At 40.0% G+C, this 72089-nt stretch overlaps 1 protein-coding gene across 1 annotated transcript; it reads left to right on the top strand.

Moving 5' to 3' along the window:
- Nucleotides 1-20026: 20026 nt before the first annotated feature.
- Nucleotides 20027-56280, top strand: LOC124721792 (ubiquitin domain-containing protein DSK2). Its single transcript, XM_047246911.1, has 3 exons — nt 20027-20194; nt 30932-31037; nt 55897-56280. Exons 1-3 carry the CDS (start codon nt 20141-20143, stop codon nt 56157-56159), a joined length of 423 nt encoding a protein of 140 aa, XP_047102867.1. The 5' UTR covers nt 20027-20140; the 3' UTR covers nt 56160-56280.
- Nucleotides 56281-72089: the final 15809 nt, after the last annotated feature.

Raw genomic sequence — 72089 nt, 5'->3', positions numbered from 1 at the left:
TATTAATGGTTCAAATGGCTCAGAGCACTATGGGACTCAACTGCTGAGGTCATTAGTCCCCTAGAACTTAGAACTAGTTAAACCTAACTAACCTAAGGACATCGCAAACATCCATGCCCGAGGTAGGATTCGAACCTGCGACCGTAGCGGTCTTGCGGTTCCAGACTGCAGCGCCTTTAACCGCACGGCCACTTCGGCCGGCCAGTTATTAAGAATTTTGCTCAGATGCTCTACAGTACTTGCTGTCCTGTAGAAAAATGTTGACTAGTGGTTTAACCTGTACCGCTCCATTACCGACTTGAAACCCTTATTGTAAAATTTACCTCTCTGGTCTGTCTGTATGTTGTCAAGACACCGATCCATACAAGTCTGAAGCAGTTGTTCAAAAGCCTGCGCGACGTGTCTCCCAGACTTTGCCTTCACAGGAAGGGCCCAGGCGAATTTGGAATACATATCTATGGTGATTAAGATATATTTCAACCCTTTATTCGATTGTGAGTATTCTCTCATATCCACGAGATCGGCCTGACATAAATCATCGAAACTACGTATTATGACACGTTTGCACTGGAACATTCTGCGAGCTGGCCTGTGAAGTTCACGGACCACCGTGTCGATTATTCAGTAACGCTGACACGTCTTTCTCAAAGGCCTAAGATGTCTTACATTATTTAATTCGTGTGTACTGCATTCCCTGCTGCTGTTGATGCTGACGGTAGTCACAGTCTATCCATGATTTCGTTATGATCATTGTCATATACGAGGGTTGCCCAGAAAGTAATGCACCACAATTTTTTTCTTCAACAATTCTTTATTGAACATAACGAGAGCTATACACACAAAACAATGGTGTTTTATCTACACTCCCTATTTTTCCACGTAATCGCCATCCCGTTTTATGACCTTCCTCCAGCGCGAAACAAGGGCATGTATGCCCTGTCGGCACAAATCCTTGTCCTGGTAGCGGAGCCAGTGTTTCACTGTGCGAATCATTTCCTCATCGTCCTCAAAATGTATTCCACGAATGACATCCTTTATTGGCCCAAACAAGGGGAAGTCCGAGGGGGCTAGGTCAGGTGTGTCAGGTGTGATGGCTGTGGATGGTCTCCCTGACCGCTGCAAATCGTGGAGCTCCGCCGAACCGACTAACTGTACTTTTGTCGACAGCAGATTTTCTATAGACATTGCACAAGCGTTTGTGAATATTCCCAACAGTTTCTTTCTCTGCAGTTAGAAGCTCAATGACGGCACATTGCTAGTAACGTACGTCATCTTACAGACGCCATTTTGAAGCTGTCCTGCAGCTACGCTATCTCTTGGAAACGACGGAACTTTGGCGCGCTCACTCAGGAGACGTCAAATAATACATACTAACGTTTCGCATTCGTCGCATTGTTTTCCGCTGAGAAAAAAAATGCGGTGCATTACCCTCGTATATACTCCAGAGATAGCGTCTTCAGCTTTTTATATTGCATGACAACACTATGGCCTTCGCTGAATTCACTATTCAACACCGGTCTAATAATGTTAATGTATGTCCTACTGTTAGTGTTTTGTAATCGTCCTTTTGGAGTGTTGTCTCGCCTATGTACGTAAGTCATACGCAATATGTCAGCACATAATCTTTTCTTTTCTGGCAAATACTTTTGAGGCTTCAGTGATTTTTTAATATTAACTTCACTAAATCAGACCCCTGTCTCTAACGTGGATAGTATCCTTCTGTAAGTATATAGGTAGTTTTCCCAGTATGTGTGGTTGAATCTCTACTGAGCCCATAATTTGCACCTAATTCACTGTGACATTTGATGAAATCAGAGACAGGGTATCTTTCTTCTTCATCATTTTCTGTTCTTCTTCTTCTACTACCATCTGACACTACCACCAAGAGCTGTTTAATACTTTCTGTTATGGGTCTGTTTCAGCGAGAGGCTGTTTATTACACAGCTGTCATAGTTTTAAAAGTAGCCATATGGAATGAATAGCTTTATGTGCCTCCACGACTTCGCATTTTGTTGACATACTGTCACATACTGTTCACACTTCGAGATATTACACATCTTATATACTCTGGGGTGATGGGTTGTTCTCCTTCTTAACTCCTCTACCTCAGATTCATATCAATGGACTCTTTCATTTGTATCCCCCACCAAGGATTCATACAACTAAATTTTCATAGCTATTTCCTTGAGCTCTCAAGTTCAGAAATTTTTCTCATATATTTTCTCAGCCATACGCCCTAGTTCACATTAATCACATCTCAAAGATAACATCCAAGTGTATAGGAGATTTTCTACTGAACGTCCCTTTGCCCTTTCTTTGCCACTGAATCCTCTTGCAGAAAATTTAGAGCTTTATGTGGAGATTTACCCTTCCTTCAGTTTAAGCCTATCTACATACATTACTCTTTCAATAACTTGTCCACCAACCTTTTCCTTGAAAGACGTTTTGTCGTAAGTGTTATAATATTTTACAAGGTTTACTTTGATTTCCTTCCAGTTTTAGAAGTTCTGCTGCCTTTCCAGATACATGGCACAGGGAAGACTGCCTTTCTCTCCACTTGCAGTGTAGCTTCTGTCACAATAACTGATGTTATTATAATAGAAGCAGATATAGTTAAATTTCGTAGCAGGTGTAGTTTTTATTAACTGCAGTTAATTAGTTATGCTGATAGGAAGTAGTATAAGGTTGGATGTAATAATGTACAGGGTTATTCAAAATGATCGATTCCACATTCACGTGATTGTAAAAAATGTTTGTATGGAGGTACCTTAATATATGATTATATTTATGGATACCACAACTCAAGATATTATTTTTGTTACAATAATTTCCAACAACATGTCTGCCAAACTAATGGAGAAGGTGAAACTTCCTGGCAGATTAAAACTGTGTGCCAGACCGAGACTCGAACTCGGGACCTTTGCCTTTCGCGGGCAAGTGCTCTACCAACTGAGCTACCCAAGCACGACTCATGCCCTGTCCTCACACCTTTACTTCTGCCAGTACCTCGTCTCCTATCTTCCAAACTTTACAGAAGCTCTCCTGCAATCCTTGCAGAACTAGCACTCCTGAAAGAAAGGATATTGCAGAGACATGGCTTAGCCATTGCCTGGGGGATGTTTCCAGAATGAGATTTTTCACTCTGCAGCGGAGTGTGCTCTGATATGAAACTTCCTGGCAGATTAAAACTGTGTGCCGGAAATTTGGTAGAGCATTTGCGCACGAAAGGCAAAGGTCCCGAGTTCGAGTCTCAGTTTGGCACACAGTTTTAATCTACCAGGAAGTTTCATATCAGCGTACACTCTACTGCAGAGCGAAAATCCCATTCTGGAAACATCCCCCAGTCTGTGGCTAACCCATGTCCCCACAATATCCTTTCTTTCAGGAGTGCTAGTTCTGCAAAGGTTCGCAGGAGAGCTTCTGTAAAGTTTGGAGGGTAGGAGACGAGGTACTGGCAGAAGTAAAGCTGTGAGGACGGGGCGTGAGTCGTTCTTGGGTAGCTCAGTTGGTAGAGCACTTGCCTGCGAAAGGCAAAGGTCCCGAATTCGAGTCTCGTTCCGGCACACAATTTTAATCTGCCAGGAAGTTTCATATCAGCGCACATTCTGCTGCAGAGAGAAAATCTCTTTCCCAATGGAGAAGGTGTTTTCCATGATCGAGTTCTGCATGAGTGAGCCCATAAATGCAGTGTTCTGGAAATTCAGGACCACATTAAGCTAGCTCCACCTACCAAACAATCCATGAGTGAGTACAGAAGTTTACGGTAAAGGGCACATGTGCTGGGCAGCTGTGTCTAACATCAATGTGTACAGTTTGGAGCTAGAGTGGGTCCAGTTGGACTACAGACTGAATGTGTGCCATGAAACTAACCATTCACATACTGAACATCTGTGAACACGTCACAAAAAAATTACTGAGTTGTTCTTTTTAAACAAATAATCACATAATTTCTTAGACCAATACAAACATTTCTAGTCACTTCATAGTATCTACATCATTTTGAACACTTCACCCCAATGGCTGAGTGGCCAGTGTGACAGACTGTCATGCCAAGGGGCTCAGGTTCGATTCCCAGCTGGTTCAGGGATTTGCTCCGCTCAGAGACTGGGTGTTGTGTTGTCCTAATCATCATCATCTCATCCCCATTGACGCACAAGTCGCCGAAGTGGTGTCAACTCAAAAGACTTGCACCAGGTGATGGGCCTACCCGACGGGAGGCCCTAGCCACATGACATTTCATTTCATTTCATTTTGAACAAATCTGTATATAATATTTGAAATATCGTTTTGCATTGACTTTTAACTAGAAAACAAATAACTATGGATGATTTAGGTACAGATTTTGACTCTTTGATTTACAAAATCAAGCTAGAATTTTACTCGACTCTAATTCTGTATATAATACAAGTAAACCATATAAAATAAAATTAAGTAAAGGAAATCGATATAATAATTTGATAAAAGAAATTGTTGCAGAATGTTTTCCCACTTTTTCAGAAAGAAATCTTAGTGATTCATTGAAAAAGTTGGTTAAGGTTTATTAAAAAAATATTCATAACAACCAATCGAATATGTTTTGATGGATGATGTTCATCAATTAGTTGATAGGCTAGCAGTAATCCATGGAGTAGAATTAGCTGAAAATTGACATTACAAAGAAAAATTTAGAATAACTCAAGTGTTAACAAATAAACTTAGTGATTTTACTATTCAGTATCCAAAAGGAATACCTTATTTATCTATATTTTTCAATAATTTACCACACATGTTTTGGAAAAGTGAAAAATATGGAATAGGGTCAGTTCATACTACCAATCGAAATTCATATTCCAAATTATAAATTTTGTGGTCTGGGAACAAAATTAGAAGAAAGATTAGCTAGAGGAGATAAAGGACTTAAACAGTTAGATGAAGATTTAAAGAACATCATACTTCATATAGAGAAAATTAAGATTTAGAACAATGACGACACAGATAAAAAGAAAGAATTCATACAAGTGATCCTTCATTAGGAGAAAAAATAACTGTAACTGCAGATAAAGGAATAATGTATGAAAAACGAGAACTAGAAATGGGTTTCGATATATATAAAAATGGATCAGGTTTATAAAAAATTCTTAATTAATTTTTAATCTACATAAATGAATAACTTTACAGTTGATTTTACTTTGCTATCTAGTGGCCAAATTAAAATAAAATCACTTAAACCCAATAATTAACAATTAAATACTACCCACTTTTACCTGATGCACAAAACAGAAACATGGAAAAAACAGGTAAAAATATTCTTGTTTCATTAACTATTCATGTTGTGAAATAGACCATTGAATATCTCAGAAAAAACAAGGAAGGTAAACACAACATGAAGGTGGGTTTTCACCATTATTATTGGCTGCATTACCGTATTTAACTGCAATTGGTTCACTTGCTGATGGTTCTGCAGCAATTGCAAAGGCAGTTATGAATAAGGAAAAAGGTGATAAAGAATTAGAAGAACAACAACGACATAATTTAGCAGTGGAAAAGAAAGGAATTGGAAAGTTGTCAAAGAAATAATTGCAAAATTTAATAATTCTTAATCTAATTCTGATATTGAACAGTTAGTTAAACAATTAAAAATTAAATATTTCCGTGGCGTTTTTCTGACTGGTGAATTTCCTAACGAAGCAAAAAATTTAGAATGTGAAATATAGATACTTCTGATTAAATTGGTACTCACTGGATTGGAATTAGGATATGAAATTGGTTCATATGGAGGAAATACACAAAAGGAAAAATTATACTTATGATAAAGTACAAATCAACCTATTCTTAATGAATGGTGAAGTACAAATCAGCCTATTATAAACGAAATGTTTTTCGAACTAAAAAGCAAATCAAAGTGTAAATAACTTAATTACAGACCACTGATGATGCTTTACCTCAATAAAGCAAAACACGTCTGCAGAAAAAATCACACATTTTTGTAGTTCCAATGACGTAACCAAATTATGTTCAAGAATTGTAAAGCACCTATGTACACTTTGGCTGCACAAATGAAGAATCTATTTTTAATTCCCTATGTTCTTTATAGTCGTTCTCATGATTGCTTAATTTTTCTAGTGAATCAAACACCTTAATCACCTATCAAAAACATAAATTTTTCAACTGTCTTTACTTGTTTATGAACTAATTAATCTAGATAATATATCTTATAGTTAAATGTTTCCCTGAGACATTTAAGTCTGTCTTTATTATCTACAATAATGATCGAAACAGACGAAATAAATTAAAATTTGTGCTGTGGCTGGTACTTCTTGCTTGCTAGACTTTGGTGTAATGGTTGTCATTCTGCCTAGCAAGCAAGAACACCCAGGTTCGAGTCCCGGCTGCAGCACAAATTTTAATTCATTTCATCTGCTTCGATCATATCGTAGATAATAAAATGAGACTTAAATGTCTCAGGGAAAAATAAACATTTTATCCAACAATGATGTGAATTATTTTCATCTTTAATTAAAAGAAGATTAACATGTTTTTCTTGTTTATTTTACCTATGGTAAAGAGGAAATACAATAATTGGCACTTCTTTATCTTTGCTTTCATATGTATAAACATTAACTGAAATATTGGACTTCTTTTCCAATTTTGTATCGTCTCTTAAATGAATAGGAAAATTAGTTTTCTCTTTTTCAAAAATTTCATCTAATGCACACCCAATATTTTTATAATTATTAACATATTCTAAATGAACATTTGCTGCATATAAAGCTAATTTTATTGAGTAAAGAAGGCATTTGAGATCTGTGATTTGTACATTAACTACAGCTTTCTTATCTTTAATTACTTTTGGTAAGTCGACATAATAAGAACCTAAAAATTGGATTTTGTTTGTTAGCTCTTAGTTGTAAACTATCTATATGAAATAAAGACCAATGAGATTTTTTCCTTCGCATTTTTTCCATTTCAGTTAATAGTTTATTCATTGATATTTGATAGTAACCTTCTAAATCAGTTGTCCTTAATTGAATTTCATTTGTTGTTTTAAAATTAAATTCTTGTATTCCATCTGTTCTTTTAAAATTAGAATAAAAATTCATGCTAACTTCCATCACTCTTCTTTGTATTAGAATATTCTTTAATTAGGCGATTATTTCTTCTTTCATTTGATTAAAAAATTCTTGTGGTTCAACAATATTATCAATATTATTAATTCCATAAGTTATTATCATTGATTTAAAAGCAGAAACTTATCTATAAATTTATTAGAGTAATTGGAAAACAACTTCATCTAGTAAATTTAAAACTGATAAATTTTTCTGATTATTTTTTCTTTAATTTCTTCATATTTATCAACTGTAAACTTTGAATAAATTTTCATTATTGATTTTATTAATTTTACCCTCAGATATATTGATGAGGTCGATTAATTGTTGTTTATTGAGATCGCAGTAATTTTCTAAATTTTTCGTTTAATACATTTTACAAAGATCACAATGGTTTTTTACTAAAATCCGTATTATTATCAATTTTACCTTTAGATTTTGATAAGATCAATTAATTGTCATTTTCCGAAATTAGAATACTTCTTAATTTTTTTCATTTACAGATTTCATTAAGTTCTGTTAAGGATATTTTATTCAGTTCATTATCATTATCTTTGTTTCTAATATTGACAATAAGTACGAAAAATTATTGTTTATTAAGTATAGAATAATTCTTCCAGTTTTCTGTTTTACAAATTCATCGAAATTCTGTTACAGTTTTATATCTCAGTTCTCTCTTCTTCATTTGTTTGTTCATTTCTTTCTTATTAAAATAATCAGTAAATCCCATCAGATCTTGTCTAGTTACTTTTGAATAATCATTTTCTCTACAACAATTTTCTAAATTTGTGTTATTCAATCTGTACTTTCCTTTACTATAATTATCCAATATTTTAAAAAGCTCAACTTTGTTGCTCATTTTGTTTTCGTTGTATTTATATTGAATGAAATTTGAGTTTGTTTATTAAAACGTTTACAGCTGAAATGCACTTTTGAGGTTTATAATTTAAATTTCAATCGATGATATAGATAGGCAATGTTTAACAGATCTTATTTATAAAGAGAATAATTTATTTGTTGTTATTTTCTTAAATAAATGACAATTTGGTTTTTTCGGTATAGGCATATGAGGTTTGATGGTTCTTATTTACAGAGTACAAAATTTATTAGATTTGTAAATTTTTAAATGAGAAAATGAGAAACTGGTTTTTTCTATATAGGCAAATGAAATTTAGCTGGGGAACACTGTGAAATTAGAATCTTGGTGTGCATCCTGGAATTTTTAATCCAATATACTATTTGTCCCAGAACTCTCACAAAAATATACTACTATGTAGGCAATCAGAAATGAGGGCAAATCACTGATTCCTTTTTCCTAAATTGTTTCCCTGAGAAAGATCACACTGCAGTTCCTCTTTTCAGCCATCACACAAATATCAAAATGACAATTATCGAAATAACTGACCTTTCGATTGAAAATCAACTAAAATCGCTCAGCAGAGAAATGGTGACTGGGTCTGATAATATACCTATATGATTCTACATTGGGTAACAGAAATAACCTGCTTATCTTCCAGTAGAAGTCTACTGTAGGTCGCTGTAGGAGTGAAGTATCCCTTGTGATTGAAAAAATGTGTAGGTCACTTCTGCTTTCGAAAAGAGAAATCCGATAGGCACACACAGTTCTTGGCCTGAGAATGGTTGCAGTTCCAAAGCTCTGACTGGAAACAAAGGGTGTCATCAGGAAAGACACATGTTTCAAGCTGTCAAGCATTGTCCAACTAGTAACTAATCACATGTGGTGTCCCAGAAGGTTCCATCTTTGGGCCCTTATCTTTCCTTGTGTACATCAATGACACTTCATCAGCAATAGTACCAGACTCAGAGTTTGATTTGTTTGCAAATGATACAAACATTGCAAAAAATAGCAAATTATGTATAGTCTTAGAAAAACCGTTTAATGAAATATTCATGGACTTTAATAAATCGTTCTTAGCCATGTCTTTGTCACTAAACTTTGAAAAAACTCACCCAATGACGTTTAGTCTTTATAGGAGGTTCCCCACAAGTATATGCCTAAAGCAGGACGACAGACAGACAGCAGACGTCTACAGTGTTAATTTCTTGCCTTTACAAATTTGTAATAAATTCAACAGGAGGAGCATTCCACAGACATGGTGAACGTCCTAAACAAATCTCTTTCTGCACTGCAAACATTATCAGACATAGATGATATAAAAATGAAAAGTTGGTGTACTCTGCTTACTTTCATTCCAGAATGACATAAGGGTTTTTTTTGGCAACTTAAGTCTAGACAAAGTATTCCAGGTGTGTAATAAGAATTATTTGTGGCATGAACTCAAGAACATCCTGCAGGAGCTTGGTCAAGGAATTGGAAATACTAACCATTGCTCCCAATACATTTATTCCATAATGAAATTTGTCATTTAAAAGAATATCTATTTTTCAAACCAACAGCTTAGTTCATGGAATCAGTAATAGTTGTAAGAATAATCTTTACAAATAAAATAAAACTACATGGTTCCAGAGACCTTTTCAGGTTTCAAACATCTATGATGTATAGATGCAGACTGAAGTGACAAATGAAAATTTGTACCAAGGCTGGGATTCGAGCCCAGGTCTCCTACCAACTAGGTAGATGTGCTACCCACTGCACTATCCTCACACAGTGGCTTTGCACAACTGCACAGACCGCAATAACATGCCTCCAAAGCCACTGTGCCAAGGCGGCACAGTGATTAGCACATCTGCCTAGTGAGCAGGAAACCTGGATCTGAATCCCGACCTACATAAAATTTTAATTTGCTGCTTCCATCTGCATAATGTCACTTGCTTTGGTCCCTCCTTTCACTCCATTGATGACTTTCTTAGTAGAACCAATTAATGTATATACGTTGCTAAGAATGCGATTATTGGCACAATCTGACTTCTATACAAATTCAGTGCAGTTATGTGAGCATTGTAAATGGGTGCTCTAAAATAATATTTCTATTTTAGGATGCATGGCTAGTATCACTTAAGAATTTGCAGATGTGCCTCAGTGTTTTGACCATTGTCAATTTTGTGGCATGTTATTTATTATGAAAGTATGTCTTTGAGTTTTTTTTACTTGTTGCACACCATGGGACAATTTGACTACAGATCTACAGATGGTACATTAACATTTTTTTCTTTGTAAATATTTGTTGTGCGTTTTTGTTCTTCTGACATTTCCTACATCTTCGAGGATGTCCTCACTATGAATTCACTGGATCGTTAAGTGTGCCTAATCTGAAACAATTGTACAGTGATGATAATTTTGTAGTCAGGTGTTGCATTAGTCTAATTCATGGGATTTTTCGTTACTATGTTGGTTTATTTGCCTGAAAAGCATCTTTAGATCAAAATGCATGGAAGCAAGAATAACGGCAGACAGCATTACCTATGCAGAAAGCAGACATTAGCTGAAGCCAGAGCTTGGGGTTGTCCACCATCTTGCGTTTTGTTCAGACCAAAACAAGGATTTCTCTGTTAAAACACAGTGTGAAACGTGCCCCCTTTACCTAATGCCACTGAACTGACAATATTTATTTATTATTGATTTATTTATTTATTAACATTACAGTGTGACCCACTGCCTTGGTAACTATGGTGGGTCTTTTCCTTCTAAAGATTTGTAACAAGCCACAGAGACAAACTCTTCCTCTTTTCTATAGTTTCTCTCAGTGCTGTTATTTTTCTTGTCTTTTGCATAGTCGCAGTGTCAAGTCTAAAAAACTTGTGATATATAAAGTTCATTTTGTGAAAGGAAAATTTTTTACTACATTCTTCAGAAGAAATAACAGACGAAAGAAAAGATTTATACAACAGGAGAGCTCCCTTAACTACAGCACCAACCAACTGCTGGGTCATACTCACACCTTAGGGGTCACTGGATGTGGATATGGAGGGGCATGTGTTCAGCACATTGTTCACCAGCCATTGTCAGCTTTTGTGACCAGAGCTGCTTGTCCTTGGTCAAGTAGCTCCTCAATTGGCCTCACAAGGGCCGAGTGCACCTCATTTCCCAACAGCTCTTAGCAGACTCAGATGGTCACCCACTTAACTGCTAACCAAGCCTGACAGCTCTGGTGATCTAATGGAAACAAGAGTTACCACTGCAACAAGGCCGTTGGAATGATATTTTACAAAACAAAAATTAACATTTTGTTTTTGTCACGGCCAATTAACACCATTACATCATGGTGCCATCACTTCAGACTGTATTAACATTGTCTGTCACATCAATTTGTGTAGCCCTGTACCAAATGCTGAAAGTGAGGTAATGAGGTAATCTGTGATACATGAAATCAGACAATAGAATCGGAATTGAGGCTCTAACAACAATAAAGTTTATTAATGGACAAAGCAAAATTCGTAGTGTTTGTTCTTCATCAATTTTGTGTGATAAACTGCTGAAATGCGTTAGCAAAAATATATTCATAAAAACACATCAAACAGTATTTATAAGGGAATAAATAGAGCCTCATATATCTTATCTATTACGTTTATTTTCTCTTTACGTAAGTAGTAACAACATAAGCAACTGTACCGGTATTTTTCTCTGTCACTAGAGTTGACTTTTCCACTTAAAATTTAATTTAATGAAAATATTTTTTCATTTTTATATATCTAACCTCACTTGTGGAAGAACATACAATTGAAAAAATATCTGAGTCATTACGGAACGTCAGCAGCTTGTCACGGATTGCAAAGCACAATAGTACAATAAGATTATGAAGATAAAAAGCGCAAAATCCACAACTATAACATCTACATCTACATGATTACTCTGCAATTCACATTTAAGTGCTTGGCAGAGGGTTCATCGAACCACAATCATACTATCTCCCCACCATTCCACTCCCGAATAGCGAGCGGGAAAAACGAACACCTAAACCTTTCTGTTCGAGCTCTGATTTCTCTTATTTTATTTTGATGATCATTCCTACCTATGTAGGTTGGGTTCAACAAAATATTTTCGCATTCGGAAGAGAAAGTTGGTCACTGAAATTTCGTAAATAGATCTCGCCACGACGAAAAACGTCTTTGCTTTAATGACTACCATCTCAACTCGCGAATCAAATCTGCCACACTCTCTCCCCTATTACGTGATAATACAAAACGAGCTGCCCTTTTTAGCACCCTTTAGATGTCCTCTGTCAATCCCACCTGGTAAGGATCCCACACCGCGCAGCAATATTCTAACAGAGGACGAACGAGTGTAGTGTAAGCTGTCTCTTTAGTGGACTTGTTGCATCTTCTAAGTGTCCTGCCAATGAAACGCAACCTTTGGCTCGCCTTCCCCACAATATTATCTATGTGGTCCTTCCAACTGAAGTTGTTCGTAATTTTTACACACAGGTACTTAGTTGAATTGACAGCCTTGAGAATTGAGCAACCGAATTCCAACGAATTTCTTTTGGAACTCATGTGGATCACCTCACACTTTTCGTTATTTAGCGTCAACTGCCACCTGCCACACCATACAGCAATCTTTTCTAAATCACTTTGCAACTGATACTGGTCTTCGGATGACCTAACTAGACGGTAAATTACAGCATTATCTGCGAACAACCTAAGAGAACTGCTCAGATTGTCAACCAGGTCATTTACATAGATCAGGAACAGCGGAGGTCCCAGGACGCTTCCCTGGGGAACACCTGATATCACTTCAGTTTTACTCGATGATTTGCCGTCTATTACTGCGAACTGCGACCTTCCTGACAGGAAATCACGAATCCAGTCGCACAACTAAGACGATACCCCATAGGCCTGCAGCTTGATTAGAAGTCGCATGTGAGGAATGGTGTCAAAAGCTTTCTGGAAATCTAGAAATACGGAATCAACTTGAGATCCCCTGGCGATAGCGGCCATTACTTCGTGCGAATAAAGAGCTAGCTGCGTTGCACAAGAACGATGTTTTCTGAAACCATGCGGATTACGTATCAATAGATCGTTCCCTTCGAGGTAATTCATAATGTTTCAATACAGCATATGCCCCAAAACCCTACTGGAAACCGACGTCAATGATATAGGTCTGTAGTTCGATGAGTTACTCCTACTATCCTTCTTAAACACTGGTGCGACCTGCGCAATTTTCCAATCTGTAGCTACAGATCTATCGGTGAGCGAGCGGTTGTATATGATTGCTAAGTAGGGAGCTATTGTATCAGCGTAATCTGAAAGGAACCTAATCGGTATACAGTCTGGACCTGAAGACTTGCCCATATCAAGTGATTTGAGTTGCTTCGCAATCCCTAAGGTATCTACTTCTAAGAAACTCATGCTAGCAGCTGTTCGTGTTTCAAATTCTGGAATATTCCATTCGTCTTCCCTGGTGAAGGAAATTTGGAAAACTGCGTTCAATAACTCCGCTTTAGCGGCACAGTCGTCGGTAACAGTAACATCGGCACTGCGCAGCGAAGGTATTGACTGCGTTTTGCCGCTTGTGTACTTTACATACAACCAGAATTTCTTCGGATTTTCTACCAAATTTCGAGACAATGTTTCGTTGTGGAACCTATTAAAGGCATCTCGCATTGAAGTCCGTGCCAAATTTCGCGCGTCTGTAAATTTTAGCCAATCTTCGGGATTTCACACTCTTCTGAACTTTGCATGCTTTTTCCGTTGCCTCTGCAACAGCGTTCGGACCTGTTTTGCGTACCATGGTGATCAGTTCCATCTCTTATCAATTTATGAGGTATGAATCTCTCAATTGCTGTTGCTACTATATCTTTGAATTTGAGCCGCATCTCGTCTACATTTGCATAGTCAGTTCAGAAGGAATGGAGATTGTCTCTTAGGAAGGCTTCTAGTGACACTTTATCCGCTTTTTTAAATAAAATTATTTTGCGTTTGTTTCTGGTGGATTTGGAAAAAACGGTATTGAGCCTAGCTACAATGCAATGAAAACAGGTTAATTTATGATGTTAGCAGACGATACCACCACCAAAACTTTCTTCCTGAATAACCTTGATATGATGAAACGTGACGGTTCATTGCCAGCCTCTGTGGGTTCTGCCATTTCAAAAGCATTCTGGAACATGTTAATGTGACGTGACATGTGAATTGGCCTTCATCTGGTTGACTTTGTCACTCATATACTCTTTTGAAACGATATTTTAGTACTGTGAAAAAATTAAAATTTTTGGTTCAAAGTTTGCGGCACTGTCGGGTTCTTTTGGCGGCAAGCCCTTAACATTACACAGGATGTTCGGAAATAGACTATTTTCCTATGTCAAAAATATGTTTCAGATTATTGTTATTCAGATTAATTATAACATTTGAATATCATTTATGGTCAATATTCTCACAAAATATCTGTTACTTTTATCTAATCAAAGCTTAAAAATCATCAGATATCAAGATCCGTTCGCATGATCGAAAACGCTCTGTTACTGCCTGATGCTCTGTTGAGTAGGAGTAAGACGAAGCTATAAGCGTGTTATAGGAGTGTTAGACGAAGTTACGAAGTTTTTATGTAATTTTTTTGCATATAGTTTAGCTATTTAGTGATGGAAAACGCAATTACAACTTTTAAGTAACAATAGAGAGGAATTTTGTGAATGCTGATTGTGGAAGTCTTGCAAAAGTTGATACACTTATGCTCCACCCATTTAGAGCGACGATGGGATCAACCGCGCACATTCTTTTACCTGCTCATTGCAACATCATTAAACTCACCCAAAACTAAGGAACTACAAAAAATTTCTCAATCGGTCCATGTATTGTAACTATATTGTCGAATATCAGTCATGAGCTATGACCCAAAGCACAAAAAAAATTCTTTGCGAAACTTAGTGCTGATTTCCCCTGTAGAAGATACTCAACATAGATATTGTTTCCAGCAGACATGCAGTGGCACAACAGATACCGCAGGTGATTGCAGTTTGAGGAGTCACGTGTTTGCATAGTGCAACGGTCATATATTTTTAAAAGTTTTACATGAAAATAGCGATAGCAAGAACTCATTTTAGCTTGTCTCGATTGTGGAATGTATTGTGCATGGTGACTGTAATTAAAGTAAAACTTCGAGACCATTGTAGAAACAACACCACTGGTCGAATAACGTCAAATTGCAATGGAATACTATAGGAGAAGGAGGAAAAAGTATGGCAGAATAAAAATACATAGTTACAATATCTAGCAACAGATGGCACAGCAAGTATCATAATTTAATAGTGGTCGACTACAAATGACAAATCATACAAATCATACAACAATGCCTACGATGTACGTTTGACTTTAAACGAACTGTACTACTCAGTGTGCATGAGTGTACAGGTGTGATACTGTTAGTTATGTAAGCCCATGCGCCACAGCAAGGTCATGTCACATCAGATGATAGATTTTTACTTCTGCAATGTTTTTACAAGCATACAGGAGCACTAGGTCCAATTGACATGCATAGCACCAGATAAAGACAGCAAAAGGATATGCTTCTTTCACAATAGAATGGACACCTTCATTTTTCCCTGCCATTGCTCTGCAGCCACCGTATGTTTGTGATACTTATTTGTTTTTATCAGTATTCCAGCTACTTAGCACTTCCAACAAAACAGAGGCTGTGCCTTGTGCACTCCAGCCTTTTAGATATGTCATAAAACACTACGAATTTCTCTTATATTTCTCCTGATTCGTTATGTGCAAAATGTGCACACTGTACAAACCATTATGCTTCACTATACAGCTCTGAGAGCAGCCTTTAATAATATGATAAAAATTGAAGGGTGGGATGATAATTCATAACATGAAGCAATTGGGCTAAATAGTGTACTGGATGGTCAAACTTTCCTTTTTCTACTGCAACTGTCCAATTCGATATTCCAGAATACAAGTATCTTGTCTGACATCCTGCAAAGTAAAACTCTGGATATAGGACGCCCTAAATTCGAAACTGAAAACTGCATTAAGGGTATTGAAAGATTAAGATGTGGGGAAATTATTGTGAAATGCATAATAGGACCTAAGAGACTTATAAATTCAGCACGAGTATCTCAAATAAATTTTAATGAAACAGAAGCAAGTATTCGGAAATTGAGGAGGCTAGCATTCGAAATAATTGACACAGTAATAGTAAACATAAAAATTAGATTCCAGGACTTTCATGAAATACATTTTACAAAACTTGTAAATGATAAGAATTTCGCAGGTTACAGTAGGCCAAACAATCTCCTGGTACATGAAGTTGAAAAACTACTAAAAATATATCCTTTAGCTGACAGTGAAAAACTGGAAAGAGAATTTGTATATTTACAACAGTGAGGCTAAACTTCTACAGCCTCATGACCACCATAAATCCATTATAAACAACCGATTAAAAAACGTGTTCTTTGAATGTGTGAAATCACTGTCGTTGGCTCTTGCAATTCCAGTAAACACCAGATCTTGCCAAAGACGCATGAGTACATTAAAACACAGTAAAACGTATCTTCACAACATAATGACAAACTTGGCAGTTTTAGTTAGCTATAGAGAAGGGAACTGTGAAATCTTCAATCAAACGACAGGAGTTAATATCTCGTGTTGTCGATATTTACGCCCAGAAAGAGGACAACAGAATAGAACTAATTTATAAAAAAGATGTAACAGTGAGTTACTATACGTTATATTTTTATTAATGTGTGACTGTTTAATATTTTTAAGCATTTCTTTACAATAATTTATGTACAAGTTTCAGTCATAGTTGCAATAAGTTACTTTTGCAGTGTTTCTGTTTTACAAGTTCTTGTTTTAAGGTTCTTTTGTCTTCTTTCAATATTCGTAATTATTAGCATATCCTATAAAACAAATGACACACTTCACCACTGCAGAGTAGTGACTAGAGGTGGTTATGCCAGATCAGCTGATGTCATTTAACGTTCGTCCTACCTCTCTGACCTGTTTTGAGCCTCCATTCATGTGTCTGTGTGTGTTAGAGCAACATGGTTAAATGTTGAAACTTCTCAGAATAAAAAAAATCTACTAAATCTGAGTACAGGAGATTAATAAATCACTCAAAATTAGAGAACTGTAGGAGATTGCTCAAAGACATGAACTGGATAGATGTTTACAATACTTCTGACTCAAATGGAAAATACAAAGCATTCATTAATAAAGTTACTTCCGCTTTTGAAAATTGTATTCCCCTAAAGGTAAGTCAAATCAAACGAAGTCAAAAAAGGAACCATGGATTACACAAGGAATAAAGATATCATGTGGGACAAAAAGGAGACTATCTACTATCTAGGTACAGCTTTGATGTTATCATTGTAATGCATTGCAAAAAATACTGTACAGTACTGAAGCAAGTAATCCAGAAAACAAAGCAGTTTTATTATGAGAAAAAGATAATTACATCTGGCAAAAAATAAAAACTGTATGTGGGGTCAAAAAGGAAGATGAACAGATAGCTCCAAAAATAAATAAGACATTGGTAACAAGTGCAGGTGGTGTTGCAAACCTCCTAAACAAGTACTTTGTTTCTGTTGCTTACAGCATGGGGTTATCAGCTTTGGTGAACAGTGCAATGGATTATCTGAGACCATTCTTTAAAAATAAATTTAGTGAAATGGAAATGACACTTACATCTTCCAAAGGAGCAGCATACATCATAAAATCCTAAAAATCCGAGTATTCTAGGGGGTATGATAACATATCAACGAAGTTAATCAAAGAGTGCTCATGCAAGTTGACTTCTATCTAAAGTTATATGTGTAATCAATCTCTTATCAGTGGAAGATATCTAGACTGGCTAAAATATGGTAAGGTTAAGTCTCGTTACAAGAAGGGAGATAAAGAGACACCATCAAACTATCGGCCAGTTTCACTTCACTTTAGCTGGCTGTTTCAAAAATATTTGAAAAAGTTATGCTCAAGTGTCTCCTTAAGCATCTAACTGCAAATAATATATTGTCCACGTCACAGTTTGGGTTTCTTAATGGTTCTGATATAGATAAAGCTATTGACACAGTGAGAATATACTTAATTCATTAGATAGTAAATTTGAGGCTCCTGTCATTTTCTGTGACCTGTCAAGAGCCTTTGACTGTGTGAATCACAGCATCCTCTGAAGTAAGTTAAAATATTACAGTGTCACGAGCACTGCTCCGAAAGGGTTTGATTCTTATCTAACAGAAAACATAGGGTGTCACTGCGAACTACCTGTGAGTAATCAGTCAGCCTTCATCTGATTGGGAATTAATTAGATGAGGTGTTCCTCAAGGTTCCAACTTGGATCCATTGCTTTGTTTTGTGTACGTTAATGATCTCTCGTCATAGTTACACTGCCAGATGCTATGTTTGTTTTGTCTGCAGAGGATACAAACATTGCAGTAAGTAACAAGTGAGGTAAATACTGAGAAATAGCTGCTAATCAAATTTTCATTGACATTAATAAATGGTTTAAAGCTAGTACACTATCTTTAAACTTTGAAAAGACCCACTATATGCATAAAATAAAAAACTTACATACATCGTTTACTTCCATTCTATTATGTCATGCAGGATCATATTCTGGGGTAACTCATCAAACCAAGCAAAATTTTTGAGCGTGCAAAAGCGTGTAATAAGAATCATTTGCGGTGTAAATTCAAGAACACCATGTAGAAACCTATTCACGGAACTTTGTATTCTAACCACTGCTTCTTAGTGTATTTAGTCCTTAATGAAATTTGTTGCAAGTAATATATCTCTATTCCCAACCAATAGCTCAATACATAGTATCAATACTAGGAATAAGAACCATCTACATAGAGACCTAAAATCACTTACCTTGGTCCAAAAAGGGGTCCTATATTCAGAAACACGCATTTTCAATAAATGGCCAGCCACCATACAAATTTTGGTTTCAGATAAAGCACGGTTTAAAGAGAATCTGAAAGACGTTTTGATAGGCCACTCCTTCTAACCTATAGATGAATGTCTTTACAGGGACTATTAGGCAAGCTAAGGAAAAATGTATGTTAGATTTCAGTTTTGACAGCACTTGATCACAACAGTCAAGATTAGGTATTCTGTGTGTGATAAATTTATTAAAAGTGCATAACAGTGTTTCATTCCAACAATGTATTTATTCTGTAAATATTAGCTGTTCCAGTTTACTGCAATGTATTTTGACAGTTTCCAGACAAATGATCAGTGTAGTAAGTATTGTATTCAAATGTATTTTGTTTTTTATGTTATACTTTCTGATATGTTGCACACCCACGAGAATAACATCATTTTTGGGTCCGTAGAACGAAAACTGAATGTAATCTTATCTAATCTAATCTACACATCTGCAGAATACACTGACATGATCCTTCTGAATGGCGAAGCTCACAGTAATGGAAGAGCGATTCGTCGCCTGTATGAAAATCGTTCTCCACGACGTCCGTCTCCATGGCATACCCTTTTCGTCACAATTAGACAATGATTTTGAGAAATGTCACTGTCAGCAGGCGTGACTGTGATTCTCCAAGGAGACGTCACACACCCAAATTAGAAGAAGCCGTACAGTATCACGTTGAAAAGAGCCCGTCAACGAGTACAGGAGCAACATCTTTAGCTATTAATGAGTTCAATTGTAAAACAAGTGATTTGCTTGGTCATGTCTAATCAGTTACTTGTAAAAGTGGTCGCATTACCAACATGTTTTCAAATAATTATAGCACGGAAACGATCCGGACATGGGTTCCAGATCAAAATATTATCTACTCACTTCCCTCTGCAAGCCCTAGAAGTTTGTAACGGGAATTTCCGAATACCCTGTATGTACGATTTCTGTGCATACTGATTATGATTCGCACAGGGCGTCATCGGAACGGAAGACAAAAATGAAACGAATACCTTAGTGTAAAATTCAAGGAAATTATTATAACGAGAACTTGGATGAATGATGACTCACAGTAATGAAATGCGATTATTTTACTTTCTAGACTGTTGTGAAGAACGTTGTTGAATGGTGCTTCCAGAGATCACTAGATGCTTCCGAGTCTCATCGTTGCAGTTCGTAATATCGATAGTGATGGAAATTGATATTTGAAAATTGTGAAGAGTTTGGCGTCTGTTTCCAGATACCAATTTCAGACAAATCTCTTACTGAGTGCTGGAACATGATGAAAATCAGTGTAAAAGTTCCGGATAGCAGTACCCTGCTACCGGTGGAGGTAAGAAATAGAAGTATACGTAGACAGGGACGACAAGGGGTTAAGAAGTGTGTATGTAGTGTAGTGAAGTTTACGTTTTCAGACAGTTCGTAACTTCGAAAGCAAGCCAGAAAGAACATGGTATTGTGTGCGAAACCTTTTTGACGGTGCTTTCTAATTTTCCCAACTGCTGTAAGTAAATTAATCTTCCAAGTGTGATTTCAGCATGATTTGTATTTTCTGAGCTTAATATAAAGGCAAATCATGTGTAAAGACTCACAGGTCTGTAATGAGGTGACGACGGCGGGTGGTAGGGATCGACCGTTGTTTTCTTGGAGAATCGTCCCTTCCTTTGCCTCAAGTAATTTTGGAAAAGTTCACGCTTTGTTATTTCCACACTGTCATTTGTTGTTCACACAAACTTACTCTGTTGTCATGTCAAATCCACCATCCGTAGCAGTTTTCATAAAACATATATATATTTGGTAAAGCTGTGTCACGGATAAATGGAAAAACATTGTTTGTTTACTTTTCATAAATCGTTAGCGACTAAGTGCAACATCTTGATTTCTTCAAAAGAGAGCCGCCAGTTTCGATAAATAAAATTCCACGAAACGCCTACACAAATAAGGTGTTTGGCATGCATTTGTGCCTTAGTTCTTTCCATATAGACTCTAAGAATGAAGCCATTGCATTTCATATAATTGTGTTATCTGTAGCCATATGATGTTATAAAGAAAGCTAATTGCAGTGGGAGAATTTTCTGCTTGGCATTCATGAAGTCACTTCTGAGGGTTTTCAAATGTTGAGTTCGGTGTATTGTTTTGGCTGTCATCTAGTCTATATAACTTTCAGAGCTGTTAACAATAGCAAGGTAGAATTGTTCCCATTGTGACTCGAATATGTGTGTTGATTGTCTTCATGTGTTTGATATCCAGATTATGTGAAAAGATGAAGCACAATCTGGTGGTGTTCAATTGAGATAAAAATGTTAATGGCTGTATTGGTATTTCATGAAAGATTTATTTTTTATTTCTGTTGTATGTCCCTTTGACAGCAGGTAGTTATTTCCAATAAAAGGATAAATAAGTTTACTAGCAACTGTTGCAGTTACTGATACCTAAGTTGCATATAGAATGAAAGTTTTTATTTGTATTTAATATTGTGATTTTATTTAAGGCATTTTTTTGTCATTATGTTTACAAACCATTTTAATTACCACCACTGAGCGAAATGTGTTCCACCGTAATTATTTTCCCAAAGCTGTTTGGTTTGCTTCACCATTCGTGTTACCTTTGTTGCTAAATGCTGTCATGTTTTGGCCATATCTTTCTCGGGCATATGCCCTAGTTTACAATAATTGCACCCCAAAGATAGCGTGCTTATGTTTAGGTTTTAAAATGAAAGTCGCGGTGTCCTAAAGAGCAAGCTGGTGCGGTGGTTACCACACTTCACTCACATTTGAGAGAACGGCAGTTCAAGCCTGCGTCCGGCAATCCTGATTTACATTTTCCATGATTTCCCTAAATTGCTTCAGGCAAATGCCATGATGGTTCCTTTGAAAGGGCATGATTGACTTCCGTCCCCATCCTTCCCTAATCTGATGGGACCGATGCGATGACCTCGCTGTTTGGTCGCCTCCCTGAAATAAACCAACTCTGTCCTTCCTTTTTCATTGAATCCCGTTTAAGGAAAGTCAGGGTTTTGTATTTACTTGGAGATTTAACCTTACATCCTTGACCTGAAACCCACTGACGTCTTTTTGGACATCAGATACATCATTCTGTTTGTGCGTTATGACAATGATTGCGCTGTATGCCACATCCCTCTGACATGTTTTATACCATCCTCCACTGCTAGTGCTGCCACCTGCAGTCTGAGTGGCTATTGCAAGTTGATGTCAAACATAGGTAGTGGCCACATTAATATGAGTGGACTGTGTATTTTCCAATGTTTAATTTCCTTCATGTCAACAGTTCTGCTGCCTTTTCAGAAACGTAATGCAGAGAAGTGTGCCTTCCTCTCCACTTGTGATATAGCTCCTGTCACAGTTCCCTGAATGGGACAGTAAATTTCATAAGAGTAGTGAATACAAAATGTTACGATGATAATATTGGCTTCATTATTTATCCATTACTTCCAAAAAACGCAATTCCTCACAACATATACAACCACCGTGGTCAACTGTACGCCATCATCCTCGTAAAACAAACTTACCTCAACTGTGTATTTCTCAGTGCTTTGAACACTGAACTCAATGAGTGTTTGGAAGAGATATATTGCTCTGGTGCTGCTGTAACTTGTTAGTGACTTTTTTCCTGAGATGCTGGAACTTCTATTGTATTAGCTTTATCAGTTAGTTTTTTCAGTTTGTACAAAAGATGTGCAGTGAAAAAGGAGTTTAACTAGGATTCATGTGCTGTGACATCAGATGTATCAGCAGTCATTCAGCACTGTCAACAGCCCCTTCTCCATGGGATGTACAAAGGAAGTGCCAATATAACACAAAATAGTAAACTTCTTTGCTGAAAGTTATGTTGGCTGTGTATCGCTGTTTGAAATTTTGACTAGCCCCATAGAGAATATTTCCACCACTGTAAGATTAGGAAATATATTTTTTAGATTCTGAAGTATTTTTGATTAAAAGCATGAACGGCTCATTTACCATGTTGCAGATAATAGATACTACTGCATAAAGACACAATGTTGCTTAACATTGTTCCCAAAATATCAAAAAGTTCTTTACAGATTTTTCTTCAGATTTTTACAAGATACTGTAATAAAAATTAAAGTGGATGTAGGCTATAAATTTCTGAAACAGCAGTGTTCAGGTCTCCTTTAAAACACTGAGAAAGAAAACATCCATTCATTTCAGAGACTTCAATACCCTATCAAGTTTTGTTTGCAGTAACAATGAACAAGGCTCAAGTTTAGCGAGAAGGGGAGGGGTCAGAAGATTAGGACATGTATCTAACTCCCATAAATATTTAGCAATTGTGAAGTATTGCTGGGTTCGCTGCTCAGATAAAATAGGTTTTGAGTTTTGGTTGGTAACTATGTTACTGCTGTGTAAATGGTGATTTGTTAAAGCCTCCAGTGCCTGTACTCTGCACCTCTCTGAAGAGCAATTTAGTTATGTCAGTCTGGAGAGAGTTAAGCAATATCAGTCTGGAGAGCACAAATGCTCTTTAAAACATTCTCATCTTTTGTCGCTTTAAAAAAGGAACTTTGCTTCTTTCCCATGAAACAGTAGATAAGAAATCTGGCTACATTGACTCTCCTGGCGCATTAACTGATTATATTCTTCTTGGGTCTTTAGTCAAATCATGCAATAATCTGAACACACTATGCTAATTTTTTTGTCCATTTTAAGTACATACCACAGTTTTATCGTTCTTTATACAGATGGATCTCAGCAAGAGAATGCTCTCAATTGTTCTGCTGTTTTCCTTGATGGGGTTTTTGAAGTGCATCTTCCAAAACAATTTACAAATGATGTGGAATTACGTGGCATTGTGATAGCATTAGAGGAGATTCAAAGACATCACCGTAAAAGGTTTCTTGTCTGTTCTGACTCTCTTAGTGCACTGTAAGCATTTCACCAAATGTATCCAGTAGACCCACTAATTCAGCTCATCCATGACTCCTTAAAGCAGCTTCAACACAGAGGCAAGGAGGTGATCTTTTGCTGGATACCTGGCTACATTGGAATATATGGCAATGACATGGCCGACAAAGGTGCCAAGTAAACGTGTTGGGATAGTGCCATCCATCAATTCCCATCCAGTTGCATCTCATCATCTCTTTTTCTGACAGATGTATCATGCATCAATGGGAGACTGAATGGTTGCAGATGACAAATAACAAACTGCGGTCACTCAGATCGACCACAAAGGTGTGGTGGACTATATATCACTCTCACTGCTGGAAGGAGATTCTGCTTACCAGACTGTGCATCAGGCATAGCTTTTTAACACATGGCTTCCTCCTCCAGTGGGAAGAACCACCAATCTGTGAAGTTTGTTGTGTGTCGCTTTCAGTTCATCATATTTTGGCTACATATGCTCTATATACTGATATTAAGGCAGCCCTCATCGTCGCTGGAGATATGCCCGTCATCCTCACAGATACCGATTTGTGTTACAAGGGTGGTGAAATTTTGTGAACTGCCAAGTCTCGTCCGTAAACTGGTGGGAAAGGGTGACAGTCTTTAATGTATTATAAACTGATCCGCATGTGGGGACAGCCTTCGTCTCAACCCATGAGATTTGCATGCTGACTTTTCATCATGGCACTGATGACCATGATGTCGAGCACCCAATAATAATAATAATAATAATCTGGTATTTTCTGCCAGTCGTAAAAGGCGAAGGAAAAAAACAAACCACTAATAGGGTAACCCCCCTTTTAGTGTGATTATTTGGTTCAGGACAGAACTAATGAATCCTCGGACAAGCGCTGTCATGGTCGAGGACGACGCTTGAACCCTATGCCCGTCCACAATGATAACGACACTGCTAGCCACACGGAAGATGTTTTAAATCCAAATAGAGGTTTTTTGCAGGGTATGCTTCCTGCAACCACTCTAGAAGGAAAACAAAGACAGAGGATGAGATGGTCAGATGAAGTTAAGACACCTCATGTTCTGGTATTACCAAGCAACAAACTTAGGAACCAACACAACTGGATACAGATCACAAGTATACAGAACATTTATTACCAGATACCCAGAATTAAAATTTTTAACAGAACAAGGACTAGCTGATCAGATCCGTGTAATAATAAAAAATAACAGGATACCCCAGTCAGAATTAGAAAACATCAAACAACAAGTACAACAAATACTGAAACAAAATAATGTACAGTCAGAAGAAGAAAATACAGTAATGGACTCAAAACATCCCGGAGCAAACAAACAAAGAACAACACGCATCAATTAAACAATCAGAGGAAAACGAAATCTTAAGACAGCCACCAGAACAAGCACAAATAGAAAACAAAGTGACACACATATTAGATATAGAAGAAAAATTTCAGCTGACATATAAATAATACAAAGACACAAATACAGACATTAGACCATTCTTGCATAGACCACCAAATAACCCACAAGTCGAAACAACTATCAACACAATTGTACAAAGCAAAATATGGAAGAGTTAAAACTACTGGTTTATATAGGAGCACTCACTACACTAAATATACACACTAGGCAGAGATCAGAACCAACCAACACACAGAAGAAACCCACAAAACCAGCATGGCAACACAGGCTACAGATCAGAATAGAAAAACTGAGAAAAGACATTGGACAGCTTACACAATTCATAAGAAATGAAATGTCAGGGGAAAAAAAACGAAAAAGATTAGGTAAAATCTCACAACAAGAGGCGAGAGAGCAATTAGATGAAAAGAAGCAGAAATTACAAGTATTGGCCAAACGACTTAGAAGACACAAAAAAAGTGAAAATAGAAGGAAACAAAACCAAACATTCAACACAAACCAAAAGAAATTTTACCAGACAATAGGTAACACACACATTAAAATAGACAATCCACCAAGCATAACAGACATGGAACACTTCTGGAGCAACATATGGTCAAACCCGGTACAACATAACAGGCATGCACGGTGGATACAAGCGGAAACAGACACATAACAGATGATACCGCGGATGCCTGAAGTGATAATTTTGCAACATGAAGTCACCCAAACAATTAATTCTACGCACAATTGGAAAGCCCCTGGAAAAGATAAAATAGCAAATTTCTGGCTAAAGAAGTTCACCTCAACACGTTAACATCTAACTAAATTAAGTTACATTGCAGACCCATACACATTCCCTGATACACTTACACATGGAATAACTTATCTGAACACACAGCAAACCCAGCTAAATATCGCCCCATAACATGCCTACCAACAATATACAAAATATTAACTTCAGTCATTACACAGAAATTAATAACACATACAACACAGAACAAAATTATAAATGAAGAACAAAAAGGCTGTTGCATAGGAGCACGAGGATGTAAAGAGCAACTGATAATAGATGCAGAGGTGACATATCAAGCTAAAACTAAACAAAGGTCGCTACGCATACATTGGTTACTAAAAAGCTTTTGATAGTGTACCCCACTACAAATATTGGAAGTACACAAATATAAAAAGAAGAAATTAACAAAACTAATCGAAATATCCATACCCAGTACAACAAATATACAAAAGAAAACAGGAGAAAAAATTGAAAAATACATCCAACTGGCTGAGGAAGTCAAGGACATGTGGCATCAGGATATAGTTGACATTACACCAATTATACTATCAACTACAGGAGTCATACCACACAATATCCACCAGTACATCAATGCAATACAGCTACATCCAAACTATATACAACTACAGAAATCCGTAATTATTGATACATGTTCAATCACCCGAAAATTCCTGAATGCAATATAACATATACCGTACAGTTGAAAGGAAGTCACGCTTGATCAAGGTCCGCGTCACTTTCCATTTTTGACCAGACATAACGTCTGAGAAAAGAAAGAAAAAATAATAATAATCATCTATGCTAATATCGCTGGAACTGATTCATACCATGAATGGTGGCCCTTTCCTACAATGCATAAGACCAACAGCATGTGTACAAAAAGTGTTGCAACTGTCCCTTAGCCCATATGAATGTACAGCACCCAATTGGTGAAAGCTGGCAAAAATGAGGACTCGCTGTCAATACATTTTGCTGGCTGAGTCAGTTTGTTACTGTGCATGTAGGATGGTGGGTTCTCTAACGTATCCTGGGGGCCTGTCTTTAGAAATAACAATAATTTTAGAAAGATATGTATCAACAGAATGTATTCATCCACTACTTAAGACTAGTGTGCTCTTTAGCTCACTAAAAGGTGTTGTAGGATTGAGAAAACCCAGTATTTACAAACCTCTTGCCATAGTGGGAAAATCGTAAATTGGCTGTATAATTTATATCATTCAACACAGATGGGCTGAACACCGTTGCCAAACATGTTTGATGCAGCCTTGCTAATCTGTGGTGGCAGAGCACTGTCTTTAAACATTCTGTGTCCCTCAGTACGGTGACACAAATGGTTGCCGCCTGTGTCTCTCTTTTGGGACTGTGTTTTAACCTATTGAAATTAGACTGGCAGAAAGCATTATGAAGGTTAACCTTGATGTAAGATTTGGAAGCCATTTTACCTAACTTTAAATAACAATGGTCAAGAATGTATTGACAGTGGTACTCGACAGCGATTCATCATTTTTGCCAGCTTCACCACGGGGGCATTGCACATTCACTTCTGTTAGGGGACAGCAGTGATGATTGCTGACACACATGCTGTTGGTCTTCTGAGGCATATGAGGGCAGCCATTCATGGTAGCAATCAAGAGATTAGCATACAGTGTTACCAGCTGAAGATGGCAGCTAGGTGCACTGCTGAAATAGTGTGTTCCGATGATTGCAGATCTGGGAAGAATATCATCAGTGGATAAGGGGCTTTGGTAATGTGTTCTCAAAGAAGTTGAAAGCATCATCTGTAGAACCTTCCTGAACCAACTTCGCTACACTTCTGTTGTGCCATTTTTCCATTGATACCAGCTGAAGAGTTCATTTGAGCGTGGTGAGAAAGAGTATAGGGATTATTTTTGCATCATTAAATTTCCACATTCCTGGTCTTTTTCCAAACACACTATTTTTTTTTTTTTCGTCACATACATGTTATAGTTTTGGGTGGAGATTTTAATTTACTATATATAGATTGGGTGTCTCAAATGTTTATAACGGGTGGCAGGACAAAGATTCCAGTGAAATTTTTTTAAGTGCTTTATCTGAAAACTACCTTGAAAAGTTAAACAGAGAACCGACTCGTGGTAATAACATATTAGACCTTCTGGTGACAAACAGACCCGAACTATTTGAAACAGTTAATGCAGAACAGGGAATCAGCGATCATGAAGTAGTTACAGCATCGGTAATATTAAAAAAGGTAGGAAGATTTTTCTGTTTAGCAAAAGTGACAAAAAGCAGGTTTCAGAGTACTTGACGATTCAACACAGAAGTTTTATAGTTCTATCTCAAGTACAGATAGAGTTGAGGATCAGTGGACAAAGTTCAAAACCATCGTACAATTTGCATCAGGTGAGTATGTGCCATGCAAGATTGTAAGAGATGACAAACGGCCACCGTGGTACAACAACAGAGTTAGAAAACTGCTACGGACGCAAAGGGAACTTCACAGCAAACATAAACATAGTCAAGGCCTTGCAGACAAATAAAAATTACACGGAGTGCAATGTAGTGTGAGTAGGGCTATGCGAGAGGTGTTCAACGAATTCGAAAGTAAAGTTCTATGTTCTGACTTGGCAGAAAATCCTAAGAAATTTTGTTCTTACATCAAAGCGGTAGGTGGATCAAAACAAAATGTTCAGGCACTCTCTGACCAAAATAGTACTGAAACAGAGGATGGCAGACTAAAGGCTGAAATACTAAATGTCTTTTTCCAAAGCTGTTTTACAGAAGAAGACAGCACTGTAGTTCCTTCTCTAGACTGTTGCACAGATGACAAAATGGTAGATATGGAAATAGATGACAGAGGGATAGAAAAACAATTAAAATTGCTCAAAAGAGGAAAGACTGCTGGACCTGATGGGGTACCAGTTCGATTTTACTCAGGGTACATGAAGGAACTTGCCCCCCCTTCTTGCAGCTGTGTACTGTAGGTCTCTAGAAGAGCGTAGAGTATAATGACTTTCCTGCAGACTAGAAATCTACTCTGTAGGAATCAGCATGGGTTTTGAAAAAGGTGATTGTGTGAAACCCAGCTCTCACTATTCATCCAGGAGATTCAGATGGCCATAGACACGGGTTCGCAGGTACATGCCATGTTTCTTGACTTCCGCAAGGCACTAGATACAGTTCCCCACAGTTGTTCAGTGAACAAAGTAAGAGCATATGGACTATCAGACCAGTTGTGTGATTGGATTGAAGAGTTCCTAGATAACAGAACGCAGCATGTCATTCTCAGTGGAGAGAAGCCTTCCGAAGTAAGTGATTTCAGGTGTGCCGCAGGGGAGTGTCGTAGGACTGTTGCTATTCACAATATATATAAATGACCTTGTGGATAACTTCGGAAGTTCCCTGAGGCTTTTTGCGGATGATGCTGTAGTATATTGAGAGGTTGCAACAATAGAAAATTTTACTGAAATGCAGGAGGATCTGCAACGAATTGACGCATGGTGCAGGGAATGGAATTCAATCTCAATGTAGGCAAGTGTAATGTGCTGCGAATACATAGAAAGATAGATCCCTTATTATTTAGCTACAATATAACATGTCAGCAACTGGAAGCAGTTAATTCCATAAATTATCAGTGAGTAGGCATTAGAAGTGGTTTAAAATGGCATGACCATATAAAATTAATCGTCGGTAAATCAGATGCCAGACTAGGATTCATTGGAAGAATCCTAAGGAAATGCAGTCCAAAAACAAAGGAAATAGATTGCAGTACATTTGTTCGCCCACTGCTTGAATACTGCTGACCGGTGTGGGCTGCGTACCAGATAGGGTTGATAGAAGAGATAGAGAAGATCCAACGGAGAGCAGCGCGCTTTGTTACAGGATCATTTAGTAATCGCGAAAGCGTTATGGAGATGATAGGTAAACTCCATTGGAAGACTCTGCAAGAGAGATGCTCAGTAGCTCGGTACGGGCTTTTGTTGAAGTTTCGAGAACATACCTTCACTGAGGAGTCAAGAAGTATATTGCTCCCTCCTACGTATATCTCGCGAAGAGACCATGAGGATAAAATCAGAGAGGTTAGAGCCCACACAGAGGCATCCCGACAATCTTTCTTTCCACGAACAATAGAAACCGGTTTTTGCATCTGAATGTTTAATTCTAAGTAGCATAATAGACACATTTATTCTGTTATTTCTTCTTATGAAAGACTTAGTCTAGTGACAGTACCACCTTTTCCTTCCGGGGTCCTGATGTAATGTATTGTCACATTTACAGAAACTTAAATCCTTTATAACATTTTATGTGCTTTTTTATCACAAGCTGAAGCAATTCACTAATTTTTATCAGAACTGTTTATTTTTAGAACATTTTGGGAGTGATCTTTGAATCTGAGCAAGTACCTTGCCTAAAGCTTGTTGAGATTTGTATGATTTGGAGACTCAGTGTTGGAACACTAATTTTCATTTAAAACATGGGCTTTCTTCAGTATCTGCTTCTTTTTAACTATAATCACTTGATTTGTTTAATGCTTCTTACCACTTCTTAATTACAGTATAAATTAGGCAGGCAGATCAGAATTCCACTATTTCCATTTAGAGTGGTTTTTAAGGGTTGCTGTGTAGTGTTAAGGAACAAATGTTACTGTAATTTCAGTATATAGAATCACAGGAAAGCAACTACTGTACATTTCTTATGCAAATTTGTCTGCTAGAACAGCTCATTGAAGGAAAAATTTTGTAAATGTGAGAGTTTGAGCAGAAAAGGCTTGGGCATCTCGTTAGCTGGGGTTGTGTACCAATGAAGTTACAAATTTCATGTATCCTATATCCTAATCAAGATATTAGTAAAGTGACTTTACGGGATAATTTTCTGTTCATGGTATGTAAATCATGATTACTCAAAATTCAGAAATGCCTGTTAACAATGTAAGGGATTTTAATTTTTTTCATAACAGGTTACCCATGCCACTCATTCATCTTTGTATTATCTGTTGCAGGTTGCTCCAGATGCAACTCTTCAATCCCTTAAACAAGCTATTTCTGAAACCAGTGGCATACCAGCTGCTAATCAGAGGATAATTTTCAGGGGTGTCGCAATATTTGGCAAGTAAACATAAATACATGAAAGAAGTAAAAATCTTTGTAATTGTGCATGCAGAATGGTAGCTTTTCAAAGCAAGTGAAAAGCGTCGATTCATTTAAATCAGTGAACTGTTAGATGAACTGTTTCGCAGTCCAGAGATTCTGCTGTGTTTCATTATTTGATAATTATAGTGAAAAATACGGGTGGGTAGATTCCAGCAGGCTCGGTATTAGAATCTCTGAAAAATCATTTCAGATAGTTTCCGGATTTTTGTCTTTGATTTATAGCTGGAGAAAGCATATTTTCTGTGTCTGTGCCTTTACCCACTCTTCAGCTATAGGTTGCTGTTAACTGTGACCCTAGGGCTAACATATTTGTGGTTTGGGGGCCCTACAAGAGCTTTGTGCTTTTTGCTTACATGTAAACTTTTTTCATCAAATTACTTTAATATGGGAATACTGTCAAGAGTGGACATGATTTCAATGCATGTAGGCGTGTTATTTCTTTTAAACCATGTCATGTAAATGCTAGGGTGCTTCCTTAAGGACACTGTGCTTTATCTTACTAATTAATGCCTCTCATTTTAGATAGGTGTTACTGGATTAGATATTATTTACATACATACATACATGCATACATAGTGTGATGTTCAAATTTGAAGAATTTATTAGGAAAACAAAATAGGCAAACATAGTTCGAAAAGAAAAGAGCTGCTAATTTTCCCAACAGGATCACTGAGTGAAATAGAGCAATTTGCAGCAAGTCAAAAAACATTTCGTCTACAGATTAATACAAGATGCAGCAAAAGTCTGTCACAACATTGTAACTGTTGCCTGTTTGATGCCATTTTCACGGCCATAGTGCTGTTGCTAGTAAGCACCATGCATTTCTTCTGGAAACTTTTCTTTTAAATCAATTTGCCCAGCACTTCGGGATGTGTTGAAGAGGACATGTTCCATCCTGTGACAAAATTTTGTTGTGGGTGAAAAACTTCAGAGAAACAGTTAAGGGGTAAAATCTGTGAAAGGGTCATCCAGCAATCAGAACATTAGAAAGTATTGCGAAAGTATGACATTGGACATTATTAAATATTAGGCAGCTCATAAGCATGTCCGCTATGTGTGTGTCTGATAACTGTCAGAGGTTACAGCTTCATTATTGCCCTTACATTATGGCTGAGGTTTAGCAACTGAAGACTCAAGATTGCAAAAGATTTGTAACATTTTTAGAACAAATTCTGGAAGTGATGACTGATGACGTGATTCTCAGTATGACTGAAAAGGGTTTTGCCAATTACGTGGTTAACAACCAAAACTTGCATTATTGCCCATACATTGTGCACATGAAAAGCTCATTGAATGGTCTAAAAAAAATGAAGGAAACAAGAGTTACAAACAAACTGCTCTTACTGGCCTTCAAAGTAATCACCATTAGCTACAACACACTTCCGATATCAGTTGTAAAGCTGTTGGCAACGATCAGCAAACACTTCTCATAGAATCACTTAAAGCACTGTGATCATATGTTGTTCAATATCCGCATCATTACAGATGATGAGACCTGGTGCTACCAGTGCGCTCTAAATTACAAGTTACAGTCAGTGACATGGTGTTTGTCTTCCCCACCTCTTGTAGCTAGAAAATCATGATAGATGAAGCTCTTGCTGTTGTAAAATTTGATCTTAATCTTGGATTTTGTCAGCCAACTTCCTCTAAGAGGCAACTGAATACGGTTCCAATAATACAGCTTTACTGTTGTAGAGTTTCAATGAATTCTTTTAGCATTATATTTAGTGGTTGCCTAATTTCTCACAATTATGACATTTCTTGACCACCATGTTTATCAGGTCTCATCCTGAAATTGAGGGTGTAGATCAATAAAGCACGTGCACTGGATGATCTTAAAGGAGCTTCCATACCAAATTTTGTTGGGGGCGTGTGCAGACTTTTTCTATGACACTTAAATGGCATGTGTACCCCAGTATGATGTATCAATAATCATATAGAAATTTGGTGAATAAGTGAGGAGGTATTTTGTAGCACCCTTCACAGATCAGCAGAAGTATGTTACGGTATGCATTTTAAAGTGATAATATAATTCTTAGGCTAATGTAGCTATGTATCAAATGAAAACAGCTTAGAGTGCTTGCTTGCACAGATGGCATTCCTATGCTTTAGGTGTAAGGAAGTCTAATACTTAACAGGATTAAAGTTCAATGGTTAAAAAAAAAGTAAAGTTGTCAGCAGAAAGGTTGGTTTGAACACAGTGCTTCATTAGGCATTGCTGCATTCAAGGTAGTATACTCTTGCCTTGCTCAGATCACTAGACTGACTTTCACAGCCAGTTATAGGAGGACCTACGGTTTAATGTGGGTTCATAATCGTGGAACAGTTTGGCTGTTTTCAAATTAACAAAACTTGCAAGAGGTGATACAGAGGTATAAGTGACGGATAAAAAGATTAGGAGTGACTGGAATTTGAACCCTGAACCTGAAGAAATGTAATCTAAGCACACCACTGAGCCCGCAAGCCACACGTTACATGATAGTAGAGTATCAGTAGGTTTTCTGAAGAAATGCTTCAGTGGAATGCCAGGAATTTGTCATTTAGGGACTACTGTACTGTAGGCTCCTCTGAATAAAGCCCTCTAAATCCTGTTAAGTTACCTGCTTCTCAAACATGAAAATTACAAATGAAAATTTCATTTTAACATTGTTTTTGATGTTGTCTTTAGTCAAAAGACTGATTTGATACAGCACAAGTTTGTTTTGAACAGTAATGCTGCTGACAAGATGACTCTTCTATATAAGTAATAGTATATACATTTGACAATGCTGGCGCTGATTTTGTGTTTAGCATTTGATGATGCCACAATGGCTCCAGTATATTAGGACATGTTTTTATGAAACGTAGACTGAAACTGATAGCCTGATGACAAAAAATTTGTGACCATAGACACAAAGTAAAGGAAATTTACTGCTCTCAATGATAGTTTATCTTGAGCAAACTTACTGTCTCTGATTAATTACTGCAGGCTGCATTTATTTGAATCTGCTTGCTGTAGTCATACCTTGTCCTCCCTCTGATATTTCTGCCCCCCCCCCCCCACTTTACTTTCCTCTAAAACCAAATTGACTATTCTTGATGACCATTTAGTCATTCGTCCTTATCAGGTTGTGCCACAAATGCCCTCCCCTGTTTGATTCAGTACCTCCTCATTAGTCATATGATCTACCCATCTAATCTTCATCATTCTTAAAGAGCACCACATGTCAATAGCTTGTATTCCCTTTTTGTCAGAACTTTTTATTATCAGTGTTTTACTTCCATACCTGGCTACACTAAATACCTTCAGAAAAGATTTCTTGTCACCCAAGTTTATCTTCAATGTTAACAAATTCCTCCTTCAGAAATAAGTTCCTTTCTATAGTCAGTATGCATTTTATATGCTCTCTACTGTGGCGGTCAGTTAATTCACTGTTCAAATAGCAGAACTTGTCTGCTACTTTCTCTCTCATTTCATAATCCAATTCTTTCAGTATCACCTGATTTAATTCCACTATATTCCATTACCCTTGTTTTAATTTTGTTGATGCCCTCCTTATAACCTTTCTCAAGACAATATCCATTCTGTTCCACTTCAGTCATTTGCTGAGTTAATTATAGTATCATCAGCTAACATCAGTTTCTATTTCTTCTTCGTGAACTGGAATTTGTTCTCCAAATTTTTATTGGATTTCCTTCACTGCTTGCTGAACATAGAGAGTGAAGAAAACTGTGGACAGGCTGCAACCCTGTCTCACTCCCTTCTCAACTGTAGCTTCCCTTTCATGTCCTCTGACTGCAATCTGATTTATTTACAAGCTATGTATAACCTTTATGTCCCAGTATTTTATTCCTGGTGGCTGCAAAATTCCAAAGACTATAGCTGATTCAACATTATCATAAGCTTTCTGTAAATCTATAAATGCTGTGAACATTGATTTACCTTCCATTAACATATCATGTAAGATAATCCTTGGGTCATTATTGTGTCACGTGTTCTTACATTGCTCCAGTGGTCAGTTGCTACCAGTTGCACCATTCTTCTGTAAATAATTGTGTTTTGAAACCATGAGTTATGAAGTTGATAGTTAAATAACGTTCACACATGTCAGTGCTTGGTTTCTTTGGAATTGGAATTATTATATTCTTCTTTAGGTCTGGCAGTATTTTTGCCTGTCTCATACATCATGCACACAAGGTGGAATAGTTTTATCTTGGCTTACTGTCCCAAGGCTCTCAGTAATTCTGAGAGATGTCGTCCGCTCAGGGGTGTTTGTTTAGACTTCGATGCTGTGCGTTTTCTCACAATATCATCCCCACAGGGGGCTCTCCACTCTTTTGTGGATTGATGTTTGGCTACCACGGGGCCCCAGCCTTTGCAGCATTTTTTCCCTTCTCTGCTGCATGCCCATCCTCTTGCTGTTCTTTTTCCCTCCACTTCAGGAACATACCTGGGATGTTATTAGGAATGTTCTGCATTGTCTTTCGCTGATGTAAGAACCATCTCACCTTTGTTTTTCGCTCCCTTTTCCTTTCTTTCTCTTCTCCTCTCATTCTTTTGCTTCAGTGTTTGAGGTTTCTCTTTTTCTTCGTCCTCCCTGTGCGCTCCTGAAGGCTGTCCTATGCATTTGATGCATAACAGGTGACTGTGTAATGCATAATTTCCAGCCCTGGGTTGACTGGCAGGGTCTGCACATATCCCCTGGTACAGGCCAGGAGCAGGGAGGGGTGATCGCCTGAGCTGCGACCTTCACAAATTGACGATTGGTCCCTCTGTCAGGTGTTCGGGTGCTGTGACCATGGGTGTGAACAATCACCTAAGGCAGGTGTGCTCCCTTGTGAAGGCCCACAGTTGGAAGGGCACACCATCGCAGACGTTGGCAATCATGGGGAATTTCCTTGTGGTGAGTCAATCATCTTTCCAATCAATGTCTACAAAACGCAAACGTAATGACACTAATGGTTCGAAGACCCTTCCTACTGCACCACGGTTCCTCGTGGTCTCACATATTGAAGATGGTCAGTCATTCGACACAGTAAATCCGTTCATTATTCAGAAAGGTTTTGTTGTAATTGCCGGCCCTGTGAAATCGTGCTCTTCTTTACGGAATTGCACTTTGCTTTTGGAGACTACTTCTGATTTTCAAGCACAACTGCTTGCTGCTTCACATTTCCACGGCTACCCTGTTCGTGTTGAGGCCCATAGGACTTTGCATTCTTCCTGTGGTGTCATTTATACCAGGCTCCATGACGATCTAACCGAGGCCGAAATCCAACCTTACCTCTCTAATCAAGGTGTCAGTGTCGTGCATCGTGTAATGAAAAAGGTAGATTCCTCCTTAGTGCCCACCCTCACTCTTTTCCTCACCTTTGATAGAGTGGTGCTTTGGTCAAAGATCAAAGCAGGCTATGAAATAATCACAGTCCAGCCGTATATACCGAACCCGATTCACTGCTACCAGTGTCATCGTTTCAACCACGCTACAACGTCTTGCCAACACCCAGCCAAATTTGTCACCTGTGGTAGGGATGTGCACGAGGGCGGTTGTCTGCTTTCTTCTCCCCGCTATATCAACTGCAATGGTGGCCATGCGACCTTCTTTTGGGATTGTCCCGTGTATCTTGATGAGCGTGGTGTCAAAGAGATTCGGAGAAAGGTAAAAGTGCCTTACCCAGTAGCTCGCAAGATACCAGCTAGTCGAAAACCCTGCATTCTTCCATCTGGCATCTATAATTCTGTTCTTCTTACCCCTCACTCCATGAAGGACATGGTCATGCAGACATGCGACCTCAGATTCGGCCCTGAGGTTGTGAAATCACCCAGTGTCAAGGTAGCATCACCATTCCCCCATCCTGCTGTGCAACAATCCGTCAAACTTTTGGCTCAAGTGGGAAAGCCACCAGCTACACAACTGGTAGGCTGGAAAGGGTAGGAGTAGTACTCCCATGAAGACTTCCTCCGTCCCTCCAGCCAAAGAACACCAGAGTCTTCCTCTAATGAGAAAGGCTCAAAGAAGTCCATCAAAGGCAAATGGTCTTCTTTGTCAACTTGAAGATCCTCTTTGACTGTGTTGCCACGTGATACCTTAGCCCAGCCGGCCTCTCTCGCCATTGCACACCACCAACAGTTTCCCAGCGGTGAACTCCACAGACCGACCGCACTAGCAAGCTGATGCTTCTGTGGACCCCATGGAGCAGGATCCTCATGCTTCTGTGCCCTGTAGTAGTGACTCTAGACAGGCTGTCACTTGGCAGCTGCCAAGTTGACACCCCTACATCTCTTCCTCCTCATGACTGTCCTCCAATGGAACGTTTGTGGCCATTTGTCCCTCAAGGAGGATTTATGGCTGCTTTTAGCATCACAGCATCCCCTTGTTCTCTGCCTTCAGGAAATGAAATTGCACCCTCATGACCGCTTTGAGCCTTCATATTACTTACCGATCTGTTTTGACCTTCCCCCTGAGGTTGGCATTCCATCTCATGGCGGCGTCATGCTGCTCATATGGGATGACAATCATGGTCAATCCATCTCTCTGACGACCTGTCTTAAAGCTGTTGCAGTTCGCCTTTTCCTTCCCCGCCTGACTTTCTCGCTCTGTACGATTTATGTACCTCCATCATTCGATGTCACCAGGGCAGACTTCCTTCAGCTTATTGAGCAGCTACCTCCCCATTTTTGCTACTTGGTGACTTTAATGTGCATCATCCCCTGTGGCATTCTCCCAGGACCTGTCAAAGGGGTGCCCTCTTGGCTGACCTTCTTAACAAACTTAACCTCTTCTGTCTTAACACTGGAGCACCCACTTTCCTTCCCAGCTCATCACATACCTATTCTCATTTGGACCTATTCTTCTGCACTGCCCATTGTCGTGAGTGGTCTTTTCTTCCTGACACCTTCTCGAGTGAGCATTTCATGTGTGCTACCCATTAACTGACTCCTACCCCATCCACGTGCACACCTAAATGGCAGCTTACTAAGGCTGACTGGCAGCTGTACTCCTCCCTGGCAACCTTTGAACAACATTATTTCCCCAGTTGTGATGACCAGGTGAAATAACTCATGAATGTTACCCGTACTGCTGCAGAACGTTCCATTCCTCGCACTTCCTCTTTACCATGCCGTGTTCCAGTCCCTTGGTGGACTGAGGCATGCCGTGATGCAATTCACACACAGAGACGTATTCTCCACATTTCTAACCATCATCCTAAAATGGCGAATTGCGTTCATCATAAACAAATGCAAGCAAAGTGTTGTCGCATTCTTCAGGAAAGCAAAAGAGCTAGCTGTATTTCATTCACTAGTTCTTTTAACAGTTCCACCCCTTCCTCTGTAGTGTGGGTCAAACTCAGACGGTTCTCTGGGACCAAGATCCATTCCCCAATTTCCGGCCTGACAGTAGCAGACAATGTCCTTGTGGACCCTATTACTATCTCCAACACCTTCCATTCCTCAATTGGAAATGAGAGGAGGAGGCATGAGCAATACCCTTCTCTTCTCCAAATCGTAAGTGCTACAGTGCCACCTTCACTATGAGGGAGCTCGATCGTGCTCTCAGTTCATCCCAATCCTCTACCCCAGAACCATATGCCATCCACATTCGGATGTTGCAGCACCTTTCTCTTGCAGGCAAGCAATTTCTGCTTAACATATACAACCTCATCTGGGCAGAGGGCACATTTCCTGGACACTGGCGTCATGCCCATACCTAAGCCCGGTAAAGACAAAAACTTTCCTTCTAGCTGCCGCCCCACCTCTCTTACCAGCTGTGTTTGCAATGCGATGGAACATATGATTCTTGCCCGGCTGGTATGGTGGCTTGAGTCTCGCACTTCACTGATGAATGCCAATGTGGATTTCGAGCGAGGCATTCTGCAGTGACCATCGCGTTACTTTATCCACCCATTTCATGAATGGCTTACTGTGGAATTCCCAGATCGTGGCTGTGTTTTTCGATTTGGAGAGTGCCTATGACAACTGCTGGAGAACTGTTATCCTCCGTACTCTTTTCACATAGTCTTCCGTAGCTGCCTGCTCTGTTTCCTTCAGGCATTTTTACCAGATTGAGTTTTCAAGGTGCGTGTGGGTTCTGCCTTGTCGGACACCTTCATCCATGAAAACAGTGTGCTTCAGGGTTCCGTCCTGAGTGTCATCCTCTTTGCTATTGCCATTAACCCTATCATGGCCAGTCTCCCACCGGGCATCTCCAGCCCCATTTTTGTTGATCATTTTGCCATCTGTTGCAGTTCTCCACGGACCTGTTTCAGTGAGTGGCATCTTCAGCGGTGTCTTTGTCATCTTTACTCCTTCAGCATCGACAGTGGCTTTCGCTTTTCCACTGACAAAACTGTCTGTATGAATTTCTGGTGATGCAAGTGGTTTCTCAAACTATCTTTACAGCATGGGCCTGTTGCCCTTCCGTTTGTTGAAACTACGAATTTCCTGGAGCTCATGCTTGATAGGAAGCTCTTTTGGTCCTCCCGTGTACCTGGCAGCCCGCTGTACGTGGTTCCTTAGGCCAGGATTACACTATCAAATTTCTTTGTCAAAGATTTGATCAAAGATGTGATCAAATATTCCGTCAAATATATTTGACAAAGATCTTTGGCGTAGCGCTAGAAGAGGTATTACACTGTCATCAAATTTTTCGTCAAAGTTCAAGATGGTTGACAACAACTTGTTATTAACCGCAGCAGTTGCACGTACCGCAATTGCATTGTGTGCACATGCGGAAAAGAAGTGGGGGGAAAAAAGGAACCATACATACAAGGTTTTAAATTCCTGGGATTACAACTTGATGATAAATTCAGTTGGGAGGAGCACACCACAGAACTGCAGAAACGCCTTAACAAATCTATATTTGCAATTCGAGTGTTAGCAGACATAGGCAACATAAAAATGAAAAAGCTTGCATACTTTACCTACTTTCATTCCATAATGTCATATGGTATAATATTTTGGGGCAAATCTTAAAGTCAAACATAAGTTTTCGGAGTCCAAAAGCATGTAATACGTATTATTTGTGGAGTAATTTCACGGACGTCCTGCAGAAACCTCTTCAAAGAACTGGGTATACTAACTACTGCCTCTCAGTATATTTACTCGTTAATGAAATTTGTCCTAAATAATATCTCTTTTTGCAACAAACAACTCAGTTCATACATACAATACCAGGAACAAAAATGATCTGCACAAGGACTTACTTTAGTTCAAAAAGGGGTCCACTACTCAGGAACACTCATGTTCAATAATTTGCCAGCAAACATAAAAAATTTAGTTACAAATAAAGATCAGTTTAAAAGAAGCCTGAAAGACTTACTAGTGGCCAACTCCTTCTACTCCATTGACGAAATTTTTAATAGAAACAAATGATGTATTAATTCATACTATTAGTATTGTTATTCCAGCTTAAAAAAATGGACATGTTCCACATCCCCAAGGATCTCCTCAGCACGGATCTATGCAACAAAAAACTAATCTAATCTGGGTGAAGCCGTGGGTTTTACGACGACACGATAAAAGCATTCAACAAAACTTGTTACGTGAGCTTACAGTGGAAGACGTCAAATCGTACATCAATTACTTAAGAATGGATGCGCATACATTTCTGTATGTGCTCAGTGAAGTGTATCACAAAGCACAATATTCACTTAAGAACTGTTACATCGTTCAGAAGACAGGCTCACTGTAACACTCAGATTCCTTGCTACAGGAGAGGGTTGGGTTAGGTTAGGTCAGGTTAGGTCAGGTCAGGTCAAGTCAGGTCTCCAATCTTCTTAATCTATTTTTGTATTCCGGGTGCCTCATGTTGTAAAGCGCTTCATCAGCTTCATACATCTCTATTAATTTTGTAGTTGTCGGCACGCACTAATTGTATTTACCGGCAATGTTTATAAAAACACTACAGACGACAGAACGCTGCAGCGATGCTAGCGCTCCATGTGGTAACATGTCACATTGGAGTGAACAGAAGACAAGAGATTTCTTTGATCAAATCTACAGTGAGGCCCTAGATTTGATCAAATATTGGACGACATTTGACAAAGTCCCTATTACACCATCAAATATCTTTGACAAAGATATTGGCCGAAGAAATATGATAGTGTAATACCGGCCTTAGTGTGATAGTGTAATACCGGCCTTAGTGTCTTCCGTGTCCTCAATGGTACTTCCTGGGGTGTTGATTGAACCAGCCTCCTCTATTTGTACCAGTCCCTTGCCTGTTCGAAACGCATCTATGGGTGCTTTGTTTATGCATCTACACGCCCATCCCTCTGACGCCATCTCAACACTATCCACCATTGTGGCATTCATTTCGCCATGGGTGCCTTTCACACTAGCCCGGTTGAGAGTCTGTATGCTGATGCTGCTGAACTATCCTTGTCCTACCGCTGTGACTTTCTCCTCAGCAGGTATGCGTGCCGTCTATCTGCCATGTGTGGCCATCCATCCTGTGCTTCATTCTTTGATGATTTCTTTGATCGTTAGTATGGGGCTCATCCTTCTTCTCTGTTACCTCCTGGAGTCCACTTTCGGCACTGGTTACGGTGGCTTAACTTCACACTACCTGCACTTTTCCGGTAGGTGTGAGCCCTTCGCCACCTTGGCATCGTGAAGTGGCCTATGTTAACCTTGGCCTTCATGCTCTTCCTAAGGACACTACTCCAGCCTCGGTCTATCGCTTTCAATTTCACGACCTTTGCATGGAACTTCGCTTTAGTACCTTTGTATACACTGATGGCTCTTGGTCTGACCGTGGGGTCAGTTGTGCCTTCGTCATTGGCACCCGTGTCGTTTGATATTAGTTTCCGGCACACTCCTCAATATTTTCAGCCAAGCTCTTTGCCTTGTATCAGGCCATGGAGTAAATCCGGTGACACAGCCTTTGTGAGTCTGCCATCTGCTCACTCACTCGGCGCCCTTCAAAGTGTGTGCGTGTGCGCGCGCTGTACTCTGCCCATCCCTTAGTGCAACGGGTCCAGGAAAACTGTCAACTGCTCACTCTTGGTGGAGCCAGTGTGATGTTTCTGTGGGTTCCTGGTCATGTCGATCCATCGGGAAACGAGGCTGCTGACACTGATGCCAAAGCTGAAGTTCTTGTACCTCAGCCCGCGAGTACCTATATTCCTTCTGATGATCTCTGTTTTGAAGTCTGTCAGGAGGTGGTGTCCCTTTGGCATCGCCAATGGTTCTCCCTTCACAGGAATAAGCTCTGGCTTATTAAGCCTCTCCCAGGGGCTTGATGACCACCTCTCGGCCCTCCCGCCAGGAGGAGGTTATTTTAACTCTGCTGCATATTGGACATTGCCTTTTTAGCCATTGTCATTTGCTAAGTGGCACTACCCCATCACTTTGTACACATTGCACTCAAGTTTCAACTGTCTGCCACTTCCTGATGGAACGCCCATTTTTTTTTAACCTTTTACAGCCCTGCTTGGGTTTGTGGTCTGAGTTATCGGCCATTTCAGTAAATGACGCACGGGTTGTCGACTATGTCTTACTTTTTATCTGCCAAAGCAATATGGTGAAGGCAATTTAATTTTTAGTTTTGGACCTATGTTCCTGTATGGTGTCTCTTTTAGCCCTTTTGCCACATGCCTGTTTTTAGCTGTCTTCTATTATGTCAGTTGGGACTGACACAGTCATTCTTAACTCCTCTCTGTCTTCACCTTCTATAGTTTTGGCTTAGGTGCATATGACCCCAGCTGTTTTTTGCACCCTAAAGCAAAACAAAACCGAATTAAAGTATCGTATCTTCCATCTCATCTTCATATACTCCCCCTTCCCCTTCTACAATATTTCCTTAACGTTCATTTCCCTTGTATAGCTTATCTATATATTACTTTCACCTTTGAACTTTTCTGTCTGTGCCTAGCACTGGTTTTCCATTTGAGATGTCGGTATTAATATAGCAGCTTTTCTTGTCTCCAAACTTCTCTTTAATAGTATATAGGCAGTACCTACCTTTCCCTTAGTTCTGCATACTTCTGTAGTCTAGCATTTGTCCTCTAGTTACTCCTGTTTAGCCATTTTGTATTTCCTGTCACTCATTTTTCTAGTTGTCTGTATTCCATTTGATGTGCTTCATATGTTACATTTTTGTATTTCTTCTTAAATCAGTGAAATTCATTATCTCTTGAGTTATCCAAAGTTTTCTAGTAAGCATTGTCTTTTTACCATTTTGATCCTCAGCTACCTTCACTGTTTAATGTCTCAAAGCTATCCTTTTGTCTTCTACTGTATTCTCCTATTTGACCCACATCGCCTAATCCCCCCCCCCCCCACCTCTCTCTCTCTCTCTCTCTCTCTCTCTCTCTCTCTCTCTCTCTCTCTCTCTCTCTCTCTCTCTCTCTCTGCAGCTACCTCTGATTCTTTCAACTTACCTAGATACAAACTCCTTAATTTTCTATTGTCAGAAGTTCTGTTTTAATGTACAGTTCGCAACCGATCAGTTATGTGCAGTCCACATCTGCCCTGGGAAATGACTGAAACATCAAAATCTGGTTTTGTAAGCTGTCTTACCATTATGTAATAATAAATTTCATTATTATATTTATATCAAAACATTCATTCAGTATAACATAGCACAGTGTAGTTAGCAAGATTACATTGCTGATACAGCATGTAGCTTATTTAGTTACTGACTTGCCATCCTGTTCTTTTAGTTGCAAAGCTTTTTATAGAAAAACATGTCCTCTTAAATGACTGACCTTCAAACAAGTAATTTTTTTAGCAAATTAAAACCTTGTGACAGACTGGAACTCAAACCCAAAGACCAGATTTTCATGAACAGTATGCTCAAATGGTGAAATAGGTAACATACTACGAAAAGCAGGTATCTGGATTAAGTTCCACTATGGCACACTCTTCTAACTAATGTTTGTATCTGTCATTTATAGTGTTACTTACTGCACTGTTAAGAAAAGATAATTTTCCTGTTTTTTGTGTGGCTTCACTTTCATTCCTTCATCACAAACAAATGGCAAGTTTGTCAACTTATCACATTTTTCACTCTTTATGGTTATTTAGGGAGGGGAGTGGGAGGAGTTAGTATTTGTTTTTTTAGAATGAGGCCCTATTGTTTGTTTTATAATTTTGGGGCTCCAGTTTTAGAGCATGTGCAATGATGCAGTTGCTAATTATGTGCTCTTAATTTATTTTTATTGGCCCGTGCCTGTGATATGATCTGAAACGAATCTAAACAAACATTGAAATCTGCTAAACTGAGGAGTGAGTGTTAAAACTCAGTGGTATTAATAAAAAGAATTAACAATTCAGCAATACACAACTGATAAATAAGTGCCTCAGATTAAGCATTTCTTTATCTGTTTCCTTGCACAATGTAGTCATGTCATGTTGTCAGTGGCATCTCATGAGCTGTGTCTGGTAGCTGCACTGCAAGCAATGTGACACACTGCGTTACAGTTTCTGAGGGTTGTCTTGACAGTGTAATTATCAGTATTTGAGTGCAACAGTGTGAGCTACATTTAGTGCTATCCCACATTACAATGGGCCCTTCTTAAGCTTAGAATACTGCAGCCTTTGTGAAACTATTGATTGCAGGGAACTGGGCCAGGATAATAAAATACTTGAAAGGAGGAGGATAACGTATCAAAGGAAAAATCCTAATGTGAGACAGAATTTCTGGCCAGTACTTGGTTTCAAGGAGGCAAAATGTATAGAACTGCCATTAGACAAATCGTTTAGATTTTGTAACTAATAGGTCCTTCCCAGGGGAGGAGAGAGGGATAGTTTAGGGGATGTTAGAAAGGAAAGACAGGCAGGCATCTTTGTCTACCCCTGTCCTCGCTAAGGTTGAGTCCCTCTCATCCTGGGATCTGAATGTTCTACTCTCCCTTTTAATTTAGTTTTCCTTGTGCTTTTGATGTGACAATATTTCCATACCCCAATCTCTGCAAGTGGGCACAGTCAAGTGCAAATTTGCCTCAAGAACACTTCAGGCAGCTGGCCTCTACATTTCTGTGAAGAGCTTTAAGTTCTTAACTGCAATGCCTTCTCCCAGCTCAGTTTCCATTCTGTGAAAAGTGAAGTGTGGGGAAGTGCTCCCATTGATACCACAAAGTGGAGAAATCTGCTTGCATCACATAATTAATACACTCCTGGAAATTGAAATAAGAACACCGTGAATTCATTGTCCCACGAAGGGGAAACTTTATTGACACATTCCTGGGGTCAGATACATCACATGATCACACTGACAGAACCACAGGCACATAGACACAGGCAACAGAGCATGCACAATGTCGGCACTAGTACAGTGTATATCCACCTTTCGCAGCAATGCAGGCTGCTATTCTCCCATGGAGACGATCGTAGAGATGCTGGATGTAGTCCTGTGGAACGGCTTGCCATGCCATTTCCACCTGGCGCCTCAGTTGAACCAGCGTTCGTGCTGGACGTGCAGACCGCGTGAGACGACGCTTCATCCAGTCCCAAACATGCTCAATGGGGGACAGATCCGGAGATCTTGCTGGCCAGGGTAGTTGACTTAAACCTTCTAGAGCACGTTGGGTGGCACGGGATACATGCGGACGTGCATTGTCCTGTTGGAACAGCAAGTTCCCTTGCCGGTCTAGGAATGGTAGAACGATGGGTTCGATGACGGTTTGGATGTACCGTGCACTATTCAGTGTCCCCTCGACGACCACCAGTGGTGTACGGCCAGTGTAGGAGATCGCTCCCCACACCATGATGCCGGGTGTTGGCCCTGTGTGCCTCGGTCGTATGCAGTCCTGATTGTGGCGCTCACCTGCACGGCGCCAAACACGCATACGACCATCATTGGCACCAAGGCAGAAGCGACTCTCATCGCTGAAGACGACACGTCTCCATTCGTCCCTCCATTCACTCCTGTCGCGACACCACTGGAGTCGGGCTGCACGATGTTGGGGCGTGAGCGGAAGACGGCCTAACGGTGTGCGGGACCGTAGCCCAGCTTCATGGAGACGGTTGCGAATGGTCCTCGCCGATACCCCAGGAGCAACAGTGTCCCTAATTTGCTGGGAAGTGGCGGTGCAGTCCCCTACGGCACTGCGTAGGATCCTACGGTCTTGGCGTGCATCCGTGCGTCGCTGCGGTCCGGTCCCAGGTCGACGGGCACGTGCACCTTCCGCCGACCACTGGCGACAACATCGATGTACTGTGGAGACCTCACGCCCCACGTGTTGAGCAATTCGGCGGTACGTCCACCCGGCCTCCCGCATGCCCACTATACGCCCTCGCTCAAAGTCCGTCAACTGCACATACGGTTCACGTCCACGCTGTCGCGGCATGCTACCAGTGTTAAAGACTGCGATGGAGCTGCGTATGCCACGGCAAACTGGCTGACACTGACGGCGGCGGTGCACAAATGCTGCGCAGCTAGCGCCATTCGACGGCCAACACCGCGGTTCCTGGTGTGTCCGCTGTGCCGTGCGTGTGATCATTGCTTGTACAGCCCTCTCGCAGTGTCCGGAGCAAGTATGGTGGGTCTGACACACCGGTGTCAATGTGTTCTTTTTTCCATTTCCAGGAGTGTAGTACTGTTTTGGGACAGATCTTACATTGTAATAGTGATGATAAAGTAATAATGTGATGCTGTGTATACTTTATCATTACTTTTGAAGGAAAACACTTCAGTATTGTGACTGTTTGGAAACTCTTGATTCTTCAAGGTCTATTCTTTGCATTCATACTCAGTGTGCGTTCCCCCTCCCCCCCCCCCCCCCCCCTCCCTCTCTTAACATTCCCTTAGTTACTGTTTTTTGCCAGTAGAACTTCCTGCTCTGTTCAGAATTTCTAAAACATTTTGTTGAAAAGTATGTAATCCCATAAGTTGCTTGTACTAAAATTAAAAATGTTAAGCTATTAGCAACCTGGAGGTTCGTTTGACATTAAATGTTTTTCTAGCTGTGGTCTTCAGAACTGACAGTGTAATATGAGATCGGGTGTGTGGTGTAACTTTTCTTCCCTTACATGGTGCATTCCTAGAGATGAAAGTCAAATTATATAAAATCCTAAGACCAGCCATGTTTGCAACTCTGGACATTCGGGTGGTGTTGGACATACCTGCAGCATCAGCCATAGTAATTATCATAAGTAGTGCAGGCATTGCTAAAAGTAACCACTCTGATAATGGGCAAAATGAAAAAAATAGTGTTAGATCTGTGCTTCACAAATAGTTGAGAAGTGCATGCTAGGAGATGCTGTTATTTCTGATCTTTTGTTCACGGTTCTCTCTGTTCTTGTCTTGCATTGTGTGATTAGGGAAAATGAGTGCCAGTCTCAGTACTTAGTGTTGATCCTCTGGAGAGTTTCCTGCCTATAACTAAAACTTCGTGGTGTTCCCTGTATACATCCTCACTATCAGTGAACAGCCTAATGGAGCTTCAGACATTACCCAGTTGATAGTGAATTTATATTCAAGCAGTATGTCCCTATAAGGTCCAATGCACACAAGAGTGGCATGGCATGGATGTGTGGCAGTCATGGCACTGGTTAAGGGCTGCCCTCTTAACAAATGGGGCATCACACACAAGAGTGGCATGGCGGCAGCACATCCCTTCATCAGCTGCACCAAGTCAGTTTGCAGCCATGAGTGGTGTTTCAAAGTGATGCGTGGTGGAGGCATCCCAGTCTCCAGTATTGGACCAGATGTAGCACTGTGCAGTTTGACAGATAATGAGAATGAATTTAATGCTGGCTACCACTTGTGAATTTGTGTCATACCTAGCTGAAAGCATTAAACAGGTTTATCTGAGGAAATCAGTTATCAGAAACATTTTACCTCAGTGCTTGTCATGAGTAAAGCATGTAAGCCATCATCTGGAACAAATAAAATTTTGTGCATCTGAGTGCTTAGTAAACACAATAGCTGTTCTGAAAGTAAATGAGGATGTTTCTGGAAGTATGTGGAAAGGCAGACTTCAGTGTATCTTGGAGATGGCTGTTGCCTTAATTGTCCATTTTAATGTTGTACAAGGGCTATGCCGAAAGTTTTTAGCAGCCCGTAAACCATAAGGCGGAGGACAATGGGATTGTTTTCATTCGAAAGAGCAATGTTTTTCAACCTTGGGACGTGCGCGCGCGCAGCCCCTGGCTAGCGGTCATCCCCCCACAGCGCGGTAAGAAAGCACAGGCAGTGCTGAGTCAGACGGTGCAGGATGAAGCTGTCGCCCCGCAACTTTTGCGCCATGATTTTTTACAATTATAAAAAGGGTTTAAGAGCCGAAGAATGCCATTCTTCTTTGCTGCATGTTTTTGGTGAAGCTTCCCCTTCTAGGGCCACAGTTGGAAATTGGTTTCGCGAGTTTTCGAGGGGTCGGCAGTCAATTGAACATGAACCTCGTCCTGGTGGGCCAGCAACAGCTGTGACTCCTGAAAACATTGGTGCTGTGAAGAAAATGATCAAAGAAGATCCACGTCTTACATTTTTCGACATTGAAGGGACCCTAAATATTGGATCAACAGCAGTGCAGACCATCGTTCAGTCACTTAAGCCTTACTAAGAGATGTGCCCATGTACATTCCCTGACAGAAAGCCAAAAGGAGGTGAGAGTGGACTGGTGTCATTTCATGCTTGAAAAATTCAGTGGGGGGAAGTCCCAAGACACCTACAATATCGTCACAGGTGATGAAATGTAGGTCTACCATTATGACCCTGAAATGAAGAGACAGTCTTCTGTGTGGTGCTTTCCAGGGGAGGAACCACCCACAAAAGTTAGACATCAGAGCTCTGGAAAAAAGATGGTGGCAACTTTTTTCATAAAGATCGGGCATCTCACCTCTGTGACCTTGGACACATGTCGTACAGTCAATGCTGAATGGTACGTGAAAGATTGTCTTCCAAAAGTCATTGCTACATGGAAGTCACAGCAACCAAAGTCCAAGAGTGGGCACCTTCTGCTGCATCACGACAATGCATCTGCGCACAGGGCTGCCAGAACGATGGATTTTCTGGAGAAGGAAAAAGTGGGAGTGTTAGCCCATCCCCCATACTCACCTGACCTGGCCCACTGTGACTTCTTTCTGTTCCCTAAGACTAAGGAAAAAATTAAAGGGCAGCGGTTTTCATCAGATGAAGAGGCCATTGCAGCATATGGGATTGCACTGACATCCCAAAAGAAGCTTGGACTGACACGTTTTCTAAGTGGTTTCAGAGAATGGAAAAATGTATGCACGCTAATGGAGAGTATTTTGAAAAGTTGTAAACCTTTTTTTGCAAATAAATTTTTTGTCACACATCCTGCTAAAAACTTTCAGCATAGCCCTCGTATTGTGGTGTTGATACACAGACATGGAAATTATCGCATCACAAATCTGAATAATGTTGCGTAAAATGTGAGTACTTAGAATTATAACATCAACTTACAGAGGGCTGTAACATAGTTTTGTGTTTGTAGTTCCTATTTTTTTATATTAAAGCACCAAATAGATTTTTCTGATTTTTGTCCTCTTAAAAACTTGGTACTGAGTATTCGTTGCTTGTTTGTAAACTGATTCATTGACACTGATTCCTTTAAATTTGTTCAAAGGGGTCCCTCTTACCTGTCACTGAATGGAAAGAAACCTTAAACATCACACTTGACAATGTAATTTATATGGTAAATTAAGGTGGTGGTGATAAAAAGCTTGTCCAAAATAACTGCTATGAAATTTCACCCATCTTCCCTATTACAAATATACTTACTTCATATGTGAATGACAACACATTTAAAAAAGAATCAGATTGGTTTCAGTAACATAAGCCGATCATGCATGCATCGTTACTTTTGTGTGTTTATTGTCCACCCCGATCATGCATGCATCGTTACTTTTGTGTGTTTATTGTCCACCCCACTGACAGTTAACCAGGTTCCATGGTTCATATAAATGGGTAAATAGGTTCTCATGGGGCCATAGTACGTTGCTTTATTCCGAATTGTGTCCTTCACTTTCTCTAATACAATGTAGAAACACTTTTGAGACATTCTGTAAATATTCTGGAATGTTCAGTACACAATTTAATGTTATTTTTCTTCTCATTTTTCAATTATAATGCAAGGATCCAGTATCTTCTTTGCTGCTCAACATCTAAATGCCACAAAATATTAAATGAGTTACTGTCTGGGTCTGGTCTAGATGGCATCTGTGCCAGTATTTGGTTGCAGGACTGTCTTGTCTGAGCAGTGCAGCTTTAGTGTGCATTGCCCATGTCCTCTCCATGCCACATGTCCACCACCCTGCTTCCACACCTGTGCCACATCTTTTTTGTTTCACTGTGCGTAACATTCATCTACATTGTGCCTGAAGTTACTTTTACATCTGATAATCTGTCTGTTCAGTATATCATTATTTTTAAAAAAGTTGGTCTTCAATCCAATCTCAAAGCTGATGCAATAGTCTGAGCTTGTATTTTATTCACTAGCTGATATTCAAAACTGTATTGAACACATTCTGGAAATTTAAGGAGATGGCATCAACCTGGGTGCTGTTGTCTACTGGTCTACTGGTCTACTGGTTTGTCACTTTTGTGAATGGGCAGAATGAGAAAGGGAGGACAGTTTAATAAGATAAGTGTTCAAAAAATCCCCATAGGTTCTGCCAAGAGTGATGTCATTTATGTAGGCCTCCAGCCAGTTGATGGCCCTTCTTGGTAATTGAAACGATATGTGGCTTTTTCTGATTGCTTAGAACAGTTTGTTTCTCCAGTAATTTATGCTAAACTATTGTTAGAAGTCGATACGTTCTTCTGCGTGATTCATATCAGGGACAGCCAAGAATTCTGCATGTATGCAGTAATGTCGCATGCATTTGGAGCACTGTTGCCTGGCTGCACACTTCCCCACTACCACGCATGGTGTCCACACAGGAAGAGGTGGAAACTGTGAATGTGCCATATTTAGGTGGCAACACAGCTCACTAGGAAAACTTAACTGCTTGCATGCAGCTTTGTTTCATATTTCTAAACAACTTACATCACAAACAGAATAAATTTTCAGTATTGTTTTTGGCCTGCTGAAGATGTAATAAAATTTTGATCTGGTACAAACTGTTGGTGTACAGACAGAGGCAGAGAATTCTGCAGTTTTTCATCACTCAAGTTTCCGTGTAATTGTTACTCATTTAGTTTGATAATCAAGAAAGCCTTTAATGCACATAGGTCAACTGAAATATTGTATCATGTTTGCAGCCACGTTATGGAAATGTGGAACCCCTTCCCGAGGAAAACTACATAGAACTCCTGTACAGTTTTAACCTTAAAATATTTCTGTTAAATGAGAATTAAAGGTTGTGTCCAGAAAGTAATGTTAAAATTTTTTGTGACGTGATTATATGTTAGAGTAGTTGGGCCAGTTGGGGAGGGTGGGAGGGACCCTTAGCTTTTGAGTGGTAAGTCACTCAATTGCCTCTGTGTGGTTTAGGATGACTTCTTTTGTGAACCTCTACATAATGCTCATGTTGAATGTACAACAGATAAATCTTTAGAGCAACGCCATGCAATAAAGTTTTATGTGAAGCTCGACAAGATGCCGCTGGAAACTTTTGGAATGCTTAAGAAAACCTTTGGCGATGATTGGCTGTACGGGGCAGTCAGACAGGTGGCACAAGATGTTTAGAGGTGGTCACTGATAAGGTCTGTGCAGCACACACAACATAGAAAATGGATGACCCTGTGCCTCATGTGTGCCAGTTACTGAATTCAGATCGTAGACTGAGTGTTTGCTTGGTGCTGGAAATTTTGGACATGCTGAAAATGCTTTTTTGCAAGATTGTATCTGAAGACTTGACCATTGGAAAGGTTCGTGCAAAACTTGTGCTGAGACTTTTGGCAGATGTGCATACATGGCACCAAGTGGAATAGTGTGAAGAAGTCAAACAACTCTCTGAACAGGAACCAGACTGTCGATGCTCAGTTTTACAAGGCAGTGCACCAGAGACTGAATCACAGGGGTGCTTATGTCAGAAAGGAGTTCCATGAATCTTGGAAATTGCACTAAAACAGTGTTCTTGCTCACACCACTTTTTTGTCATCTCTGACCTGACTAGTATCAGTGTGGCAACAGTACTACAGCCACCCTACAGTCCCATCCTGTCCCCAGAGGACTTTTTATTGTTTGCTCATCTGAAAAGGGACCTCAAAGGAAAGCGTCTTAAGTCAGTGGACAATGTGCAAGGTACTTTGATGGCTTCTGTGAAGAGCATTCAGATTGAGGTGTTCCAGAAAGCTCATAATGCATGGACGTTTTGCTGGCAAAAGTGTATTGACGGTGAAGAGTCATACTTTGGAAGAATTTTAAGTTGCTGAACCCATCTGAACACAAAATAAAAAAAAGAGAAATGGTGCATTACTTTGCGGGCAAGCCCAGTACATTCCAGATATACCAGTTACGTTTGCTCATGCACAGTGTTCTGTAATGGCAAATGGTCTCGAAAACAGATCAGAAACAGATATACGATTGGCAGAGCACTCAAAATGTTTAGAAAACTAATCTGGTAATTCTTTGAATGCCACAGTTCTTCAAAATCATGTTCTTTTTAACGCGATTGAGTTTATGTAAATAGATACTGTTTTTGTCGGGATTTGTTGCTTCCACAATTAGATTTCCGTTTTAAATGCATCCCTGTCAAATCAGAAATAAGTTATTTCTGACCTTGCAGTGTCTAATTTTAGACTTGGTACAGTCCAGTCTAGTTAAAATTTGAGATCAGCAGTCTATTCCAGACGTTCTAATTTTTTTCCTGCTTTTCTTTTTTCCAGTAGTAATTCAACAATAGTGGCTTTTAAATTTAAATATTGTTGCAGGCATGCCCCTTGACATAACCAACATTGTTCGCAAAATATGTCATTCAATTTTTGTCAAAAACTATTGCAACAGGTAGTGTAATAGTGCATGTAACTTCATAACATTTACTGTTCACTCCACCAGTTTTAGCACATCCTCTACGCCTGCAAATTTAGCACAAAGTACTTCTTGGTGTAAAGAACAGTGAATCCTGCACAAATCATATGTTGAGCATTGTAATGTTTTGCTCTTTTGTTGTTAACTAGATCTTTAAATCCTTTCTGTACTGTGTTGTAGTATCGTTCCATAACAAATTTGTGGTACCCATGACTGTGACTAGATAGTAAATATTAAGAACTTGCCTCCATCTCTTCTGTTATTGGCATTCGTTTTGAAAGGTTTGTGGTGGCAGGTCACTAGACAGCCTTTTTTGTGCAATCAGCCACTGGAACTGTGAACTACCTTCATATTATGAATAAATAATGAAGAATAAATAGAGCTGACACAGTGATTCAACTGAAATACCGCACTGCATTGCCGAATGAAATGTCTCCCTTCACTGAGTACTTCCGAGAAGGGCCAAGTAGTGCCAAGACAGGCCAAGCCTGGGGCCACATGCATGCAGTTCGTGCATACTGTGCAAACTCTGATATTGGATCATAAGTGTACCATTAGCTCCAATTGTCTTTCCTCTGTTGAGCAATTTTCCTTGATTTTGTTTTCTATCAACACACATTTAATTATTTGTGTGATGACAGAGAGAAACAATATTAAGATATTCCAGAGCTAAAACATTAAGGAAAAACGAAATTATTTTGTATTTCCCCATGTCATCATCCAATTCAGTTCTAGTCTGATAAATGAGTGAGTGTCTAGATAATTTAAACATATTTACTGACTTTACATAAGGTCCAAGCTCCTTAGGGTGGTTCCTCAGATCGTTGGACAAAATTTCATCTTGTAATTCAGTGAATGCTCCTTGCATTACCCTCCTTACATTCATTTCCTCTTAGTTTAATGTAGTTTTCTATGTGAAGGTTTTGCTTTGGTAAAAAAAGAACACATTCTTATTCCACACTGTATTTGTGTGATGGTGTGTGTTGCAATTGCTTCTGGTATGGTTTGTGTAAAAGTCAAACCTGTGAACATATATGGTACCCGTTTTTGTCAGTTCAGTTTGTGGTAGGTCCAACATCATGATATTCAGGATACGCTCAATAAATAAATTACAAAGTTAAGATACCTTATTTCACTGTCAGGAAGAAAATCACAATGAGTACTGGTGTAATTCTGCAGACTTTCCCGGCGCTCTAATGACATCTTGGGTTGTCGGGTGTTATGCCGGATATCAGTGTCGTACTTGCACAATATTTCGGTAACGTAGCTCGTTATCTTCATCAGGTGCGACCTGAGACTACTCCTCGAGTTGACCTGGTCCAGTATTTATGCCTGTGGCCTTCTCCCTTCCCCAGGGGCTCCCTCTGTGGTCCATGCCCACTCACTGCGATCTTCCGGAGCATTGCTGTTCCATTTTCCATCCGCTGCAGTCCTGGGTGTTCTCTTTGCGGGCCACGCATGCCAGACATGCACATGGTTGTTGCATCTTTGGTCTGGAGCGTCTGTAATTCCACCTGTGGTACCAGGCATTCCCCCAGTGGTCCTCTCCCGCTCACTGTGATCTGCTGAAGTGTTGCCATTCCATTTTCAGTCCCTTGCGGTTCTAGATGTTCCCTCTGTGGGCCGCGTCCGTCAGACCCAACCCTGGGCATTCCATGTTCGATCTGGTATCTGGTATGCCTGGAACTCTGTATGGGGATCATTCTCCCTGTCCCTGTTCAGGCATTAGTAGGATCCTCCGTGAACACAATATCAAGTGTGTTTTCTGTCCATCCAGAAAGATTGGGGGACTGGTGGGAAATGTTAAGGACAACCTGGGTTTACAGAAACCAGGGATTTATAATATATCTTGCCAATGTGGCATGTCCTACATTGGCCAGACGACAAGAACAGTAGCTATCAGGTGCAAGGAACATCAGAGGCACACTAGATTAAGACAGGCAACAAAACCAGACATTGCTGAACACTGTCTAGAGCTTGGTCATGCCTTGAATTATGAAGAAACCAAGTTTCTGACACAAATGCCCAGATTTTGGAACAGTGTTATAAGGGAATCAATAGAGATAAAAGTGACCAATAATCTCGTGAACTGTGACACGGGGTACCAGCTAAGTAGAGCCTGGGATCCTGCTCTGTAATTGTTGAAGAAGCAATGGGGACAGCTGCAGCACTCCACAAATAGAACTGAAGGCTTGGACAGGGAGAACGATCCCCATACAGAGTTCCAGGCACGCCAGATCGAAGATGGAATGCCCAGGGTCGGGTCTGCACCCAGGGTCGGGTCTGACGGACGCGGACCATAGAGGGAACATGTAGAACCGCAGCGGACAACAAAAAAAATGGAATGGCAATGCTCCAGCAGATCACAGTGAGTGGGCGCAGACTGCAGAGGGAGTGCCTGGGTAAGGAGGAAGGCCACAGGCGTAAATACTGGACCAGGTCCACTCGAGTAGTTTCAGGTCGCACCTGATGATGATAACGAGCTACGTTGCCAAAATAGCGTGAAAGTACAACGCTCATATCGGGCAGAACACCCAACAACCCAAGATGTCATGATTACTGCTTTTGTTCAGATACTGATAATCATCTTTGTGCCTGTTTGCTGTGGCACTTCTTTCCCCTGTGCCTTTAAAACTGCTACCCTTCAATTGCTTCCTGTCTACTGTCTTCTCGGTGAGAATGTATTAGTGGTTGATCACACATAGGCATCAGACACATATCCAGTGATTCTTCGATTAGCATACTAAACTTTTTTGCAGATGTTTGTATTTGTCACCACCAAACCAGGTCAGTATTGTGTCTTAAGCAAATTTATTGTATTCCAACTTATAATGTCTTAAAGAATTATGCAACACACCAATGTTCTTCCAGCTTTCTTGTATACAGGAAATGCTTGCAGTTTTTTCCAGTTGCCTGGGACTTCTTGTTGTTTGAAATGTGTTCTTTTGTGTTACAGATGACTTTCCACTTTCTGTGTATGGAATAAAGGATGAAGCAAAAGTAGCTGTTGTGAAGGCGAGGGAGGGTGAGGCAGACTGCACTGTCCTAAAGGATGCAATGTACAGATATTTGCGGCAGTATTATAATGAAAGTGACTCTTCTAAAATTACTAGAGAATTCATGATATATTTCTACAAATCTATTTTAAATCTCAGTTTAGATGATTTAGAAAAGCTTTGTGCCTCATTTCTTCGAGATGAAGCAAAATTGGGCAGCTGAATAATTTTAGTCTTTAATTTGGTATATATTTACTTTATACAGAATATGTACTTTCATGTTTCTTCAGATTTTGAGAGCTGATTTGTGTAAATTGGCAATTGAATAAAGTCTCTTATGTAAACCCTGTAGAAGTCTTTATTTCAGAGTACCTCAAATATTGTCTGCATGCTTTTCTCGGCAATTTTGTGCCTTCATTTAGAGTTAAGACTGTGTAATTATTTCATGCATGTAATTACCATCATAAGACATTTCAGACATGAAAAACATCTTTGTCTTCTATATTTTCACCAGAACAACATGATGAAAGCTGAGTTTGTCAGGTGAGGAAACCTTCAGAAATTAAAACTATAACACAAATGGACAATAATCTGAATGGTTCTTTTCAGTAACGTGGTACTTACTTTCTCAGCATTACTTACCTTATGAAATTGTCAGTAATCTGTCGCACAGTTCACAACAAGAAAATGGTTTTCTTAAAAATGATGTATGTTAGATTGTCTTTTCACCTGTGTCCATAATAAGGACTTCAGTTTAGTACTCCTTATTTGTTGGCAACTTTGCCACACACACATTACAGCTGATAAGTACAACTAGTGTTGTTGGGCTAGCTGATATGATGACTGTGTTCATTTCATCTGTAGCACTCAAGTACAAGAGGTAGTAGATGGACAATCTATGTGACTATTCTGGAGTGGCACTAAACAACAGCAAAAAGCATGCTGAAGTTTGTATATTTTGTGTTTAAGAAATATTTAACACAGGAGGATTGTACAGACGTAATGTTGTTAAACCATCGCGCAAACAACTGTATTGACGACATAGTAATAGGCATCCCTGGTGCAGAGAAGCAACTGAAAACAAAGAAGTTGCCACTTACGATGGATTTACAATTCTGTTTTACAGCAAGTACTCTTACGGCATTGGCCCCTCTACTTAGCTCGCATGCATCACAAACCTCCCATCCAGTGCGAAGTCCTAGGTGTCTGGGAAAAATTGCAGGCATTTCCTGTGTAAGAGAAGTGTAAAAGAACATTGGTTTGTTGCATAATTCTGGAACAAATTCTAATCTTGCGTATAATTATTTTCTTCATACAGAAAAGCTTCTGTCCACAAATCAGCACAAATTTAGAAAGCTTCTCTCATGTGAAACTCAGATTGCCTTTTTCTTACGTGATATCCTGCAAACCATGTGTGAAGGACAACAGGCTGATCCCATGGTTTCAGATTTCCAGATACTGCTTCACATGATGCTCCACTGTAGACTGTTAATGAAGGTCTAAATATATGGAGTAGGTTCCCAGATAAGGGAATGGCTTGAAGACTTTTTAAATAACAGAAGCCATTACGTGTGTGTGTGTGTGTGTGTGTGTGTGTGTGTGTGTGTGTGTGTGTGTGTCAGGCATAAGGATACTTTAGGGAGTGTCCCGAGGAACATGTGATAGGACCACGTTTGTATACTCGATGATCTGACAGAGCGTGAGCTGCGGTCTGTTAATTTTTGCTGATGTTGCTGCAGTAATCGGGAAAGTATCACTGTTAAGTACATGTAGAAAGATACAGTGACTTAGAATCTGTTTGGTGTGATGACTAAAAAAATGTAAATGAGTAGTGGAAAAAATCCCATAATGTTCTAATAAAGTATTAGTGTTGTGCTGCTTGACACAGCAATGTTGATTAAATATATAGGCATAATGCTGCAAAGCAATACAAAATAGTTTATAACTTTGGTAGTAGAAAATGCAAATGTTAGACAGCATTTTATTCGGAAAATGTATCTTATCTACATAAGAGTTTGCATATAGGACACTTCGGTGACCCATTCTTGAGTATCCCCATAAAATGTAGTGACCTTCCATGTATCTAAAACTGGAGACTTAATTTGCTGTTTCTTGAAGTTTGTAAATGAGGTATGTATCTCCTCATAACATTTATATCCACCTGTAACAAAATTCTGGACTCCTTGTGATGCCAGGATCGACAAACTGAGTCAGTCAGTTCTATTAAATGATGTTTAATTTAAAAATCTCAACTTTTTAAATACAGGTTCAGTTTTGATACTAACATGAATCCTGCAACCTTACACTTAGCTGAACAATAATTACAGTGAGGATTCTGTGTATGAATTTTGTAAGAACAGGTTTTAACAGTTCTTTAAATTTTTTCACTTATTCTCGGATAGTAGCTATATTTCATTGCATTTTTATTGTATTTCACCATAGCTGTGTTTCAGGTATTCTAATTACATTAATATATTGTACTCAGTGTTGGAGTGCATGCTCATGTTTTTACTACTTCGTGTAAACATTGCAAGACAGTATCAGGTACTTCGATATAGTCAGAATCAGAGTTTTGTTAACACTGCAGACCAAATCCTAGCATAGCTTGGGCCAAAACTTTGTGTTAAAAAGACTGCACCTGAGTACAGGTTGGGCCACGATTTTCTTGATGTGCGAGCCACCTGTCACTCGAAAACTGGACTCATTTTGTGTGTGAACAATGTACAGACATCTTGCTACCTGTCCCTTGACTAGTCCCGCCTTCTGTTGTCAATTTGTAGAAATAATTTGAAAGAAACATTAGTGAACATAACAGCTGCTTTCTCAAATGGCTGAGCCAATATGATTGCATTGACATAATTTCGTGCGTGTACTTGTTAGGTTTTGCAATTCGCTGTAACTTTGCCACAGATAAGTCAAGTTCATTGCATGAGCAAGAAATTGTGGGAGCTCAAGAGGAATAAATTGCTCAATGACGCACTTCGAACTTTTTTCGTGGGTGAGTAGTTATACTGTGTAATTATTATTTTAAAATTCGTAATGTATCAAGAAGCTAAAGTAAACATGAAAAATAGATACTGGAACTTGGTTCGTTTTTAGTATGTATTACTCTTAGAGATAAATCAGTTACATATGTACCAGTAATGCTCTAAATAATGACATAAATGCCCAGTTTTCTAGGCCCGATATTATTCAAAGTGGCCTGTCTCCAAAGTGGTAAGTCACCCCATTCTGCTTCTTTAGATGCACACCCAAAGTATCACACACAAAAATTATGATAGTTTCCCATAGTATGCACATACCAGAACAGGTATGTTTTAGAATAATTTTAATGTCTGCATGTGTTTGTGTTGGACTATATTGGTAAGTACTACCAATTAAGTTAATTACATAAACATATGAGGTAAGAACTATCTTACGAAGTATTTACAAACTACCACTACATAAACTATTAAAGGTTACTTAATTTTACAAATTCGTTTTCTCCATGTCCCCCCCCTCTTTTCTATTGAACCATCAGTACTATGGAAACTCCTATCCAACAAGTCATTGGAAGGCATCTCACTATTCCTAAAATCTTCTCAAATGTTATGTTTTTCTCTGAAACAACACACAGTCTCTATCACTAATAGCTCAGGCAGAACACAATTATGAAGAGTTTATAGAGTACGAAATGACTGATGCATGATTTAGTCTTAAAGTTTAGAACATCTCATAAATCATTCAAAAGTGTCAGGTAAATTAAGTTACCAACTACTAAAAGTATGGGGCACCACTACATTTGGAGCTGAAGTTTAAAAGATGGATTGGTAACTAAATTTACTGATAATTTGGGGTGACCAGGTTTTTTATGTAAAAAATGGAGCATTCCTGAAAAATGCAAATTTAAAAAAAATGGGGAAAAAGCAGGATGCTTAGTGTATGTCAGCACTGCTTTAATGAAAAAATGAAAACTTTCATATACAGAAATAGACATTCATTTTAATAATGAACTTAAAAACATACATATCATGATACTAAATCATATTCTAGTACATAGTTTTTCTAAGAATTCTGCCAGAATTTTTAAAAAAATAAATAAATAAAAGAAAAACAGTACCATAGACACAGATACCTCCTGAACACCAACGCAATGTTGTCTGAACCAGGAATTTTGTACTTACCAGAAGACCTGAAATCTTGTAAGTGTTTCGGATTGCTTAGTTAGCAGGTTGCAGAGTTCCTTACACACACACATCAAAAAAAGTTTTGCATGACCTTGGTTCCGAGAGTTCCGGAACCTGTATAGAAAATAGGAATAAAGATCAACATAAAATCATTTCTGCCCCTTCTTATTGCTCATGAAAACCACACATTGCATGTTGTACCACCATACAGCAAGACCTTCAGAGGTGGTGGTCCAAATTGCTGTACACATGGATATCTGTAATACCCAGTAGCATATCCTCTTGCATTGATGCATGCCTGTATTCATTGTGGCATATTATCCACAAGTTCATCAAGGCACTGTCGGTCCAAATCGTCCCACTTCCCAATGGCGATTTGGCATAGATCCCTCTGAGTGGTTGGTGGGTCACGTCGTCCATAAACAGTTCTTTTCAATCTATCCCAGGCATTTTCAATAGGGTTCATGTCTAGAGAAGATGCTGGCCACTCTAGTCAAGCGATGTGGTTATCCTGAAGGAAGTCATTTGCAAGGTGTGCACAATGGGGGTACAAATTGTCGTCCGTGAAGACAAATGCTTCGCCAATATGCTGCCCATATGGTTGCACTATCGGTCAGAGGATGGCATTCGTGTATCGTGTAGCCATTACGGCACCTTCCACGACCACCAGTGGCGTACGTCGGCCCCACGTAATGCCACCCCAAAACAGCAGGGAACCTCCACCTTGCTGCACTCGCTGGGCAGTGTGTCTAAGGTGTTCAACCTGACCAGGTTGCCTCCAAACACATCTCTATGATTATCTGGTTGAAGGCATGTGACATTGGTGAAGAGAACATGATGCCAATCCTGAACGGTCCATTCGGCATTTGTTGGGCCCAGCTGTACCACGCTGCACAGTGTCTTGGTTTCAAAGGTGGACCTTGCCATGGACATGGGAGTGAAGTTGTGCATCACTTAGCCTATTGCACACAGTTTGAGTTGTAACATGACGTCCTGTGGCTGCACAAAAAGCGTTATTCAACATGGTGGCATTGCTATCAGGGTTGCTCAGAGCATAGGTAGCTGTAATTCACTGCAGTAGTAGCCCTTGGGTGGCCTGAGCGAGGCATGTGATTGACTCTCTCTCTCTCTCTCTCTCTCTCTCTCTCTCTCTCTCTCTCTCTCTCTCTCTCTCTCTCTCTCTCTCTCTCCCCCCCCCCCTCCTCCCCCCCCCCCACACTCTCCATGTCCGAACAAAATTGCTTTGGTTCACTCAGACACGTGGACACTTCCCATGATGAGAGGCCTTCCTGACACAAAGTAACAATGTGGATGTGATCAAACTGCAGTGTTGACCATCTAGGCATGGTTGAATTACAGGCAACATGAACCATGTACCTTCTTCCTGCCAGCCGCTGTGGCCGACCGGTTCTAGGCACTTAAGTCCGGAACCGCACTGCTGCTACGGTCGCAGGTTCGAATCCTGCCTTGGGCATTTGATGTTCTTAGGTTAGTTAGGTTTAAGTAGTTCTAAGTCTAGGGGACTGATGACCTCAGATGTTAAGTCCCATAGTGCTTGGAGCTATGTGAATACCTCCTTTCTGGTGGAATGACTGGAAATGATCAGATGTCGGACTCCTTCCGTCCAATAGGTGCTGCTCATGCCTGGTTGTTTACATCTTTGGGCGTGTTTAGTGACATCTCTGAACAGTCAAAGGGACTGTGCCTGTGATACTGTATCCAGTTAACATCTTGTCTTCCAGAGTTCTGGGAACCAGGGTGATTCAAAACATTTTTTGATGTGTACAGCTGAAGTATTGAAAATGAGGTTTAACAATTGCGATTGCAATTGTTTTGATAGTATAGTGATTTCTTATATCAATCCAAAGGGAGGTACAGAACCAATGCCTTGAATGTTTCGCATTCGGGAGGACGACGGTTCAATCCCGCATCCGGCCATCCTGATTTAGGTTTTCTGTGATTTCCATAAATCACTCCCGGCAAATGCCGGGATGGTTCCTGTGAAAGGGCACGGCCGACTTCCTTCCCAATCCTTCCCTAATCCGATGAGACCGATGACCACGCTGTCGGGTCTCCTTCCCCAAACCAACCAACCAACCTTGAATGTTCATTTTGATCACTCTCTTCACTTTGCAATAACCATTGTGTGTCCCAGCCTTTTTGTACCAACCAAAGTTAGCTTTACATTTATCTGCACAAAATGTGATGATCTCGTCAGCTAAATTATGCTTTCTTGTGATGCCCAGGGCATAACTGGAAAACAATTCTGCTGTTTCGCCACCAGTTTTCTGCCGAAAATTATTTTGCCCTGAATACCTAACTATAATTGGGACTAATTTTACGCTTATTTGATTTGATGCTTCAACCATAAGAGACATGCACTTAATGTCTTTGAGTTCTGGCTGCACCTCATGTATTGCATATGAAGATAAAACGTTCACTAAAATTGACTCTCGATTTGTCCTGGAACATGTAAATTTCTTCTCAAAACATTCTTGTACAATAAGATCTATGCAGGCCATTGAGTGGAGTGAATGGTTGTTTTGCAGTATGAAACACATACAACCCTTCTTCAGCAGTGATACATTTATCTTGCTCAGTTTGTTGTCAATTTGTACTTATAAAGGAAGTTGTACTACTGGAAGTTCTCACAAGCTCCCAACATGTGCTGCTTTTTCTTAAGGTGCTGTGTTATATCAGCCTAACTTTGATGTTCGTTGGAGAAAACTGAATTACATAAAGTACATTCTACATTTGTATATGTTGTGTTTTGCTCAAGAAAAGAAATTCTGCTTTAAAAGTTTCGGAAAAAGTATATTTTCTATTGCCCATATTAACAAGCACAGGTGTCTTGAACAAAGTGAACAACATAAAATAGAATGTACTGGCACTAGCTCCTGAGGTAACCCAATTGTTAAAAGCTGTTCTCTACTTCTTCTAATCGGAAGACCAAGCCACTTGCAGCTACTGTAAATCTGAGATCTAACGGTGTGCAGCCAATTCATATCCATTACTACATATATTTACACTATTTGAACATTAACATCCGTATGTTATTTTTTATTTTTATTTATTTGTTTATTGTTCCGTGGGACCACATTTAGGAGAAGTCTCCATGGTCATGGAACGAGTCAATACATGAAATTATAACACGATTATAGAAACAGATAAAATGAAATATCAGAAACATATTCAGGCGACAAGTCGTTAGTTTAAATAAAGAAAATCAAGAATGTAACACTGGAATTTGCTTAATTTTTTAGCTCTTCCAGGAGCTCCTCGACAGAATGGAAGGAGTGAGCCATGAGGAAACTCTTCAGTTTAGACTTAAAAGTGTTTGGGCTACTGCTAAGATTTTTGAGTTCTTGTGGTAGCTTATTGAAAATGGATGCAGCAGAATACTGCACTCCTTTCTGCACAAGAGTCAAGGAAGTGCATTCCATATGCAGATTTGATTTCTGCCTAGTATTAACTGAGTGAAAGCTGCTAACTCTTGGGAATAAGCTAATATTGTTAACAACAAACGACATTAAAGAAAATACATACTGTGAGGGCAATGTCAAAATTCCCAGACTATTGATTAGGGGTCGACAAGAGGTTTTCGAACTTACACCATACATAGCTCGAACAGCCCGTTTTTGAGCCAAAAATACCCTTTTTGAATCAGAAGAATTACCCCAAAAAATTATACCATATGACATAAGCGTATGAAAATATGCGAAGTATACTACTTTTCGTGTTGAAATGTCACTTATTTCAGATACTGTTCTAATGGTAAATAAAGCGGCATTCAGTTTCTGAACAAGATCCTGAACATGGGCTTTCCACAACAGCTTACTATCTATCCGTACGCCTAGGAACTTGAACTGTTCTGTCTCGCTTATAACATGCCCATTCTGTCTGATTAAAATGTCAGTTCTTGTTGAATTGTGGGTTAGAAACTGTAAAAACTGAGTCTTACTGTGATTTAGCATCAAATTATTTTCCACAAGCCACGAACTTATATCATGAACTACATTATTTGATAATGTTTCAATATTACACACAAGATCCTTCACAACCAAGGTGGTGTCATCAGCAAACAGAAATATTTTTGAATCACCTGTAATACTAGAAGGCATATCATTTACATAAATAAGAAACAGCAGTGGCCCCAGCACCGACCCTTGGGGAACGCCCAATTTAACAGTGCCCCATTGGGACTGAACATCATTACCACTCTCAATATTGCGGAGGATTACCTTCTGCTTTCTGTTCTTAAAGTAGGAGGTGAACCAATTGTAAGCTACTCCCCTTACTCCATAATGTTCCAACTTCTGCAGTAATATTTTGTGGTCAACACAGTCAAAAGCCATCGTTAAATCAAAGAAAACACCTAACGTTCGCAACCTTTTATTTAATCCGTCCAAAACCTCACAGAGAAGAGACTATAGCATTTTCAGTTGTTAAGCCATTTCTGAAACCAAACTGTACATTTGAGAGCAAATTATGTGAATTTAAATGCTGCAGTAACCTTGTATATACAACCCTCTCGATAACTTTAGCAAACACCGATGGCATAGAAATAGGTCTATAATTGTCAACATTATCCCTGTCTCCCTTTTTATAAAGTGGCTTCACTACCGAGTACTTTAATCGGTCAGGAAACCGACCACTCCTAAAGGAAAAGTTACAGATATGGCTAAGTACTGAGCTAATATACGTGGAACAATACTTCAGTATTCTGCTAGATACCCCGTCATATCCATGAGAGTTCTTGGTCTTTAGTGATTTAATTATTAACTCAATCTCCCTCTTGTCAGTATCATGGAGGAGCATTTCAGGTAACAGTCTCGGAACACTTTCAATAAACCTTGTTACTTGTGTGTGTCATTTCTATCATAAAAAATGATCAATATCGAGCTCACACCAGAGTTGCCAGCACTGAGCAAGATAGTGGAAAGTCTTCACTCTGTACCTTGGCTAGGAATGCATGAGGGAGGGGAGGCAGGTATATGAGCTAGGCATGGAATGCACAATTGTAGGGGCCAGTGGGGAGTGGTACATGCTGAAGGAGATATAGGGACATGAATTGGGAGGGGTGACAGTGCGGAGGAAGGGGAAACTTTGATGATGGGTGCAGGGACAGTATGTTACCTGAGATTGAGGCCAGGATGAGTGTGGGAGCAGAGGATGTGTTGTAAAGGTAACTCGGATCTATGTATTTCAGGGGAGCTAGTGGTGAAGGGAAGGATCCAGATGACCCAGGTTGTGAAGCAGACATTGAAACTGAGCATTTTCTGCTTAGCTGCATGTTGTGCCACCAGGTGGTAAACTTTGTTCTTGGCAATAGTTTGGTGGCAGCTATTAATCCTGATGGGCAGCTGGCTGGTAGTCATATTCATGTAAAAAGCTGTGCAGTGTTTGCCACAAAGTTGGTATATGATATGGCTGCTTGCATAGGTGGTGCATCTTCTGGTGGGGTAGGATAAGCCTGTGGCAGGACTGGAGTAGGATGTGCTGGATGGGTGGATTGGACAGGTCTTGCATCTTCATCTGCCACAGGTGTTGGAAGTGGGAATGGCATAAGGAGGGACTAGGCTGTTTCGTAGGTTGGATGGGAGAAGAAACACCACTTTCAGATGGATGGGAAGGATCTTGGGTAGGATGCCCCTCATTTTAGGGTGGGATGAGAGAGCATCAAAGTGCTGGTAAAGGATATGGCTGAGTAATTCCAGTCTGGGGTGATTCTTGGGGGAGGGAGGATTGGTGGTGTGTGAGGATATAGCGCAGGAAATCTGTTTGTGAATTACGTTTGGGCGGGGGGATTGCCTGTCTGTGAAGGCCTTTGACATTTTCAGCATACTGGGCAAGGTCGTTCTCATCACTGCAGATATGTTGTCCACGAGTAGCAAGATTGTGTGGGATGGTTTTTTAGTGTGTTTAGGATGGCAGCTGTCATAATGAAGGTGCTGTTGGTGATTAGTAGGTTTAAAGTGAACAGTGGTATGAATGGAGCCACCGGAGAGGTGGAGGTAAACATCCAGGAAGGTGGCACGTTGGTTGGAGGAAGACCAGGTGAAGCAGATGGGAGAGAAGGTGATGAGGTTGTGAAGGAATGTGGATAAGGTGTCTTGACCCTGAGTCCATATTGTAAAAGTATCAGAGAACCTGAACCAGACAAGGGGTTGGGAGGCATGGGAGGCTAGGAAGGTTTCCTCTAGATAGCCCATAAAAACACTGGTATAGGAAGGTGTCGTGGGTGTGCTGTGGATTTGTGTACCTTCTTTTGAAAGGAAAGGTTGTTGTGCATCAGGGTACAGTTGGTAAGGTGTATAATGAATGAGTTGGTGGGTTTGGAGTCTGAAAGACACTGAGAGAGGTAGTGTTTGATAGATGCAAGGCCATTGGTAAGGCGTATAGGAAATGGCATCAGCAGTGATGAATAGAGATTGAGGAGCGATAGTGGAAAGTCAGGGAAGGAAGTGGTTAGTATCTTTGATGTGGAAGGGATAGGTTTCAGTCAGTTGGTTGAAGGTGTTGGTGAACAAGCGTTGAAGTTCTTTCAGTGGGAGCACAGTCTCCAGCTACAGTGGGGTATCCAGCATTGTAAGTATGTAGAAAGTGGGTCTGTGGGGTGTTGTTGGTGTGAGAGGGGGCAGATGCCCTCAGGTGAGACATTCTTGGATGGGACTATGAATTTCAGTATGGATTGGAGATTATATTGGAGTTGAAACAGCTTTTTATGTTGTTATGACTACCAACCAACTATCCACCAGGATGAATGTCCACCACCAAACTGTTGACAAGAACAAAATTGATCATCCAGTGGCACAACATGCAGTTCAGCACAACATGCAGTTCAGCACAACATGCAGTTCAGCACAACATGCAGTTCAGCACAACATGCAGTTCAGCACAACATGCAGTTCAGCACAACATGCAGTTCAGCACAACATGCAGTTCAGCACAACATGCAGTTCAGCACAACATGCTCATTTGATGCCTGCTTCACAACCACCTGGGCCATCTGGATCCTTCCCTACACCACCAGCTTCTCTGACCTACACAGATAGAAGTTATCGTCTTGTAATTCTCCTGGCCTCAATCTCAGGTGACCCACTGTCCCCCCATCCTCAACCAAACAGTTTCCTCCATCCTGTCATTTCTTCCAGTTCATGTTCTCACATCAACTTCAGAGTGTGCTGCTCCCCCACTGGCTTCTACAGTAAGAGTGTGAATGGGCAGCTTGAACCAACATCTACATTCATTCTAATTTCCATTACACCAAGACCTGCACAGCCACATTAAGACACACTTCTTACATTTACTGGTTTGTGCTTTTTTTTCCAAATCCCATGCAGTCTTTAAAGTGTCAAAGATTTGGTCAGACAACCATTGGGTGTAATGGTCATGCTACTTGTGGGAACTGTGGTCAAGCAGCTCATGAACCAGATGTGGAATGTTCATCTCCACCAGTGGATGTTAATGGTTCTAACTCACATCTAGTCTGGAGTAGAGAGTGCCCCATCTATAGGGATGAAAAGAAAATTAAAGAACATAAAGTTACACATCACGTGTCACATGGTGAAGCAAGGAAGCAGCTTATGTCAATGTAGTCCGCATCATTCGCTACCTCATTTGCATCAGCTGTGAAACAGCTCATAGTTAAAGTTAGTGTGATGACTCAAATGGGAGTGGAAACTGTTGCTACCAGCATGTGCTCCTGTTGCTTCACATGCCAACAACCAGTATCTGGTAACACTGTGTTTACCAGAGACTCAGTTACAGAAACTTCTCAGACTGACAATATAGAGTCACTGCCCCCAACCGGAATGGTCCCACCAGCACCGACTGGTGCACTCATTCAGAGACCTTCCCATGTTTCAGTCCAACAAGGGAAAGCCACCACAAAGACTAAGTCAAAGCCCAGTGGAATTGTCCCTAAAGCACCAGCAGTGAGACCGGCTACTACTGCTGCTATTGACGATTTGGTAATGAGCGTCCATGACACACTTTACTCCTCCCCTGTAACCATAATCACCCCACTACAGGCAGTCACTGTCACTGTGCATTTTGTGTCCTTTCAGGTAACCTTCTGTTCCCTCTATCTTCTGCCACAAGCACCACTGGATGGCAAGGCACTTTGAGCCCATTGACCAGCTTTTGCTGTTAGGGGATTTCAATGCCCATAATATTCTGTGGATTAGTCTCTCCACCTTCCCGACGGGACGAGTAGTTGAAAGTGTATTATGAGCTGACACCATGTATCTGCTGAATACGGGGTCCATGACACATTTTTGCACAGCAACAGGGATATTATATGCAATTGATTTGACAGTTACTCTCCTGCTCTCACAGACTGTCGAATGGGAGGTGCTAGATGACCTCCAGTGACCACTTCCCTATTACTGTCCGCTTACTGCAGAGAATGGAGCCTGAGGGAACCCAAGTGGCTGCTATCCAAGGCAAACTGGACCTTTATAGTCAGCTGGCTGTGCTTGAGCACAGGGACAGCATCCACGACTGGATGGCTCACATTACCGGTGTGATCCACACTGCTGCTGATGCAACTATACCTAAATTGTCAGGCCGTCACAGAGGGCAACCTGTTTCTTCGTGGAACGATCAGTGTCATTGTGTTATACAGGACAGGCAGACACTGCTTCACAGGTTCACACAGTGTCTGAAAGCAGAGAACATTTGAGCCTTTCGGTTAGTGAGACCCAAAGCCTGCCAGGCAGTAGTAAAGAGCAAGAAGCAATCATGGCATGAGTTTCTAAAGTCCATTAATTGGTCAGCTTCCACCACTGCAGTATAGCAGTCCGTAAGAAAAATATCTGAGAAAAGGATGCCCTTTCCCTTAGTTACCGTAAAGGACAAGGGAGTCCTGAAAATAATGCCCGCAGATATCGCTAACACCATGACGTGATACTTTTATGATGTAACATAACCCATGAGTCCAGTTCCAGGTTTCCACACCTATTGCCATGTTTGGGAGAGGAGATATCTTGCTTTTGACTCCAAGAATGACGAGGCATATAACCTTCCGTTCTCCACGTGGGAGTTGGACACAACAGCCGGCCGGAGTGGCCGAGCAGTTCTAGGCACTACAGTCTGGAACCGCGCGACCGCAATGATCACAGGTTCGAATCCTGCCTCGGGCATCGATGTTTTTGTGATGTTCTTAGGTTAGTTAGGTTTAAATAGTTCTAAGTTCTTGGGGACTGATGACCTCAGAAGTTAAGTCCCATAGTGCTCAGAGCCATTTGAACCATTTTTTTGGACACAAAGTTAGCTGCGGCTTGCAAGACTGCTCCTGGGCCAGACTTTATGCATTACGGTATTCTACAGCACCTTAACCCTGAATCTAAAAAAAATCTTACTTCTTTCTTTAATAAGATATGGAGACGTGGGGAATATCCTATGCCTTGGAGGAAATCCATAATGGTCCCCATTCTTGAACCAGGGATACCCTTCCAGGCAGCTATCAGTGTTGCTCTTGGCAGTTGTGTAGGAAAGGTGCTAGAGGGCATGATCAGCTCCCACCTAGTCTGGACTCTGGAATCTTGAATCTCCCCAGCCATTTCCAGTGTGGATTTAGAAGGTATCATTCCACTTTTGATAACCTCACCCTACTGGATGCGGCTGTAAAGGAGGCATTCCTACTGAAACAGCATTTAATATCCATCTTTTTTGACATTGAAAAGGCATACACCACTATGTGGAGACACAATATACTTTGTCAGCTACACGAATGGGGCTTTCGTGGCTACCTCCCCATTTTCCTGTGGTCCTTCTTGCTGAACGTTATTTTCGGTACAGAGTCGTGATTACTCTTTCCGATTGATTTCCTCAAGTTCATGGTATCCCACAGGGGAGTGTTTTAAGCATGACTTTGCCTGCAGTTCCAATTAATGGCATATTGTCTGCAGTGAGGAGTCATCTGCAGCACTCATTCTTTGTGGATGGTTTTTCTTTTTTCTGTTCCACTTCTAGTACCATATCTTCCTCTTGCCAGTTACAGTTAACACTTAAGCGGCTTGAAGAATGGTCTGCTTGGACAAGTTTTAATTTCTCCCCAGAGAAAACAGTATGTACTGATTTTAATCACGATTGGTCTCTTTTTACACCTCCAGAACTAACATTCTGTTTTACATTTTAAGGAGACGGTGTGGTTTTTACATCTCTTATTTGATAGCAAACTTATTTGGCTGCCACATTTCAAGGAGCTCAAAACATGAGCTCATAAAGTGCTGGCTATCATGAACCACTTGAATGGGAAGAACTGGAGTGTAGATAGATCCTGCTTGCTGCAGTTCTGTAAGGGTTTCGTGTGATCATGTCTTGATTATAATTGTACGGTCTACGGGTCGGCACGACCAACATATTTAAAGATGCTGGACTCCACACACCACAAGAGCATCAGATTGGCCACAGGAGGCTATAGGACGGGCCCTATACCGAGCTCAAGTGCAGAGGCTGGGAAGCTACAAGTAGCTGCTCGGCAGCGGTTCTTTGTGGTTACGCAGGCGCTCAAGCTCCGGTTGTTCCTGACTTCACTCGCCTTCTCTGCAGCTATTAATATATGTGAATCCTTAGAATGACTCTATTGCAGTTGTCCGTGAGGGACGAAACTGTTCTGTATACAGGCAAAACAGCTTTTATTGGATCTGGGGATCTCTCTGCCAAACATAAAGAGGGAAGGTTGTTGCAAAGTTCCGCCCTTGTTGTTGTATAAACCTAGAATAATGTTAAATTTGACAGAGTGCAACAAATTGTTCATTTCAGACTATGTTTTTAAGAATAAATGTATTAGCACTTTAAATGAGTAACAGGACTCTAACATGGTATACACAGATGGGTCCAAAGAGGGGGATGCTGTTGGTTGTTCTGTCAGTTTTCCTGCCTTTGTCTTTAGGTTCTGTCTACCTAGCGCATTTACTGTCTTTGACACCAAACTTTATGCGCTGCAGACAATCCAGTCTGTGTATCCAGCAGACAGAACTGTCCAGAATTTCCACGATGTCATCTTTCACTTGCACAGACAAAGGAAGGTTGTCTCATTCTACTGGGTATGAGGACACATGGGTATCCTTGGGAATGAGGTGGCCAACACCATGGCCAAGGAGGCATGTACCCTTCCCGACGTAACTGACTGCCCTGTCCGTCTGTGTGCTGTGCTGTCAATGCTGTGAAGAACTGTCATGCATCATTGGGAGGAAGGGTGGCTGGGCATGATGGAAAATAAGTTGTGATCAATGAAAGAGACTGTGAGGCCATGACACACATCCTCCTGGCCAGTTAGAATTGATGAAGTTTGTTTACTGTGCCTTTGAATGGGACACAGCCCCCTGACTCATAGCTTCCTTCTCAGGCATGAAGAATTGCCTGTTTGTGGTGCATGTGGTGTGCTGATCGCAGTTTGCCACATTTTAACCAACTGTATTTCATATAACGATAAGAGGATTCAAGCTGGTTTGCAGACAGACATGCTTTCAATTGTAGGTGATACTGAACTGAATGTGGCAAGTGTTTTATGATTTTGTGATTTGTCTTCGACCTAAGCTCTTAGGTCGACGGTTTTGTATGTTAGAGAATGACTGGCTCATCCAGTTACTATTTTTATGATCTACCAATCTTCTTCCTGGACTTGCCATTTAGTGTCTGTCCAAGTCAGATATCATTGTTTGTAATTGTCTACCTTAACTTGCTTGCTCCATTGTACCATTCAGAGGAGTTATGTGTGTCTGTGCAAAAAAGAGTACAAGGGAGTGTATGTGGTCTTATTTGTATTTCAGGCTATCCCCATTTTGTGTGCTATAGACCCATTTGCCTCGCACGGTTAATGTACGGGTGCTGATGACTGCAATGTTGAGTGCCCTCTAGATGCAGCAAAAACAACTACTTAATAAATGTGTTTATGAGTAATGAAGATGTTAGTGGAATAAGTGCGTACGGTACATTAGGATTGTGCGCATGTATAATACATTTTAAAATAAATGACA

Source organism: Schistocerca piceifrons, chromosome X, assembly GCF_021461385.2.
Source record: "Schistocerca piceifrons isolate TAMUIC-IGC-003096 chromosome X, iqSchPice1.1, whole genome shotgun sequence".
NCBI classification, from domain to species: domain Eukaryota; kingdom Metazoa; phylum Arthropoda; class Insecta; order Orthoptera; family Acrididae; genus Schistocerca; species Schistocerca piceifrons.
The sequence above is the reverse complement of the archived record's forward strand: the minus strand, read 5'-3'. Positions and strand labels throughout refer to the sequence as shown.

What these genes read in the sequence shown, in the direction of transcription:
- LOC124721792 (XM_047246911.1), top strand. Translation starts at nt 20,141, where the DNA reads ATGATGAAAATCAGTGTAAAAGTTCCGGATAGCAGTACCCTGCTACCG. An exon ending in GTACCCTGCTACCGGTGGAG is followed by an intron (nt 20,195 to 30,931) that starts GTAAGAAATAGA and finishes TATCTGTTGCAG; the next exon opens with GTTGCTCCAGATGCAACTCT. An exon ending in CAGGGGTGTCGCAATATTTG is followed by an intron (nt 31,038 to 55,896) that starts GCAAGTAAACAT and finishes TTTGTGTTACAG; the next exon opens with ATGACTTTCCACTTTCTGTG.